Below are 60,948 nucleotides of genomic sequence, written 5' to 3'. Positions count from 1 at the left end.
CCTATAAATAAATATTTTACAAATATTAATTATTCCAATTATTTCCCATTAATTAAATATTTTACAAATATTATTTCAATTATTTCCCATCAATTAAATATTTTACAAATATTAATTATTCCAATTATTTCCATTAAATTAAATATTTTACAAATAATTATTCAAATTATTTCCCATTAATTAAATATTTTAGAAATATTAATTATTCCAGTTATTTCCATCAATTAAATATTTTACAAATATTAATTATTCCAATTATTTCCCATCAATTAAATATTTTAGAAATATTAATTTTTTCCGATTCATTAAATTAAATATCAATTAATTTGCAAACAAAGAACTAAGTTTTAGCTTTATTAGAAAAAAGCAAAGTATTATTATTTACATGACGAAGCTCTTTTGCAATTCAGTTTAATTAACAAAAACAAGCAAACGTATTAATTTTCATGCACAGTGTGTGCGTTTACGTAATTTTGCGTGCGCTGCGTTGGCGGGTCTTGGCGCAAGACGGCGGGGGCGTTAAAAAAACGAAGGCGTATAAACAGAACTGTTTTGTCGCCGTGAGGATCAAACGATTAATGATGTCCTTCTGAAAGCGAGTCCCAAGATGGCGGAACCGTCGCCGTTTCTGCGCAGACACAAAACTGTCAACCGAGAAATAATTCCGCCGCGAAGAATCAAAGCTATCCCGCCATCTTGCAACGCTAGTGGTCTCTGTGGCGCCATTTTCCGCGTATGTGTCCGTATTGATAGGCGAAAAATGGCACCGCATTTTCCACGCTGTTCTTCACGTCTGGCGTCAGACGTCCATGTAGTCGTCCTCCTCGTCCGTCTCACTCTCCAGAGACGACTCCTGGCTGGATGTCTCTAAAATCTCGAGCGCCGGCTGGCGCAACGTCTCCTTCTTGACGTTCGCAGCAGACTGCGCCGACAAGATGGCCGACTGGATGCGGAGGGAGAGGAAAAAGACAACACAACGGATTTCGAAACAATCAATCCAAAGTGATCAATCAATATCGGCATATTTGGGGTGTCCGGATCCATATTGCGGACACAAACTACCACCCGCCACGCGCCGCCACCACCGCTTACCTTGAGCTTCTGTTTCGTCTCTTCGGAGATGCTCCCTTTCGGGGAGAGGAGCGTCGGCGTCGGCGGTGTGACGGTGATCTCTGGCGGGAATTTCGTCGCCGACGACGGGATGAAGAGCTTCGGGACGCCGCCCAGCGACAGTCGCGGCTTCGAACGCTGGATGCCGCCGCCATCACCCTCCGCAGCATCCATTTCACCTCGGACCGCTGCTTGACCCTCCAAGTCCACTTGCCACTGTCCGGCGGACATCGCGGTGCCGGTTTTGGCAGTCTGGGAGACGCAGGCGTCTTGATGTCGAATGCAGAGCGCCTCCTCTTCCTCTTCCTCCTCCTCTTCTTCCTCCTCCTCTTCCTCTTCCTCTTCTTCCTCTGCGGGAAGGAAGTGGAAATGGCCACGCGACGGCGGCGTTAATTAAGGACGCAGCTACGGCGCCAAACTACGAAGGCGAGGGTATGACAAAAGAAGAGAGAATTGAGATACAGCTAGAAATATTGATTGATTGATTGATTGGATTGTGAGAACTGAGCTATAGCTAGAAAGATCAATAAGCTGACCGAACTGATCAATAAACTGTTGAAAATTCAGATAGAGCTGAAAAGGATTGATTGATAAATGCGCTATTACTTCTGTGAATTAATTCATTAAATATTATATACCATCATTATATATTAATTTATATATTATATTATATTGTACATTATGTGTGTGTGTGTGTATATATATATATAATAATAATAATAATAATAATAATAATTTGTTTTATTTATATACCGCTATTCCAAAGATCATAGCGGTGAACAGCAAGTAAGCTAATTTGCCCCCAACAGTCTGGGTACTCATTTTAGCTCCCTCCTCGGAAGGATGCAAGCCTGAGTCGAGCTTGGGCCCTTTTGCTGGTCTTGAACTCGCAACCTTGTGGTCTTGAGTGAATGGCTGCAGTACAGGCATTTAACCACTGCGCCACCAGGGCTCCTATAAATATTCATTAATATATATTATGTTATATAAATATTTTATCCTTTCATATATATTATATAAACCAATTATATATTCTTTCATATATATTATATACATTATATTAATTATACTATTTTATCCTTTCATATATATTATATAAATTTATTATATATTATATTATATTACATTATACTATTTTATTTTTTCATATATATTATATACATTATATATTATATTATATTATATCCTTTCATATATATGATATTATATATTATTTCATATATAATATATATTGATATATATTATATACATTCATTATATATTTTATTATATTATATTATATATATTCATTCATATATATTATATAAATTTATTATGAACACTATATTATATACTATATTATCCATGCATTTTATATATATATATATATATATACATAATTAATACATTATTAATATTATTAATTGCATAATAAGAATAATACGATACATAAAAAGGATTACCTTAAGATACTAACTTCAAATATAAAGAATAACATTTTTTTCCTTTGCAGATTTTCAAATCAATCAATCCCTCACCTGTCAATCATTCCCTCATTCCCTAAAGCTAATTAACTCTTTCCGTCCTTTCTCTCGTTTACCTTTCAGCATCCTCCGCGCAAGAAAAACACGCGCTGCAAACGCCGCCGCCGCGGACCATAAAATCAAAACAGACAAAGTTGATGCGCTGCCTCCGCTCCCTTTGAGGCCTCATCCCTCGTTAGCCATCGCTCCTGTTTCCATGGCGACCCTCGTTTGGAGAGGATTCCGAAGTGCGGCGGCGGAAGTTACGCAAGAGAAGGCTTCGGGAAAAAACTCCCTCCGAAAAAAGGGGGGATTAAAAAACGGAGGGATATCAATAGCGAAGGGATGGTGGGTTTGGTCTGCGCTGCGCAGTTTCTACGGATGGAGAACAGCGGCAAAAATTACGTAGAATTAATGCCAACTTACCCCTGCGAGGGTCAAGGGTGGCGATAGTGGCGACGGCAACGGCGGGGGGCACCACGTCCGCGGCATCCGGGGTCCCGGCTTTGCATCGTGGCGGCAGGAGGAGGAGCAGCGGCGGTCCAGCGGAAGCCATTTTGGCCTCCTTGGAGGGTCTTGGGAGGGAGTCGATGTCGGCGGTCATGGCGACGGCACTGGACCAGGCAGCCGGAGGGGTCAAGGACGGGGGCGTTGCGGCGGCGGACGCTGGGATGGCGGCGAACATGGCGTCCTTTGGGTCCCTCAGGTGTTTTGGGGTCGTTGGGGTCTCTATGGCGGTCTGAGGAAAATGGCGGGAACGGTGACGGGAAAGTGGAAAAGTGGTGGCCATCTTGGACCAGTCTTGCTCCCAAAATGACCACCCGCATTGGGGTAAAGGGGTGTAAAGACCGCGACGAGACCCACCTGCTTTTGTGCCGCAGCGCCGACGTGAACCTGGCAGAACTTGACCGCCTGCTCCAGAGCGGAGTCTTCGTCGACCTGCGCGGAAAGAAGAAAAGACACCACACAAAATGGCCGTCAAGAGATGCCGTTCGACGCAATGAGACGGTGACCGTGACAGGCGGCCCTACTTACATGTTTGATGAGCATGAACGTCTCGGACATGATCTTCTCAACCTTCCCGAGGTCGTAGGTCATGACCTTCTGGCCGTGTTGCCAAACGCGGTAGGCATCCAGCAGCAGCGTCTTCCCAGACTCAGCATCTTGCGTCAGTTTGCGTTTCCGCGATGGCTTCGTGATGGCAGCGGCTTTAACATCATCTGTTGGCACAGGTTGCCTAGAACTGATGGTCAGCTCTTCAAGAGAAAGCTCCGGCGTCCGGATCTCAGGGGTCTTTTCCTTCGGCCCTCGGATGGCAGCGGTTTTGTGCGGCGCAGCGTCCATTTTGTCGCGGTCCACCGGATACTCCTCAAAGTCCATTGGTTCGGACCGAGGGGCGGCCGTCGTCGCGTCCTGTTTTGGGGAAGTGTCTGGGGAGTGACTGGTGGTGGACGCCTCGGACGTGGCCGCCATCTTTGGCGGTTCTTGACCCTCGTCGGCGCTAGACTTGACGTCGGTGGCCATCTTGGCGTCCGGAGGTCCGCACTTGGGGTCCTGGTCATCGGAGGCCTTTTGGGGGTAAACAAGAGGAGGAAGGGTCAAGGTAAGACCACAAAGGGTCAAGATTGACCAGTCGGATTGCATCCGGACCTGTGCCACGGTCGCCATGGTGCATCCCTGACCTCCGTAATATCATTCAGCGTCTCTTCGAGTGCCAAAACCGTCAGGACGAAGGCCTGCTGCGCCAGGACTTGGCGGTCAGCGTCACGGAGGTATTTCCTGATAGGAAGAAGAAACGGAACAAGAAACGTAATTAGTATCATTAGCACAAATGATAAATTACATGTATATTAATATATAAATTATATATATATATATACACACACACACACACACACACACATACAAAATTAATATATATATATATATATATATATATATATATTAATTGCATATTATACATTATAAATGATAAAATATGTATATTATATAAATCATATATTAAATATATGTTAATTAACTGTATATAATTATTACAATTAATATATAATTTATTAAATATCTATAAATTATAAATATAATATATACATATATAATTATAGATATAGTGTGTGTATATATATGTGTGTTTTGTGTATGTGTATATATATATATATATATATAATGTGTGTGTGTGTGTGTGTATGTGTGTGTATAATTTAATGTTATGCCTAGTTCCTTAAAATCCTTGTTTCCACATCAGCCTTACTGATAAAAATATAATATAGATAGATAGATATAAACACATTATGTATTAATTAATTATATAACATTATAATATTTTATTATATATAATATAAATACGGTACTACATACATTTTAATGTATATATAATTATATATATGTAAATACATATTATGTATTAATTATATAACATAAATAATGTTATATTATATATTTAGCTATTAGTTAAATATATATATAATTATATATCATTACATAAATATGTGTAATATAATATATATATATATTTAAAAAATTATATATATATATATATATATATATATATATATATATATATAATATGAAATTTATTATATAAATATATACATATAATATAAAATACATAATATTAATCTAATATAAAATACATAGTATTAATCTAATATAAAATACTTCATATGTATATAAAGTATATAATATTTATGAGACTCCGCCCTCCATAACTGCCATCCACCGGCCTGAGAGGGAGTTCACCAGGCAGGTCCAGCTCCATCAGGGCTAGCCTGGAAGAAGGAAGAGCCCTCCCTCCAATCCATCTGCCTTGGTCCAGGCCTCAGAGGGAGAGAAGAACCACTGGACCTCATCCCCTTTTCCTCCACTATTCCCTTCTCCTTTTGTTTCGTGTCTTTTAGATTATAAGCCTGAGGGCAGGGAACTGTCTGATTAAAAATAATTGTAAGCCGCCCTGAGAGCCATTAGGGCTGAAGGGCGGGATATAAATACCTAAATAAATAAATAAATATATAAAATCTCTCAAAATATCTTTTCTTCCAAGGATTGCGAATAATCCCATGAAATAAAAAAACCCGTAACGTGTGTGTGTTGTTGTGTTGTTGTTGTGTTGTTGTCGTTGTCGCGGCGTTCTCACTTTCCCTGGTCGGGGGTCCTGTGGAGCATGGAGGAGACCCTGAGGAGGGTCTCGTGGTCCTTGAGCCGTGAAAGCACTTGGAGGAGGAGGACGATGGAGCGGTTCATGTGCCACGCAAAGCTCCCCGGGCGGTCGATCTCGTCCACTGGGATGCGCCAGATGCCCTGCGCAAAAAACACGGCACGGAAATAACATCAGCGCGACCCTCACCACTCGGCGCAAGAAGAGCCGTGAATACTAAAGGGATTAATTAGTTAATAATTAATATTAAGGAAGGAACCTAAAGGTCATCTACTCCAACAGACGACGCACCGCGCAGGGATACGGAAATATGGCCGCCATCCCTGAATGGCGAGAACTGTATCTGCGATTCCTCCGTTAAGAAAGGTTTCGCAATGTTTTTTAATTAAAAAGTATGATAAATTTATAATCAAAATTAAATATTAAATATTAAAATTAGAATAAAATAAAAAATTAAAATTGAAATTGAAAGAAAATAATAATTAAAATTAAAAATTAAAATTAAAAAATAAAGAAAAAAATTAAAATTAAAATAAAATAATAATTAAAATTAAATTAAACATAGAAAATTCAAAATAAAATTGAAAATAAAGAATAAATCCTTAATAAATAATAAAGCATTAATAAAGAAATATTAATAAATAATAAATAAATAACAAACTTTTAAATGGTTAAATTAAATTAAATATAAAATAATAAAATATTACTGCTTTATTTTATATTTTTTATTTTATTTTTAATTTAATTTATTTATTATTAATTTAATTATTATTTAAGATTATTTTAATGTTTATTTTATTATCGCTTTATTATTTTTTTAGTCAGTTTAATATTTAATTTCCCAGAACGTCAGATCTTCCTGATACCTTTTATTTTATTTTATTTTGTTTGTTATTTTATATTTAATTTAATTTAACCATTTAAGGGTTTGTTATTTATTTATTATTTATTAATATTTCTTTAAAGTTTAAAGTTTAAAAAATAATTTTAACAATTAAATTAAATTCAAAATAAATAAACTAATAAATAGAAAGTATCATACCTTCTCCACTGGGAAATTAAAAATTAAATTAAATTAAATTAAAATAATAATACCATAAAAATAAAAAATAATTAAAAATAAAATAAAACAAAGCAGTAATAAAATTGAAAATATGATAATAATTAAATTAAATTAAACATAAACTAAATAAATAAAATAAAAGGTATCAGCGAGGATCCTCAATAAACAATTAAATTAAAAACTAAGTTAAATAAACCACATAATAAAAAATAAACATTAAAAAGATTATTAATAATCAAATCATATTAAATAAATAAATAAATAGTTAAAATAAATAAAATATAATAAAATAAATAAAAATATAATATAATAAAATTGAAATAAATTAAAATTTTAATTATTTTAGAAGCGCCCCTAACATTGAGGATCCCTTGAAATAGAGGTGGGGAAACAGGGCACCCCAAAACGAAAGACACCCCAAGAAATATAGAAGACGGGAAAGAGAGATACCCCAAAAACAAAGGAAAAGGAAAGCCAGGCACCCCCCCCCCCAAAAAAAAATTGAATACTTACAAAGAAAAGAAAGGAGAAGGAACTCAGGGGAAGAAGGGGGATCTCCGAAAAAAGAGAGAAAGAGGAAAAAGGGGAAAAGGAAGGAAGGGAACAAAGGGAAGAGGAGGAAAAGCAAGGAGAAGGGGATCCCCCCAAAAGGAGGAAGGGGACACCCCAAGAAAAGTAAGTGGGCATTTCCAGGAGAGAGAGAGGGGAAGGGGGAAACCCCAAAAGGAGGAAGGAAGGAGGACACCCTTAAATCAGGCAGGCAGGCAGCCAGGCAGGCAGGCAGGAAGGAAGGAAGGGAGGGGGATACTTCCAAAGGATGAAGAGAGGGGAACACCTAAGGAGAAGGAAGGAAGGAGGACACCCTTAAATCAGGCAGGCAGGCAGGCAAGAAGGAAGGCAGGAAGGAACGAACAAACAAACAAACGAAGGGGGATACTTCGAAAGGATGAAGAGGGGGGAACACCTAAGGAGAAGATAGGAAGGAAGGAAGGAAGGAAGGAAGGAAGGAAGGAAGGAAGGAAGGAAGGGGGCACCCCCAAAAGGGGGATACCCAAAGGGAAGGAAAGAAGGAAGGAGGACACAACCAAAGGGGGAAGGAGGGGGACACCCCAAAGGAACGGAAGGAAGGAAGGAAGGAAGGAAGGAAGGAAGGAAGGAAGGAAGGAAGGAAGGGGGACACCTGGAAAGGAGGACTTGGGGTTGCTGGACCCCCTCCCATGGACAAAGAGGGAGGGAGGGGAGGGGGACCCCCTTCTCATCCAGCCTCCCCTTTTGTGAGCCCCCCCAAAAAGCCTCACCATGGCGACCGGAGGGGGCGGAGTCTCCCTGCAGCCCCCCCTCCGTAGGTGTCCTCCTCCGTGGGCGGCCCCCCTCCCCTCCCCTCACTCCCCTCCCCCTCTCCCTTTGCCGCAGCCACCGCCTCCATCCCCCTCCCTTCCCCTCCTCCCCACCGGGTCATGTGACTCCCCTCAGGCCCCGCCCCCAAGAAAGAGGGAGGGGAAGGGGGTCGGAGACATCGTCCCTGAATCCCTGATTTTGAGCAGCAGCAGCACCACCACCAGCAGAAGCACCAGCAATTTTTCAAGCCTATACAATTTTGTAAATACAAATACAATTTTCGAGATATATATGTGCAATTTTTCAAGTGTGCGCAATTTTTTAAAAAATGGCCATAAATTAATTGCGTGCGCGTTTTTAAATGCGCATGATTTTTAAGTGCACACGTGCGTACGTTGTAAATAACTAAAATGAAATAAATAAATAATAAGAATAAATAGTATAAAATGAAATAAAAATAAAAATTAATAATAATAATAAAATAAAAGAAACAAAATTAAAAGATATTAATAATTAAATTAAATAATAAAATAAATAAATAAATAAAAATCTATTTCTTGATCACCTCCACTGGGAAATTATTGAATAATAGTAATAATAATAATAATAATAATAATAATAATATAAAAATTAAAATAATAATAAAAGAAATTAAAAATATTGATAATTAAATAATTTAAATAAATAAATAAATATCCAGGATCACCTCCTCAGAAATTAAAATTAAATAATAATAAATAATATTAGCAATAAAATAAATAAATAAATATTGCAGGATCACCTCCACTGGGAAATTCAAAATTAAATAATAATAATAATAATAATAATAATAATAAATGCAAAATAATATAAAAATAAAATAAATAAAATAAAAAGTAAATATAATTTTAAAAATAAAATAAATAAATAAAGAGACAGGTACTTTTTCGGAGGTTGGTTAATCCCTCTTAATTAATTACTATTGCTACTGCTAATAAATGATAAATAGTTATTAAAATTAATTTAAATAATAAATAAATAATAAAATAGATATTTTAAAAGCGTTTGCAATTTTTGAATGCATGCGTAGATACACATTAATTGAATAAATAATTACAAATGCTTATTAAAATTAATTTAAATATTCATTTATTTATTTAAATTAATAATTAAATATTTAAATTCATTTAAATAAATATTTAAGTATTTATTTATTGATAAATATATATAAACGTATGAATATTGAACCTCACGTGACGTACGTTGAAGAAGTTGGTCTTGTTCCTCTCGCAGAAGAGCCCTTGCGCCGGCATGTGCTGCAGCTGCTGCCAAGGAAGGAGAGCGCTCCCAAGGAGGACGTCCCGTGCCCAGAGAAGGTTCTAAGCAGGAAGCGGGAAGCAGGAAAGGGAGGGAAGAGGTAATTGTTTACATATTCATTATAATAGTATAATACACAATATATATAATGGAGAAAAGGAGAGATGGAAGGAAGGTATGGATGGATGGAGTGGAGGGAGGAAGAATTGAGAAGGAAGGAAGGAAGGAAGGAAGGAAGGAAGGAAGGAAGGAAGGAGACGAAAGGAAGGAGAGAGGGAACAAATGGAACATAGGAAGGAGAGACAAGGAAGAAAGGAACAAGGATAGAAGGAAGGAAGATGATGGAGAGCTAAAAGGAAGGAGGGAGGAAAGATTGGAAGGAAGGAAGGATGGAAGGAAGCAAGATGAGGATGGAGAGATGGAGGGAAGGAGCGAGGGAAAGTATGGATGGAAGGAAGGAGAGACAAGGAAGGAATGGAGGAAGGAATATAAGGATGGAAGGAAGGAGCAAGGAAAGACTGGAAGGAAGGAAGGAAGGAAGGAAGGAAGGAAGGAAGGAAGGTGAGGATGGAGAGAGGGAAGGGAAGGAAAGTATGGAAGGAAGGAAGGAAGGAAGGAAGATGATGGAGAGATAAAAGGAAGGAGGGAGGAAAGGAGAAGGAAGGAAGGATGGAAGGAAGGAAGGAAGATGAGAATGGAGAGATGGAAGGAAGGAGGGAGGGAAGGTAAGGATGGATGGAATGGGGAGGAAGGGAGGAAGAGAAGGAAAGAAGGAAGGAAGGAGACAGAAGGAAGGAGAGAGGAAACAAATGGATGAAAGGAAAGAGACAAGGAAGGAAGGAAGTATAAGGATAGAGAGAAGGAAAGCAGGAAGGAGCGAAGGAAGGAAGCAAGATGAGGATGGAGAGATGGAGGGAAGGAGCGAGGGAAAGTATGGATGGAAGGAAGGAGAGACAAGGAAGGAATGGAGGAAGGAATATAAGGATGGAAGGAAGGAGCAAGGAAAGACTGGAAGGAAGGAAGGAAGGAAAGAAGGAAGGAAGGAAGGAAGGAAGGTGAGGATGGAGAGAGGGAAGGGAAGGAAAGTATGGAAGGAAGGAAGGAAGGAAGGAAGATGATGGAGAGATAAAAGGAAGGAGGGAGGAAAGGAGAAGGAAGGAAGGATGGAAGGAAGGAAGGAAGATGAGAATGGAGAGATGGAAGGAAGGAGGGAGGGAAGGTAAGGATGGATGGAATGGGGAGGAAGGGAGGAAGAGAAGGAAAGAAGGAAGGAAGGAGACAGAAGGAAGGAGAGAGGAAACAAATGGATGAAAGGAAAGAGACAAGGAAGGAAGGAAGTATAAGGATAGAGAGAAGGAAAGCAGGAAGGAGCGAAGGAAGGAAGCAAGATGAGGATGGAGAGATGGAGGGAAGGAGCGAGGGAAAGTATGGATGGAAGGAAGGAGAGACAAGGAAGGAATGGAGGAAGGAATATAAGGATGGAAGGAAGGAGCAAGGAAAGACTGGAAGGAAGGAAGGAAGGAAGGAAGGAAGGAAGGAAGGAAGGTGAGGATGGAGAGAGGGAAGGGAAGGAAAGTATGGAAGGAAGGAAGGAAGGAAGGAAGATGATGGAGAGATAAAAAGAAGGAGGGAGGAAAGGAGAAGGAAGGAAGGATGGAAGGAAGGAAGGAAGATGAGAATGGAGAGATGGAAGGAAGGAGGGAGGGAAGGTAAGGATGGATGGAATGGGGAGGAAGGGAGGAAGAGAAGGAAAGAAGGAAGGAAGGAGACAGAAGGAAGGAGAGAGGAAACAAATGGATGAAAGGAAAGAGACAAGGAAGGAAGTAAGTATAAGGATAGAGAGAAGGAAAGCAGGAAGGAGCGAAGGAAGGAAGGAAGGGAGGATGGAGAGATGGAAGGAAGGAGGGAGGGAAGGTATGGATGAAAGGAAGGAGAGACAAGGAAGGAAGGAAGGTATATAAGGATGGAAGGAAGGAGCAAGGAAAGACTGGAAGGACAGATTGGCGAGGATGGAGAGATGGAACTAAGGACGGAATAAAGATAGGAAGGAGGGAACAAATGGATAGAAGAAAGGAGAGACAAGGAAGGAAAGAAAGAAGTATGATAGAGAAAAGGAAGGAAGGAAGATGAGGATGGAGAGATAAAAGGAGGGAGGAAAGGAGGAGGAAGGAAGGAAAGAAGGAAGGAAGGAGGCAAAGAAGGGCCCTATTGTGAGTGGAGTCGACTGTGTGGGCAGGGCCAGTCTTGTGGGCGGGGCTGACCTTGTGGGCCGGGCCTCTTTTGTAGGCGAGGCCTCTTGTGGGCGTGGACAAGCATGTGGGCGGGACCTCTTGTGGGCATGTCTAAGCATGTGGGCGGGGCCTACCTTGTGGGCGGGTCCGTAGGCGTAGAGGAAGGCCAGGCGGTAGAGACTCTGGTAGTGCTGAGGGAAGCGCCCCAGACAGAGGCGCAAGGCAGAGACGCAGAGATCTGTCAGGATGCGGCGGCGCTCCTCGCGGTCGGAAGGCAGTCCCCGTGGAAAGGAGGCCGACGGGGAGGGGAGGCACATGCGCTTCAAGTCTCCTCCTGGAGACAGGGATGGGGAGAGGGACTTCGGGGTACGGGGGGTCGCCCCGGAAAGGATACTGGGGGACTCCGACGCCTTCGTCTCAGATGCTATCGCCGTCACTGCGCCCGACTCCCCCGCAGTCTCCTCCGGCTTCCCTGGAAGGGGATGGAAAAACATTATATTTGATACAGTTATAAATATAAATATATTTATATATATGTAAATAATAATAATAAATGTAAATATAAATATAAATTTAGATAATAAATAGAAGTAAATATATGAAATAAAATAAATGTAAATATATAAATATCAATATAATATATAAACAAGAAATATATAAATATAATATAAATATAAATAAGAAATATATAAATATATTTTATATATAAGAAATAAAAATTTAAATAATAAAAATAAATAGTAAAATAAATATAATACATATATATATATATATATATATAATATATTATAATTAATAAGAAATATAAAATATAACTAATAAGAAAATATAAATATAAATAATATAAATAATATATATATAAAAAATATAAATAATATAGATATAAATATTTTAAAAATAATAATAAATAGTCATAAATAATAATAACTATAACTATAACTAAACTATAAATATAATAATAAATATAAATAAATATAAGTAATAATAAAATTTAAAGATAATTTATAACTAATAATAAATAGAAATAATAATAAATATAAATTTAAAAAAATAATATATTTAAATATAAATAAATATAAATATAAATAAATATAAACTATAACATAAGTATAATTATAAATAAATATAAATATGACTATAACATAAATATATGTAATAATAAAATGTAAAGAATGTATAATAATAAATATAACTAATAATAAATAAAATATAAATTTAAATAATATGTTTAAATATAAATAATAATAAATATAAATATAATTATAAATATGCTTTCCTAATCCAACAGAAAAGGACAGTATGTTTCTAAATCTTCCATTTCAGGAAAAACGTGCCACGGCGAACGCAAAGAAGCCTTTTAGCGCCGGACTCACCCTTTTCGTCCGCGTTTCCCGCAGTGGCATCCCTCACAGGGTTGGCGTTTGTGGCCTCCGAGGAGGAAGAACCGGAGGCGGCCAGGAAGGGCTTCCTGTCAGGGAAAGTCTTCTTGGCACCATCTTGGGAGCTGGCGGCCATTTCCGCAAATATGTCCTGCGTCGAGTTAGAGTCAGAGAGGACGGCGGTGGCGCTGTCCTGGCTCCGTTCTGCACAGAAAAGCGGGACGAAACAAAGATATCAATTATTGAATATCGAATATTGATTATCAATTTCCCCATCGGTGGAAATAAATCCGCGTTCGCAAAGCGTTTCCGAAAGCGAAGAAGCAGGCGTTATAATAATCATTATAATAATATTTATTTATTTATTTATTTATTTATCAGAGCAGCTTACGATTTGTTAATTATTTTATTATTATTACTAAATATATTTTTATTTAATTATTACAATTTTTAATTTAATTGTAAGAAATACAAATATAAATATAAATACTAATAAAAATATTTAATTGTAATAATTACAATGATTACAATAAATATATTTTTATTTAATTATGATATTTTAATTATTTTATTTTAGTAATTATTTAATTGAAATACATTGTAATAATGTATATAAAAATAAATATAACTATAAATAATAATAAAATATATTTAATTGCGGCATTACAATTAGTACAATTTTTCTTTAATTATTATAATTATTTAATTATTGTAATAGTTATTTATTGTAATAATTATTTAATTGTAATAATCTTGATATATAATATAATATAATATAATATAAATATGAATAACAATAAAATATATTTAATTGTAATAATTACAATTATTACAATATATTTTATTTAATTATTACAATCATTTAATTATTTAATTGTAGTAATTATTTAATTGTAAGAAATTGTAATAATATTAATATTAATATAATATATAAATAAGGATAAAATATATTTTATTTTAATAATTACAATTATTTAATTGTAGTAATTATTTAATTGTAATAAATTGTAATAATCTTAATATAAAAATAAATATAATATAAACATTTAAATCATTGCAGGGAAAATTAGGGGAGACGCGCCGAGCAAGCAAGCCAAGCCGTGTTTAAGTAATAAATTAATCAATTAATTTAAAAAAATTAGGCTGTATTTAAAAGCAAATTTTTGGGAAACGAAGTGGAATTACGCCAAAATCGCAGATCGGTTCTGTCTCTATCGATCTCTTAATTACGAATAAATCACCTTGTTAAAATTAAATTAAATATTAAATTAAATTTTAAAAAATTAAATTAAAATTAAAATAATTTTTAAATAAAATTTAAATTAAATATTAAATATATTAAATAAATTAAATATTACTTAAAAATAATAAATACAACAAATTAATAATAACTAAATTAGGGAAAGAAAAGGCTGAATTGGAAGAAGAGGAGAGAAAATGGAGGAAGGGAAGGAGAGGGAAAAGGAGGAAATCACACGGCGCAGTTACGTCCTACGAAGATGATGCTTAACGTCGCCGTTGCTGCTGCCAAATCCATCCGTTTAATTAATTAATGAAGGAAGGGAGGCAAGCAGGGACGAAGGAATGAAAGGAAGGAAGGGAGGAAGGGATGAAAGGAAGGAAGGGAGGGAGGGATGAAGGGATGAAAGGAAGGAAGGAAGGAAGGAAGAGAGGGATGAAGGGATGAAAGGAAGGAGGGAGGGACGAAGGGAAGTATTCCCCTGGCGAAATAATCTAGGCGCATTTGGTGGCAGCCATGGCGGTGCATTTCCGTGAGGCATGAGGTGTGCCCAATCTCCCTTGCGTCCCTTGCGTTCCACCCGCGGAAGCAGCCAGCGTGGCCCCCCGCTTTGCCCCCACGATCCAAGATAGCGCCCGTTTGGTCCGGCGCAGTTGAGAACAGGGACTGTACCGTCCGTCGCGGGCGGCAGTGGCGGCGGCACGCGACTTTTTTTACGTTTGACGTAATCGTGGTCAAGCGGAGTGGCTGCGTAAGGAGGGGAAGTCAGACCTGGGCCGAAGGAGGAGGAGGAGGAGGGGAAGGGCGGCGCGGTCCCAGCGATTGGCGCAGACGCCGACACCGCCGTTCCCGCCGAGGAGCGCGAGTCGTCGTCCGCCAGGCACAGCTTCTCCCTGCAGGGAAATCAATACATCCATCAATCAAGTCGATCAATAATTGATACATCGATTGGGAGTTCCTGCATGGCAGGAAAGAGTAAAGGAAACGAGTGGAAGGAAAGAAAGAAGGAAGGAAGGAGAGAAGGAGTAAAAGTAGGAGGGAAGGATAATGGGAGGGAGGAGAGGAGAAGGTACAAAGGGAAGGATGAAAGAGGAAGGAGAGAAAGAAGGAAGGATGGAGAGAGGAAATGAGAATGAATGGAAAGGAAGGGAAGGAAAGAAAGATGGAGGGAGGGAGGGAGGAAAGAAAGAAGGAAACAAGGAAGGAAGGAAGGAAGGAAGGAAGGAAGGAAAGACAGAGGGAGGAAGATGAGCGGGGGAAGGAAAAATAGAGGGATGAAAGAAGGAAGGAAACGAAGGAAGAAAGCTAAGGAAAAAGGGAGGAAAGGAGGAAGGAAGGAAGGAAGGAGAGAAGGAAGGAAGGAAGGATGGACAGAGGAAGAGGAAATGAGAAAAAATGGAAGGGAAGGGACGAAAGAAAGATGGAGGGAGGAAAGAAAGAAGGAAACAAAGAAGGAAGGATGGACAGAGGGAGGAAAAGGAAATGAGAGTGAATGGAAGGTAAGGGGAAAGTAAAATAAAGGAAGGAAAGTAAAAATTGAGGGATGAAAGAAGGAAAGAAACAAGGAAAGAAGGAAGGAAGGGCAGAGGGAGGAAGAGAAGAAGGAAGGAAAGAAGGAAGGAGAGAATGCAGGAATAAAGGGAGAAAGGAAAGGAAGGAGTGAATAAAAAAGGGAGGAAGAAAGGAAACCTGAAAGGGAGAAGAGAGGGAGCAAAGGCAGGAACGAAAGAGCAAAAGAAGGGAGGGAGGGAGGAAAGGAAGAAAGATGGGAGTGGACGAAGGGGGGGGTCAAGGGTCCCTCACTTGTCGGCCATTTTGGGGGTGCTCTTCTCCTCTCCACGGGCGAAGGGCCCCTCTGCTGCCTCCTTCATGAACGCCACCAGCATCTCAGCCTCCGCCTCTGAAGGGTCGCCGCTCCCCACCAGCTTCAAGATGGAGGCGTGGAGACGGAAGTAGACCTGCGCGAAAACCAAGATGGTGGCCGAGCGTCGCAAAAAGGCACACGGCGTCTCCTCCCGGACCCCTCGTTTACCTCCAGGGCCTCCATGGCCAGTTCTGGAGGGTTGTGGTAGTGGATCTTCTTGGGGTAGCGGGCGGCCTCTTCGTGGAGGAAATGGCCGGCCTGCTTGTAGTGCGCCAGGAAGGACAGCGGCGCCTCACGACGCTTCTCTGCGATCTTCCCGAGCATGTAATGGATCAGCCACTCCTCCTCGTCGCCATCGCCTTCGCAGCGGGATGCCGACGAGAAGCACTGGCGCGCTGTCTCCAGCATGGCGTCGCGGCGCTCCTCCATCTGCGGCGTGGAGACAGAAAATCGCGGCGGTCGTCGTGAACGGATGGAATGAAAAAATGAAACGGCACCGAGGACTTAATTCATATTATTATATTATATAAAATAATATAATATTAAAATAATATTTTATAATGTTATAATGTTTTAATATTTATTTTATAATATTACATAATATAATATTACAATATAATATAAATTAATTTTAATATTATATTAATATATATTATATAAACATATTATTTCATTTATACTAATATGTATTATTATTATATTAAATGTTAAAATATTTTAATAATAATTGTTATATATATATTAATTTATAATAAAACTACATAATAATATACTAAATATTATACTATTTTTACATTATTAAATATTATAATTGTTACAATATTTAATATTACAAAATTAAATATAACATTAGTATACTATTACAATATTAAATAGGCAGTATAGATTAATAATAATAATAAATTTATATTATATTAATTTATATTAATACTATATAATATTATTATATTAAATAATATACAGTTATAATATTAAATATTAATTCATTAAATGTAATATTAATATTTATATGAAAACATTATAATAATACTACAATTATGCTATTATTACAATATGAAATATAATGTTATTATATTAGATATTAAATAACAAGGGCAAATAAAAATAATAATACTCATTATTATTATATTAATTTATATTAATTTAAAACAATATTTTATAATACTATTGTAATATTGAATATTATTATATTATTACAATATGAAATATAATATTATAATATTAAATGTCAAGTAGGGAATACAGATAAATAATAAAATACAAATTAATATAATATTTTAAAATTATATCAATTTATATTTTCTATTAATATCATTATATTGAATACAGTATTATTCAATATTATAATATTGTTACAATATTAATTATAACATCATTAGAACATTATTATAGTATTATATTATAGTATTAAATATTGAATAGGCAGTAAAGATAAATAATAATAATAATAAATATATTATTTTAATATATTCTATTTATTTTATTATATATTTATGCTGTTAAATAATATTAAATAATATTTTATATTAAATATAATAGTACTATATTAAATATATTACTATTAAAATATTAATACAATATTAAATATCATATTATTAAATAATAATAATAATTTATCTGTACTGCCTATTTAATATTTAATTTTATAATAATATTATATTTAATTTTGTAATAATATTGCAATTATATTTAATATTTTATTAATAATATTTAATAAAATTATATATATACACACACAAAAATGCATATATTTATTATTATTATTATTATTAAGTACTGCCTATTTTGTCTGATATTGCATTATGTTCTGTTCTAATATTGTATCCCAGCACTTTGTATTAACGAACGGTTTTTAGGACGCGCCGCACAGGACTTGAACTCAGCTCCGGCGCCACTGACCTGCTTGACCACCTCAGCGGGCAGTTCTCCTTTCCACTGCTTGAGCTGCCTTGAGGCAAAGGAGTGGAGCGCGTAGGACATGGTCCCGAACTCAATCCAGAGCGACAGGTTGGAGCTGTCGATCTCCAGTGCGCGACGGAAGCAGCTCAGCACCGGGTTTGAGTGCTTCCAAATCGGCCCGTCGCTCTTCAGCTCGTTGGAGTTGAGCTTGTCCTGGATGCGACTCGCCCGCGCCAATGCCATCCCAGCCCAGGAGTCGAACCTGAGGATGGAAAAGGGTGGTGCATCCGTAACGGTGCGAACGGCGCCCACACAAACGGGCCCCACTCCCAGTACCTGTTTGGGCAGACACAGATATCATGCATGTAGAACTTGATGGCCTTGGCTTGCTCCTTGTTCTTGAAATGGTAGTCTGCCAGGAGGTAGTACAGCTCCGTCACGACTGGCGGGGAGTCGTCGGCGCCATCGGGAAGTGCCGGAACCTGCTCAAAAAGTTTTATATATATATATATGTATGTATGTACTGATATAATTGGATTAATTAATATATTCCACCCGCGTCGAAACCTTGCTGAGGGTGCCTTCAATGTACGCGGAGAGCTCCTCCATGCGCAGCGAGGGCTTGTCCGTCCGCGGGACGATGGCGGCCATTTTCTTGAGGAGGTTGGCCAAGTCAGCTGAGACGGTGCTGGTCTTGTAGCTATCGAACTCCGGGAGGGTCTTGGGTTTGAAATACTCGAACATGAAGAGGGCGTCTAACCACGCCAGATCCACCTGCGGACGGGAGGAAGAGGAGTAGGGAAAATGGCGGCAGCGGCGGCACCAAAATGCGTCAACGCCCAACTTTACGCCATTGGAATCACTAGGCCTTTCAATGCAACTTTTAAAGTTGACCATAGAGTTGCCCTGGAGGAGCTACAAAGGCCTAATAAGAGTGTCCTCTCTAGTTATCTCTAGGCCTTTCAGTGCCACTTTTAGTTAAGGTTGACCATAGAGTTGCACTGGAGGAGCTACAAAGGCCAAGTAGAGTATCCTCTCTAGGAATCTCCAGGACTTTCATTGCCACTTTTAGTTAAGGTTGACCATAGAGTTGCCCTGGAGGAGCTACAAAGGCCTAGTAGTGTCCTCTCTAGGAAAGCGCTATGAAATGGCACGTAATGCAGGAAAAGGACATTATGGCCGCCCATCATTACAGGGGCAACGGGGGTCTCCTGGTTTTGGGCGGGAGGGGGGTTAGCGGTGCCCAATAGCCCCCAAATGGCGTCCGCGCGTGCGTTACCTGTTGCGTGGAGTGTTCCTCCAAATACCGCGCCTTGCTCTTCTTGCTGGGATATCCGTAAAGGCAGTAGAAGCACTGCTCCAGCGCCGTCTCAAGCTCCTCTTTGTACGGATGCGTATCCTCTGAAGTTGACGCCGCCAGCTCCTTCTGCAAAACGCGGACCTGCATCAAACGGACAGACGGTCGGGTCAAACCGAGACAGCGTCTAACCCTAAACGCAACCGTGACCATGCCGTTTCGGCGGACCGTAAAATCGGGCGCGTCTAAGTCTCACCCTAACCCTAACCGCGCCGTTTTCAAAGACGGCGCCAACTCACGTAGAACTTGAGGAGGGCGCCGTCGGAGTTGCAGCACCAGGACCGCCGCCCGAGGTATTCGTGCGCCGTGTTGAGCAACATCAGGGACGGCGGCAGCAACGGCGAGTCAGGCGACCGCGCACCTGTTACGGAAAAAACCCGGCGAAATTGCGGGTTAGCGTATTTTTTACGTATCGTCTTTGCGAAAATGAACTGTCGTCACCGCACCTTCCTCGCTGGGGTTCGGCGGCCCCGGTTGCAGTGGCGGGTGGTCACCGTCGTCTTCCGGCGGCACACGTCTGGGCGACTGTGTGGCGGCTTGTTCCTCGCGGTGGATGACGCGGTGGAGGATGATCCATGGCAGGACGGAGGAGACGAAGGGCTCCTTGCTCTCTTCAGGGACGGCCATGCTGCAGTCGATGATCTGGAGGATCAAAATCGATCGATCGGTTTGAGTTGATCGATAATCAATAACGTTATTGATTTACGGTATTGATTTCGTGACGTCTGGGACGCACCTGGATGAGGTTGTTGGTCAGCCGCACGAGGCTGGGAAGAACGGCCGGATCGTCCAGGCCGCCGCTGTTGTCCACGGAGAGGGACGCGTTGATGCCGTGCAGGAGCTGCGTCACGGTGGCGACCCACTCCTCCTTGGCGGACGCCTCGCTGACATTGACCATTTGATGGACGGCTTCGTTCAGCGCGACCTCCGAACACTCGAGGCAGCGGCGGAAGTCCTTCAGCTTAAGGAGGGAGTCCTGCGTGGAAACGGTGGCGGCGAGGAGAACGTTTAAAAATGGGAAAGCACGAGGATGACGTGAAATCAGGATTCAGTTAGAGATTTGATTTAATTCAATGCGGCAAATAAGCAGCGTGATGATTCCCACACGCCATAGCCAAGATGACGGCACTTTTCGCGGTTTGGAACCGTATATGGCTTTTCTAGGTCTAATTGAATTAAATTTGTTGGTTTGTAATAAACTTGTATGATTTGTTTATTGAATTGTAAATTAAATAAACAAATTTTAATATAAGCATAAATTACAAATATAATTAACGAGGATATATAATTTATTTAATTACAAATAAATAATATAATATGATCATAAATGATAAATGTAATAAAATGCACATAATGTATTAATTATCAATTAAACGAATAAAAAAATATTATAAATATAAATATAAATATAATTTATAAATATGTATGATTTATTGAATTATAAATAAATGATTTGTAATATAAATATAAATTAATGAACCCATGTAATGTATCTGTTTAATTATAAATGAATTAAATGTTATAAATAAAATAAATATATGTAATTTATTTTATTTTAAATAAAAAATAATATATTTTTATATTATAAATATTGAATATATTTATAGAATCAATTAAATAAATTATATGTATTATTAATCATATTAGAATTTGTTTAATTTATAATCAAATATATAAATTATATAAGCTTATTAATTATAAATTAAATAAATTCTATGAATTATTAATAATATGCATATAATTTATTTAATTATAATTTAACAAATATAAAATATAATTAATAAATGTATAATTTATTTCATTATAAAAGAAATATATAATCATAAATTATAAATAAAATTAATAAATGCGTATAATTTATGTATTTAATTATAGCTTAAAATAATATATTTAATTAAGCTATAATTAAATACATAATTAATTAAATTATCCATGTTTATTAATTACATTCCACATAATATATTTATTAAATTTATAATTAAATTCATAAATTATACATCTTTATTACTTATAATTATAAATCTAATTAATAAATGCATATAATTTATGTATTTAATTATAGCTTACATAAATATATTATTATATAAATTATAAATGTAATTAATAAACATGTATAACTTTTTTATTTAATTATAAATTTAATAAATATATTATGTGGAAATTAATAAACAAGGATAATTTATATATTTAATTATATTATAATTAATAAAGTCATATAATTTATTTCATTGCTTATAATTTAAATAACTAAATAGTAACATAATTATAAGAAACATATTTAATAAAAAGATATAATAATATTTATTGTTTTGAAACATCACGGAAATGTCGAGCCCAATATGGACTCCTCCGGACGCAATTCCAGCCGCTAGAAAACCACATCACGCACCTGGAGCAGGAGGAGCTGTGCCGGCCGCTCAGGGATGGAGAGGACAAAGTCGAGGTGCTTGGCACGTCCGTATCCGCCAAAGGAGAGTGTCGGGCGCAGTAGCGCCACGACCGCGTGGAAGTCGCCACCTTCGTAGAGGCGCTGGATTTCCTCCAACGACTGGCAGCGTTCCAGGGACTTCAGGTTCTTGTCGATCTGCGCAAAACAAAATTGGCGGCCATTTTGAGGGAGTCCTAGACCTCAGGCGAATAGCGCGCCGCATCAGTGGCGCAACCTGGCGCAACCGTACCTCTTCCAGCGAAATCACGGAATCAACATGGAGGTTAGGCAGCGTAATCGCGACAGTCCCTGCGCCGCCGGATGTGGTTTGCTGCGCGGCTGCGCTCTGGAGCATTTCAGTACAAACGTCATAATTTTCCAGAGCCTGGTCCGTGTCGCCCTAAAATGAGAAGACGCAACCCATTGAACTCGGACCGCCTGTGCAGACGCGGGGGCCATTTTGTTTGTTGGGAGACGTACCTGGAGGGCAAAGAACCGTGCCTTCAGCCAGTAAACGCGGGCGACGAACGTCAGCCATGCTTCTTCGAAAAGGTCGCGTTGGGAGGAAGCGAAGGAGAGCTGGAGGAGGTCCCCCAAAAAGTGTGTCCCGGGGAAGTCGGGGCCGAAGCGGCCGTTGGCGGCGACGCCACGCGGAGAGACTGCTGCAGCAGCGTGTCGGAGGGAACGTCAGTGCAAAATGATTTGAAATTTAATTAAATTGAAAAAAATGTTAAAATTAATTTTTTTAAAAAATTAAATACAATTTAATCCATTAATTAAATCCAAAATTTAATTAAATTTTTCTTGCAAAAAAATTGAATATTTTTAAAGTTAAAAATTAATTTTAAAACACAAATATGATAAAAATGCAATGCTATTTGATTTTTTCAAAAATTAAATTTTTTAAATTTAAATTTTGTTTGTAACATGGAACATTGATGCAAAACGATTTGAATTTTTTTTAATTTAAAAAATTTGAATTAAAATTTTAAATTTTAAAAAATTAAATGCAATTTAAAAAAATTAACAAAAATTTTTAAATTATATTTTTCTTCCAATAGGGAAAATCGATGCAAACATTTTGATTTTTTTAAAAATTATAAAAATTTAAATTTTAAATTTTAAAAAAATTAAAGGCAATTTTAATTTTTTTAAAAAATTGAATTTGATTTTTTTAAATTACAAAATTATATTTTAAAATTAATTGATAAAAATTAAACACAATTTTTTTAAAAAAATTAACATTAATTATTAATTATTTTGTCCATGTTGGTCGTTCTGTCCACTCACCCATGGAGGGCTTCCCTTTGGTCAGCAGCCACTGGTCAAGCTGGAGCTCCATGCAAGTCAGGCTCATCACCATCATGTCCTGAATTCGGATCAATAATAATAATGTCTATTATAATAATATTATAAATACAAAATATAATAATAATAATATATATTAAAATTATATAATGTTAACATTATTAGTAATATAATTAATGATAAAAGTAATTAATACATAAGAAATAAATATAACAAAAATAAATACAAAATAATATATATAAATTATAATATATATATATTACTATATAACAAAATTATATAATACTTTATAATAATAGTAATAAAAATAATATTTTAGTAATATTAATTATTAAAAATAAATATATGAATATTAGAAATAATATTGTTAATGATATATTTAATATAATAAATATATTATACAATAAAATTTAAAGTAATAAATAATATTACTATGTGTTAAAAATGTAATATTATAAAATAATAATAATAATAAAATAATAAAACTAATAATCTAATAATAATTCATATAATATCATATTTTCATAAAATTTATAATAAAAATATATAATATTCTATAATAAAAACTATATAATATTAATGGCATTCAATATAATAAATATTAATGTTAATAATTAACAAATGTTAAATAAAAATAACAAAAATATAAATGAATATAATAATAAATAATATAATAATAATTACAATATATAGTAATAAATAAATATAGCAATTATTTATAGCCTCAGCCTAATTATTAAATAATAATAAATAAAATAATGATTAAATGACAAACAATAATTGTTTTATTAAATAACATTAAAAAAGAAATAAATTAAATTATACATTAAAAAACCAAATTAAAAATAATTTTAATTTAATTTTTATTTTAATTTTAAATCGCAAATAAGACCCATAATAATTTTTTTTATTAAATTACATTTAAAAAATTAAAATTTAATTTGAATTAAATAATAAATCAGAAAATAAATTATAAACAATTTTAATGTTTTTTTTAATTTTAAAAATGAAAAAAAAATAATTTTTAAAATTTAATTTAATAAATTTTCTGTCTTTGAAGTCTGCCATTTTGAGAGGGACTATTTGTCTCACCCGGATGTGTTCGTTTCGACAGTCCCTGAGGAGCGGGTTCGGGAGGCTGCTGCTGTGCTTGCGCCAACTGTGGTAAACGCGCAGGACCACCTCCGCCAGCCCCAGCGGCCATTTTGCGAGGGACCTCTGGCTGACGCACTTCAGGTAACGCATCATCAGCTCCAGGATCCCTCCGTTGGTCAGGTTCGCCATGAGGAACTTGTGGACGTCATGCTTCTCTGCGGACATGAGAAAGACGTCGCACGGTTGCGCAGAAACGGAAAACGGAACCGACGCACAGGATTCGCAGCCATCTTACCGGACTCTATGGACGCGGTCGAGTCGAAGGTGGCAGCGGTAGCACCGACGGGGTTGAAGCTCTCCTCCTTGGCCTCTGAATGGACCTCGTAGTTTCCAAAAACGCCGTCCGTGTCGTCCTCCGCGTCGAACTTCCTCAGGCTGCGCAGAAAACAAAATGGAAGTTAACACTTTATACGAAACCATCCCCCACGACAGAGCGGTCATTTGTCTGGCGGATGACCCCCGCACCGTGAAGGCAAGAACTTGACCAGCAGCTCCTGGAAGTCCACTTTCTCCTCCTTCTTGCTCTTTGTGTTTCGCACTCGCGCCGAGCGCCGCTTCGCAGTTTCGCCGCTCTCCTCGGCGATCCGCTTGCGCTTGACCGCCTTCTTCGACTTGTCTGAGGCGTCGCCTGGAACACAAAACAAGAGACGATGACCGATGGGGAAGGATGACCGCCATCGAACAGTCAGTCGGACACTCACCTGCGGCGCCAATTGCGTCCAAGAGTCTGGCGTTTGGGAAGGTAGGGGTCACCGGGGTGAAGGTCAAGACGGGTTCAGACACAGGGGTCACAGGGTCGCCGCCGCCGCCATTGACCGTATTGGTCTGGATGATGCTGACCGCGTCTGTGGAGGTGGTCACTGCGTCCGAGATCCGGTCCAAGTCCTGGTACTCCAAGAGGTCGACACGTTTTCCAAGGCTCGGCCGCGGCAGTTCGCAAGTGGTCATGTGACGGTAGGTGGCCAATAGGGTTTCTCCGACGCATTTCCAGCTGTTGGAGCGAAAAAATACAAATCAATAAATAATAAGGAATAAATACATTAAAAATAAATATTATAATAATGACTATAACAAAATTAATATAAATATATTAATACATAATAAAAATTATATATTACATACTATTAAATATTATATAATAATAACAGTAATATAAATAATATTGTCGTAATATTAATATAGTATTATAACGTCCGTTTTACGAATCTGACTCTCCTCGTCCTCTGTCCAAGTGAAAAGCTTTTCAAGCAGCATCAGCACTTGCCTTATATAAATAACCAATATTTACCATTTTATCCCATATTCTACTAAATGGATAAAAGGCTGAGGAATGGCGGTTCTCAGAGCAAAAAGCGAGCGCGGCGTTTACGCCAAAATCTCCAAAGGAGGAGGAAAAAAGAGACCTACGTGAAAATGGCGATTGGCTGGAACAGCTTCAGGTCCGGCTCAGTCTTGCGCGCCAACAGCGCCCGCCTCCTCTGGCGCAGCTCCAGCGCTTCCTCCAAGATGGCCGCTGCCTCGGATTGGTCCACAGTGACGTCGTGGACGGAGAAGTCGCTGAGAAAAAAACATAATGGCGCAGGAATACTGAAATCCGCGAAAGTCAAAGGCGCCAACGCGAGGGACGGAATATACGTTGGGTCCCGTGGTCGAGGCTGCGCAGCTCACCCTTTGAGGAACATACGGAGGGAGTCCCTTCGGAGGCAAGGCTGCTCCTCGAAGATCTTCTCCTTCAGGACTAGGCCTTTGGCGTAGCATCTGTCGCGCTCCAGGGCCTTGCAGATGAAGTACAGGCAGGCTGCGCAGAAAAGACGGATGCAGGGAAAGACGCCGTGAAAGGACGTGGGGAAAGACTAAAGGCGTTCCCAAAGACCCATAAGACAACCTAATACATGAATGGCTCAATTGATTAAGAATCTCCTTTCTACAAAGCCCTTTTAATGACGCATCTGACTCTCCTTGTCCTCTGTCTAATCGAGAAGGTTTTCTAGCAGCATCAGCATTGCTAGGGCTGGATTTAAATACTATTAAACATAACATATAAATATATAACTATTTATATGCTATATTTAATATTTAGTTCTTAATATAATCTATTAATAAATATATAAATATAAACAGTTTTTATATTTCTTTAGATATTCATATTAAAAATATATAAATATGTAAATATATTATATTTGATGTAATATTTAATAGTTAATATATATAAATAAATACATAAACATAAATAAATATTTATAATTATTAAAATATAGAAATGTATTAAATATAATATATAATATAAATAATTATACATTATATTTATTATAACATTTAATAATTAATATAATACATTAATTAATAGATAATTAGCTTATTTAATCCCTGTCCTACTTGTGTAGTCACTGAGGGCGTAGAGGACGGTGATGACGTTGTCCAGACAAGGCCAGTGGTCAGCGTTGCAGGTCAGCCCTTCCTCGAACGCGTGACGCGCCAATGGAAGCCGTGTTAGACGCAGCGCCGCCAGGCCTATTTTATACCACAGGTTGACGTCCGTTGCATCCAGCGTCACCGCCTGTGAAACGGAGACAGAAGAAGACCAATTAAAAGCCTGGAATGTCGCGCTGCGGCGGAAACGGCGAATGCGATCCAACCTGTAGGTAGAAGTGCATGGCGGTCTCCACGTCGTCCCTCTGCGCCGAGAGCTGCGCCAGGTTCTTGTAAGTGGAGTACTTGAGCATCAGCCCCGGGTGCCTCAGCCCCTCGCGGCCCTCGCCACACGACGGAAGCGCCTGTGTCAACGATAATGATAACGATCGTATTGGCAATCGTATTGATTAAGGGGGATTGATTACGCCCCTCCGGACGGAGCGACTGACCTCTCTGAGGAGCCGTGTGTCCAGCAACCGGTGGTAGGCTCCGGCCGACTCCTGGAAGCGGTCGTGCTTCTGGAGGTCCAGCGCCCGGTGGTACAAGGCAAAGGCCTCCGCCTCCTGCAAGAAGGAGAGACAAGGAGACGGGTTCGAATCCAGGGAGGAAGCAGAAGCCATAAAGGAAGATGAAGGGAAGGGAGGGAGGAAGGGATGGACGGAAGGAGGAAGGAAAGATGAAGGGAGAGAGGAATGAAAGAATGAAGGAAAGATGGGAGGGAGGGAGGAAGGAGGGAAAGGAGGAAGGGAGGATGAAGGGAGGAACGAATGGAAGGAAGGAAAGAAGGAAGGACTGACTGATTGATTAAGGGAGGGAGGAATGGAGGGATGAAGGAGAAGGAATAAGGGAAGGAGGAAGGAAGGATGAAGAAGGGAGGGAGGGAGGGAGGAGGGAAAGAAGGGAGGGATGAATGAATGAATGGAAGGAAGGAAGAATTGATTAAGAGAGGGAGGAATGGAGGGATGAAGAAAAGAAGGAAGGAATAAGGGAGGGAGGAAGGAAGGATAGAGAAGAGAGGGAGCAGGGGAAGAAGGGAGGAAGGATGAAGGGAGGGACGAATGAAAGGAAGGAAGGAAGAATTGATTAAGGGATGAAGAAAAGAAGGAAGGAAGGAAGGATTAAAGGAAGGAGGAAAGGATGGATGAAAGAAAGAAAGAAAGGAGGGATAGGGGAAGAGAGGGATGAAGGGAAGAAAATATGAATGGAGGAAGGAAGGCATAATATGAGGAAGGGAGGGAAAGAAGGAATGATTATGGGAGGGAGGAATGGAGGGATGAAGAAAAGAAGGAAGGGAGGAAGAAGGGAGGGAAGGAGGAAAGGGTGGATGGATGAAGGAAAGAAAAGCAGAAGGAAAGAAGGAAGGAAGGAAGAATTGATTAAGGGATGGAGGAATGAAGGAATGGAGGAATGAAGGAATAGAGGAAGGAAGGAAAGAAGGGAGGGAGGGATGAACAGAAGATGGAAGGAAGGTTGGATGAAGGGAGGAAAGAAGAAAACAAGGAAGGAAAGAAAGAAGGAAGACAGGATCAAGGGAGGGAGGAAAAATAGCTGAAGAGAAGAAGGATGAAGGAAAGAAGGAATGAAGGAAGGATTGCTTAAGGGAGGAAAGGGTGGATGTAGGGAAGAAGGGATCAATGGATGAAGGAAGGGAGGATTAATGGATGAAGCAGGGAACAAAAGGAGGAAGGGAGGGAAGGAAGGAAGGAAGAAGGGAGGAAGAAAGAAAAAAAGAGGGATGGAGGGAGGCCTTTTTCCTCTCTCCCCGCAGTCTTTCCTTCTTTCTTCCTAAAGCGTGGGTAATTAAGGCAATTAATGATTAATTAAGTGAATAACGAAGGTGGACCTGGGCCTCCTTGGTCTGGGTCTTGTGGCTCTTGAGGGTCCCTTCGGGGTCCTCCGCCTCGTCGTCCACTGCGCACCTTGCATTCAGCGCCGCGATACGGATCTATACAGAGATAACAATTAGCCATTCAGTTAATTAATTAATCAATTTATAGGGAGGCCTATAATTGGAAACAGGGCTTTTCTTTACCATTTTCGCAGGTTGGTCGGCGGCGCTTCAAGGCCCTGAGAAAGGAAGGAATTACATAGAGATATTAATTAACGTGAGGATGTTAATTAATTTGATTTTAACAAACTTAAGAGAGCCAGAGCCTTGGAAGACCAGGCGTTGGGTTTTTTATTTGTTTATTTATAAATAATATATAAATTTATAACATATTTTATTTTTTAATAATGTATAAATTTATATTTTATTTTAAAATAATACATAAATATATAATTTTTATTATATAAATTTATAATATATTTTATTTTTCAAGAATGTAAAAATTTATATATTTTATTTTTAAATAATACATATATTTATATTTTATTTTTTTATAATGTATAAATTTAAAACATATTTTATTTTTATTATAAATTTATATTTTATTTTTAAATAATGTACAAATTTATATTTTATTTTTATTACATAAATTAAAAATATTTTATTTTATAATATTTAAATTTATATTTTATTTTTAATGCTAATTAGCTTACTTGCTGTTCACCGCTATGATCTTTGGAATAGCGGTATATAAATAAAACAAATTATTATTATTATTATAATATTATTTTTAAATAATGCATAAATTATAAATTATAATAAAAATGAAATATAATTATATAAATTTAAAATTTGTTTTTATAATACATAAATCTATAATATATTTTTAATAATGTACAAATTTATATATTTTATTTTTAATTACTACATAAATTTATAATATATTTTGTTTTTAGATAATATATAAATTTGTAATATATATTTTATAATATATTTTTGTATTTTGATTTATTCACTGTGAAAAAAGGGGATATAAATAAATATATCAATAGTAATTAATATATATATATATATATATATATATATATAGGTTGTGTGTGTGTGTGTGTGTGTGTGCATATATATATATATAATCATTTTATATTATTATATTATTGTACATAAATGATATATATTATTATTTAAATATATAAATATATATAAATACTATATATATATTATTTAATTTATATATATAGTATCAATTATATATATTAATATATATTTAAATATATTATTAATATATTAATATAATATATATGACACACCAAACTATTTAATTATCTAATTATTATTTTTTTCATTATATATTTATTTATTTTACAATATATTATTTTATATTATTATTTAAAACATATTATAAAATAAAATATTTAATTATTATTTTATATTATTTAATGATATAAAATTTATTATAAAATAAAAAATTAAATATATAATGAAAATAAAATAATAATTAATTATTTAGTGAAAATAAAATAATAATCATTTAATGAAAATAAAATAATAATTATTATTTAAAGAAAATAAAATAATAGTTAATTATTTAATGAAAATAAAATAATAATTAATTAATTAATTGCGTATATAATTAATAATAATAATACTAATAATAATATGGACCTGAAAGCGAGACAGCCGCCATGACTGGCAAAATGGCAGCTAAGCCCTTTAATTAGAAACAGGTATTAATTAGCAGAGCATTGAATAATACTAATTAAGCACAAACCTCCATTTGCAGCCATTGCAACCAAGAAACAGCATCCATGGATTCTATGAACTTTTGGGGAGTTCATTTGTAAAGGAACAATAGCCATGCCTTGCACTGAAGCTGCCTTACCTGTCCCTTCTCTTCTTGCTGCTGGAGTCCTACCTGGCAGGGTTGTTGTGCGTTCCTTCTGCACCCCAAATGCAAGAACCTTTGCTGCAGCGGAGGGTCCCCGGGGAAGTAGGCGTGGCCACAGCGAGCTCCCGGGGAAGGAGGGAGGGGGGAATGGAACGGAGCGGAGCAAAGCCGGCTCCCATTGGCCCACAGCCGCCGACCAATGGGAGCACAGCACCGTTTTGCCCACAGAAGGGCGTCGGCGTCGGAAGGTCCCACTGAGGCAGCGGAGGGCTGTGTGCACTGGGCAGGCTTGATCGAACCATAGACTAATGAAAAATAGAGGAAACCATTCCGCCCGTTGCTAGCGGGACTGCTTTTCTCCTTCTCAATAGGAAGGCTCTTGTTTTGCAATAAATGGCTAATTAACTGGAGATGGGGGCTTTGTGTATTTTATATATTAATGTTTAAATAATGTATACATTAATACAATATATATTTAATTTAAATCATATTAATATTTTATATTTAAATTATATATATATATTTATATTATTTATTTATTTATATCCCGCTCATTTCCCAGGACTGGGACTCAGAGCGGCTTCACAGCAATTAAAAAAGAAACAAACAAACAAAAAGTACGATTAAAACATTTTAAAAATAAATGGATAAATGACAAAGATTAAACAGAATGATTAAACTAGTCCAGCATTCCTGCCTGTTCTTATAGTGATTCCTTAAATGCCTGTTTGAACAGGTAGGTCTTCACCTGCCGTCGGAAAGCCATCAAGGAGGGAGCCGTTCTGATCTCCCTGGGAGAACAGGGAGTCCCAGAGTCTAGGAAGGGCAGCCGCTGAGAAGGCCCTCTCTCCTGTCCCCACCAATCATGTTTGCGAAGGTGTTGGGATGGAGAGAAGGGCTTCTCCAGAGCATCTCAGAGTCCGGGCAGGTTCATACCAGGAGAAACGGTCTGCCAAATCATGTGGACCTGAGCCATGGAGGGCTTTGTAGGATATAACCAGTACCTTGAATTGTGCCCGGGAACGAACTGGCAGCCAATGAAGCTGTTTCAACAGGGGAGTTGTTTGGGCTCTGTAATCGGCGCCTGTTAACAGCAGCTCTTTGAACCAGTTGAATTTTCCAAACACTCTTCAAAGGCAGCCCCATGTAGAGCCCATTACAGTAGTCCAAACGGGATGTAACCAAGGCATGTACCACTGTGGCCAGATCTGGCTTCTCAAGGAACAGGCGCAGTTGGCGCACAAGTTTTAAATGTGCGAAAGCACTCCTGGTCACAGCAGAGACCTGGGCCTCCAGGTTCAAAGCTGAGTCCAAGATTACCCCCAAACTGCGAAGCTGTGTCTTCAGGGGAAGTGTGACCCCATCTAACACAGGCTGTTAAATTTAAATTTATATATTTAAACGATATATTTAAATAATATTAATATTTTATATTTGAATTATATATATATATATATATATATATATATATATATACTTGATATTTGAATCATATTTTATATTTGCATAATTATATATATATACAGTATATTTAAATAATACTAATATTTTATTAAATTATATATATAATATTTATATATTTATATATTTAAATTTAATATTTTATATTTAAATAATATATATATATATATAATATTTATATATTTACACTATATATTTAAATCACATTAATATTGTATATTTAAATAATATATATATAATATTTATATATTTACACTATATATTTGTATAATCATTTTATACTTAAATAATATATATATATATAAATATAAATATATTTATATATTAAAACTATATATTTAAACAATACTAATTTTATATTTAAATAATATATATATATATATATAATATTTATATATTTACACTATATATTTGAATAATATTATTTTATCTTTAAATAATGTACATATTCATATGTGTTTAAATAATATAAATACCTTATTTATAGATTTATATTATATTTTATATTTAAATTATATATATGTGTGTAAATATATGTGTGTGTGTGTGTGTGTGTGTGTGTGTGTGTGTGTGTATATATATATATATAATATGAATTGTAGGGGAAATCTTTCCTAACTAGATGTTTAGAGACAGACTCTAGTCCTCTCGTACCTTGAAATTGTCAGCTTGTCTGTCTATTAGTGTGTTTGAATGGAACCAGATGGTCATCTAGACTGACCCTGAGGGAAGGGAACCGGATGGTCATCCAGAGTGAGCCTGAGGGAAGGGAACCGGATGGTCATCCAGAGTGAGCCTGAGGGAAGGGAACCGGATGGTCATCCAGAGTGAGCCTGAGGGAAGGGAACCGGATGGTCATCTAGACTGACCCTGAGGGAAGGGAACCGGATGGTCATCTAGACTGACCCCTGAGGGGAGAGAAATGGATGATCGTCCGGCGGTTTGGCTTCAGTCCTTTCCCTAATTGTTTTTCTTCTTCGCTCTGGACAGCTTGACCATTCATGCCTTCAATCAGCTTCAGTGCCAGTAGACTCCAGGAACTTCTGGACGCCAATCTGGACGCTATTTTGACACCGACGGTTGCGTTCATCTCCTTTAAGCGCAAGCTCTCGGTATCAAAACCTACGGTACGCACTTTTGGCGGTTTTTTTCTACTTCTCCAAGCGTCAAACACGGATTTCTGGCCGCCTTGATCGCCCTCCGAGTCCAAGTGCAGTCTGTCCATCCTTGAGAGTTTTCACCCCAAGGCCCTTCTGGGTGATCAGGGGAGCGTCCGGCTGGTCAGTTCCCCCTCTGGCCTTTTCTCCGAAGTCTGGTTTCTGACCACCATGTCTCTCCGCGGCGTCCACATGGCGTCCCTCCTCCTTCGTAGGAGCCTCCGGACGAGGTGTCTTTTCCGTCATGGACGATGGGACCCTTCTATTGAGCTGAATATTTGGTTCTCGCAGAGTTCCTGCATGGCTTCGATTGAGAGTTTCTGCATGGCTTCTGTGATGATTTTCTCGATGGATGGCTCAAACGGCCTCCATTTTGTTTCTGGTTCTCTCTCTGGGATCTTGTTCAACGGACGCCGAGGAAAGATGGCAATGGACGTAAGTTGCTAAATCCAGTGCTTTCCCCACGTAAACGCTAAAATCCCTCCATTTTGGCCCAAAGTCTAATATTTACGGCTTCTGCGTCGTTTCCCTTTGCCTTCCCTCTCTTGGAACCAAACGGCAGAAAGCGCGCAGGGCCCCGCTTCGCCCTGGTTTCGTGCGATCTATTAAGGAGACTTCTTTAAGCGCAATCTGTCAGTATTCAAACCTACGCCACTCGGCGCCACACAGAAATCTGCTATTTCACCGGTATTTACCCCTCCGGACTTTTCTCTGGGGTCCGTCTCTGCCGACATCTGAAGCATCCCTCGAGGGAGGCCTATTCCAATGAGGGCTCAGTCTGCCTCCATTTTGTTTGCGCGGTTCCTCCTTCTTTCTGTGGGATCTTTTTCAATGGACCCCAAAGAAAGATTGTGACAGAAGTCCCCTGATCCTTGCTTCCCCTCCAGCCGCTGACCGATCCCTCATCCCCTCCGCTGGTCATCCCCTGCGCTCCCTCTCTCTTTGTGCATCCAAGCGTCTTCCAAGCAGTGGCCATTTTAGGCTCTGTCATCCGGCGGTTTGGCTTCGGTCCTCTTCCCTGCTTCTTCTCCTTGAGTCTAGACACACTGACCACTCCTGCCTTTGTCTGGCTTGTGTGCTCTCTGACCCCCGGGGACTCCGTAGGACCCTCCCTTCTGGACATCTGGACGCCAGTTTCTCCGCTTTTTTGGCGCCGACTCTTGCGTCCGTCTCCTTTAAGCGAAATCTCTCAGTATCAAATCCTATGGAATGCACCACAGATGGTTGTGTTCTTCTCTGTCTTCTGGAACAGAGGTCTCTCTGGCTGCCTTGACTGTCCTCCGAGTCCAAGCTTGGTCCGTCTGTCCTCCAGCCTTCTCCCCCCAGGACCCTTATGGTCACCACGTCCTCCGGCCCTAATTTTGAAGTATGGTTTAGGATCCTGTCCCTCTGTGGCATCCACGCTGCGTCCCTCCACCTCCTCCTCCTCTTCCGTAGGAGCCTCCAGCTGAGGCGCCTTTCCGTCGCAGACTGTGATGATTCCTGGGAGTCCAGCAGCCACACAGCCCCTCTGTCATGGCTCTTACCCCCAGGGAGTCCCTTTAAACTTTCCGTTCTGGCGTCTCCTAGGTCTCCATTCCCACTCCCTGCTGAGCTGAATGAGACCCCTTGCGATCCTCTATTCTCCCTGGCACCACCCAGTGAATTTCAAAAATGAATTCCCTTTGCACACACTGGGACTTGCTAGGGATTCGTAGTTTCCTTTCCTTGCTAACCCAAAGCAATCAGTAACCGAGCTAGGCACATGTACAGGAGCAGAGAGAGAGAGCAGATACTTTTAAAGAAAGATATTTATTTTAAAGAAATAGAATAGAATAAGAAGATATCATTCATGCAAAGCCCCTTGCCTTGCAGGTACAGAATACATAGTTACAAGATGTTCATTTCAGGCAAGCTATTAGATAAACAAAACAAATGCCTAAACGCACTAGCTAACACATTTCCTAGCTATTCACCCAGTGCTGGGATTTATAGTCCTTGTTGAGGTTTCGGATGCAGGGAGCGGCCTCATTGCCAGCTCCACCTGCATTCCTGAGCCTGCCCACAGGCTCACAGCTGGATCCCAAACAACACACAGATGGAAAACAAAGAAAGCGTGGTCCTACAGGGTATTTAAAGTCCTCTCATGGAACCTTCTTGAAAAGGTTGCTCTGGCACTGCTGATTGGCCAGGCGAGCCTTACGTCAGCTATGATGTAACTGCTCATTAACATGTGATGTAAGCTCTCATTAGCGTGTACCTCCCCCCAGATTAACCCTTTGTGGCTTGGAAGGAATCCTCAAATGACTGGAGAACCCAGTCATTACACGGACGATGGGACTTTGTTTATTGTACTGGTTCTTTGCTGCTTATTACAATACAGAATAGATGGTTCTAGACTTCCTGCATGGTTTCGGCTGAGTTCCTGCATGGCTTCTGTCCTGATTTTCTTTATGGATGGCTTCGCGGCCTCCATTTTGTTTGCGCGGTTCCTCCTTCTCTCTGTGGATCTTGTTCAGCGGACCCCAAAGAAAGAGGATTCCTGGCCCAAAATCATCTAAGAGTCTCATGGCGTTTGTGTCCATTTCTGCATGCATTTTGAATCTCTTTCCGCCTTCCGGACTGGAAGAGGCCTGTCTTGGAGACAGGGATGCTCAATCTGTTACTCATCCAAGCATGAGGAGCTGAACAAATCTCTATCCCCGAGTGAGTAATTGCAAACTTTGGTGTCGTCAGAAGTTATCATCACGGATCGACCCAGGAGGACGTTTAAGAAGGCTTAACTTTTCAGAATTGGTTTGGCTCACCTTTCCTAATGCCTTCCTCCCATCTTGAGGGGTAAGCGGGAAGGGGGAAATAAAGTAAAATGCATAAAAGGTACTTAGTTGGCATCCTCCTTCCCTGACGCTTCCTGCGCTATCAGCTCTGGTCGCTCTCCGTTCCAGGAACCTGTCAGCAGATTCGTAATCGGGATCTTTGTGAAATGTCCTCTGAGGCTCCGGCTGGCAGCTTAACTCCTCTCAGGCCCAGCTTGGCTTCTTTTACCTGAAAACCAGAGGTTTCCAAAAATATAGTAAAATAATAATGCAATACCTTGTATAGAAAGGTCTGCAACACTGGCCTTCAATCTGCAGAAATAATGCGGTTTGTCACCGCTTTCGCTGCAACGGCTCAGTGCTGTGGGATTCAGAGATTTGCAGTTTCTTATGGCACCAAAGCTCCCCAATTTGAGCAAGAGTAAGCCTAATTAAATGTTGAACGGTGGGTTGATATGTAGATAAGTCCAATAGGTCTATTGTAGTCAGGATGAACAACAGGATATGGACCTTCATTGTCTCTTCCTTGTAATTTATTACACAGAGCCTCTTATGCACATAAACTGCCCTGAAATCATACATAAAGGAGAGTAGTATATAAAGCAAAGGTGCAAAAGACACGGCCATCCATATATTGTTGGACCACAACTGCCAAGACAAATATAGCCAATGGTGAAAAATGATGGGATTTGCTGTCCAACAGTATTTTTCTGGAGGGAAACATCTGGAGGATACAACAAAGTTTTCAAAAGAAACAATTTCAAGGAGTCCTCATTCTTGGGCCAAACTGGGGACCTTTCTGGCAGGTGTTTCAAAGAGGATTTTCAAAACCGTGACGCTCTGGATCAGTGGTTCCCAAACTTTGATCCTCCAGGTGTTTTGGACTTCAGTTCCCAGAATGCCATGCTGTTGGCCAAGCTAGTTGGGGCTCCTGGGAGTTGAAGTCCAAAACACCTGGAGGACCAAAGTTTGGGAATCACTGCTCTGGATGAATGGACTTCCTAAAACGGCGATGTTGTGAGTGCCAAAACTCCCAACCGACGGGGCACATAGTCCTCCTTGCCTCCAAGGACTTCTTCAGGAAGGCAAAATGAACCCGGTCCCAGGCTGCAGCCCCACAACATGGAGCCATGGGCTTTCAAGGGGCCGACGGCGACAATAGGGGACACCCTCCGTCCCATTGCCTAGCTGTGGTCCAGCTTGCGTCCTCTCTTTCTTGCATCTTTGTTGCCGTCCTTCCACTGCCCTCCTCTTGTCCTCCGGCAGCGGCAGCGGTGGAAGATCCTGTCATCCATAGAGCAGGGTCCATGACCAGAGGCTGTGGAAGCCTTTAATTGCCTTGAAAATGTTCCTCTCCCGTAATTGAAAGGCCGGCTAAGCAGCGCAGCATAACTCACCGTCTTCCGATTCAGACAGTAATTGAGCCACAAAAGACAGTAAAGCAGTTAGTGGCAAGAGCAATGCTTTGCAGAAACATACATTACCCACCAGCAGGTTCCAGGCCATTAACAGCCGAGATTTACCAGAAATAACCCAGAGAATGAGACTGGGATTTAGGGAAAACGTTCTCCTCCAATTGCCACCCGTAGCAAAGACGGTACTTGTGCATCACCGCCACCGACATGGATGGGCACAGATGGGCCCTTTGCAAAGACAGGCAGAAAGAGCCATGGTGCCATCCAGAAAGCAAAGGATCGCTTCCAGCGCCGGGCTGAATAATCTGCATTGCATTTGCTCCTCCTGCATGCCTTTTGCCTTTTAAAATCTGTCTGCCTCTCTCTTTCGTTCTCTCTCCTGAGCCTTGGAGGAGAGCAAAAAATATCTATATGTATATTATGCAAAACCACATTAAATAATAATCATGATCACATTTAAAGTGCTTTGGGACCCATGGGGATGTTAAAAGTTGGTATTTAATTCAGGGAAGCTCCAGCTAGACGCAGGGCGCAGCTGAGAAGTTGCTTGGACACGTGACCGAGAAAACCTCCCAGAACGAGAGAGCACCAAGGATGACCGGCGAAGGAGAGGAGAGTCAGCGGCGGGAGGACGGGAAGCGACGGTCAGGCGGGACCAGGTGCATTTTACATCGTTTGGCACCAAGAGAGGGAGGGCGAAGGTAAATAACATGGCGGCCGTAAATACGATTTTGCTCACAATGGATGGATCTGAACGTATGCGAACATCAAAGAACTGGCAATAGTCAGCGCCAAAAAAGCGGCGAACCTGGCGTCCAGACATCCAGAAGGGAGGGTCCTATGTAGTCCTCCTGGGGTCAGAGGGCACCCAAGACGAAGGCAAGAGCGGTCAGTGTGTCCAGAGCGAAGGAGAAGAAGCAAGGAGAGGACCAAATTCAAAGGCGTTCGAAGTGGGAGCCATGCAGGAAATCTGCAGTGAAACGCCATTGAGAAGAATGGACAGTCAGAGAGGCCTTATGGAAAAGACGTGTCGGATGGAGGCTTCTACGGAGGAGGAGGAGGGACCCAGTGCAGACGCGATGGAGGGACAAGGCGGTCAGAAACTGGACTTCGGAGAAAGGGCCGGAGGGGAAACTGACTGGCCGGACGACCCTCTGAACACCCAGAAGGGCCTTGGGAGGAGATGGCCGGAGGACAGAGGGACCCCGTTTGGAGTTGGAGGACGGTCCTCTCTGCGTCCCGAGGGGCAGTCAAGGCGGCCAGAGAGACTGAGGCCGCAGGGCATTAAAACCGGACCCCATGAAACTGGTGTCCAGACATCCAGATGGACACTGCAGTGGACTTTAGGCCAAAAAGGGAAACAAGGGAAGCAAGGTCCACAGAGAGAAGGAAGAACCATGCAAACAAAATAGAGGCCACGTCGTCCTCCGCAGCCATTGCCGCATCAGCACAGGCGTTGAAGCCAGTGGATGTTTACATAAACGGATTTCTGCGTGGCGCCATGTGGCGTTTCGATACTGAGAATTGGTCTTCTATGCAAAGAGAGTGAAGTGGCGCGGGGAAGTAATATGGCAACTGCGAATACGATTTTGTTCTAAATGGATGGATTTGGATGTTTGCGTCAGAAACTGCTTAAAACTAATCAACCTCATAGTAAATGATCTTCCCTTGGGGTCCGTTAAACAAGATCCCACAGAGAGAAGGAGGAACTGTTCAAACAAAATGGAGGACGTTAAGGCGTCTGTAGAGAAAACCGTATGGAAGCTGTGCAGGAACTCCCAATCAAAGCCATGCAGGAACTCTGGGACAATCCTATGTTTGAAAGTCACACCTGCAGATGAGGAAAAAGTCCCATCGTCCGCGATGGAAAAGGCGCCTCGGCCAGAGGCTCCTACGAAGGAGGAGGAGGAGGAGGGACGCAGCACGGACACCCGAAAGGCACAACGCCATCTTAAACTGGACCTTGGAGAAAGGGCCGGAGGGGGAACTGACTGGCCGGTCACTCCCCTGCTCACCCAGAAGGCATGGAGGTGGATTCAAAAACGCTGGACGGACCCCCTTTGGACACGGAAGGCGGTCAAGGCGGCCAGAGAGCCCCGCAACCGAAGCACGAAAGAGAAGAAACCATTGATCTGCAGTGCGTTCTGTAGGCTTTCATACTGAGAGTTTGCGCTTAAAGGAGACAGATGCAACTGTCTGCAGCAAAAATGGCATCCAGATGTCCAGAAGGGAGGATCCTACATAGTCCTCCAGGGGTCAGAGGGCATCAAAGATGGCCAAAGGCAAGAGCGGTCAGTCTGTCCAGAGCAAAGGAGAAGAAGAAGAAGTGGGGAGAGGACCAGAGCCAAACCGCCGGATGGACAGAATGGGAAAATGGCGTCCGTCGGAGGAGCCCTCGCGCCAAATGCGCCATTGCAGCAAAGTGTCGAAGAAAAGGTCCTGTATGGTCAATGGAAACAGACTTGTGACGCTGTGCAGACGCGAAGGAGCAACAAGGCGGTCCGAAACCGGTCTTCGGAAAAAGAAAGCCCTGATCCGGACGTGGTTTCCAGAAGGGGCGGGGCCTCCGGATCGGGCGCCAAACGTAAAATGGCAATAGAGGGGCAACGGTGCAGGACGCAGCTGGATGAATCTCCAATGGCAAGAGAGCTCCAGAGATGACCCAGGAAGGTGTTGAGGGATCGGTCAGCGGCCGGAGGCCGGGAAGCGAGGGCAATGGGGGAACCCGGCGCATTTTTCGCCATTTAGCGTGAAGAGAGACTGGCGCAGGGAAGTAACACGGCGACCGGAAATACGATTTCACTCAAAATGGATGGAGCTGAACGTTTATGTCTCCGTGAAACTCTTTCATTATGTCTGTGACCATCTTTCTTTGGGGTCCGATAAACAAGATCGCACAAAGAGAAGGAGGAACCACGCAAACAAAATGGAGGCCGTTAAGGCATCTGTAGCGAGAAAAAAGGCATAAGTGCACACCATTGATTTTGATACTGAGAGATTGCGCTTAATGAAACTGGTGTCCAGAAGGCAGGGTCCTATGTAGTCCTCCTGGTGTCAGAGGGCACCGAAGTCAGTGTGTCCAGAGTGAAGGAGAAGAAGAGTGGAGAGGACTGAAGCCAAACCGCCGGACGACGGAGCCCAAAATGGATGCTGCTTGGAAGATGCTTAGATGCGCGAAGAGTGAAAGAGCGCAGGGGATGACCGGCAGAGGGGATGAGGGGTCGGTCAGCGGCCGGAGGACGGGACGCGAAGGTGAAGGGGGACCAGGCTCATGGAAATTGTCGTCTGAGTTCTGATTCTGGAAGAAACCTTTCTCTGTCCACGCCGCCATTGGAGTGCATTTGCGCGATTACGGAAAAGCGTCGGCTGACGGACGAAGGCATTCTAGGAACCCTTTGGCTTCTCGCCATACATCTCTATTCCTTAAGCCACCGACTGAATAGCAAGGAGACATTGTGAGATTGCGCTCAAAGGAGAAGAGACCGCAAAAAGGGCAGCAGCAAAGGGAAATGACGCGGCGACCGCAAATAGTATTTAAACAGAGAGGAAAATGGTGACCCTTATATAAAAGGGCAAAAACATGGATTGCTTTTTAGAACGTATACTGTATATTTGGATGGTTGAATCCATGGATATGGAGGGCTGGCTGTATTTGGTCAGCTGTATATATCTTTGTTTAAAATGAGAGGATACATATGTAGTAAAACACACTACCCCTTTTCTTGTTAAACAATCAGTTCCCCAAATCCTGCAGGAATAAAAGAGCTCTTTGCCTTGTGACAAAAAGCACAAGGGGAAGGGTGCCATCAAAGCCGCCCAAGGGGTTCCAGATCCTGGGAGCAGCACCAAGAAGACCCTGTCTCTCTTTCCTTCCAACAAAGCATGCCTCTGTGAAGCGTGGGGTTGAGAGAAGGACCCCACCAGCAAGTTCTCAGAGGTCAGGTCAGCTTATATGGGAAGTGACCATTTAGGCCAACATCCCTCTTTTTGGCCAGGTCAACTGAGAGCAGGAGGCTGGTGGGCCTGGAGACCCCCAGTGTCTTGCCTGACTGTCATGGCATCCCTTGGTCTGGGCTGAGAGTCATGGCATCCCCTTGGGCAGAGGTATGTCCTGGGCAAGTAAACCATGGCAACCCTTTCAAGCTCAAGGTTGTTGCAGCCCCCTCAGTGAAAATGACTGCTGCTGTGCTGTTGTGTTCCCAGCTTGTTTTCCCTGTCTTCCTTCCCTGTTTTTAAAGTGGGCCTGGCAGCAAGAGAGATGTCAAAAACCAGTTCCATTATAGATGGAAACCTCTCTGTTCTTTGTCCAAGTTCCGATTTCGGATCGCCTTGTCGCTCATCGCGTCCACACAGCGTCACAAGTCAGTTTTAATTAATCAACTGAGTCCAAGCGGGGGTCCGACCATCCTCCGCCCATCTCCCCCCAAGACCCTTATGGTCACCACGGCCAGGTCCTCTTCCGGCCCTCATTTGGAAATCCAGTCTGCAGATGTTGTCGCTCCGCCGCGTCCGCGATCCATCAATCCTCCTTCTCCTCCATAGGAGCCTCTACCCGAGGTGCCTTTTCCATCGTGGATGATGGGACTTTCTCTTCGTTTTGTGGTGTGGGTTAACTTTTAACAGCGGATGGTCCCAGAGTTCCTGCACGGCTTCCATCCCAATTTCCTCTATGGATGTCTTCACGGCCTCCATTTTGTTTGCACGGTTTCTCCTTCTCTCTGTGGATCTTGTTCAATGGACCCCAAAGGAAGATTGTCGCATACGTAACATACAAGCTTCATTGTGACATAAACATTCAAATCCATTCGATTTGAGCGAAATCGTATTCACGGTCCCTGTGTTACTTCTGTGCGCCAGTCTCTCTCTGCACTAAATGGCGAAAAGTGTGCCTTGTCCCCCCTCGCCTTTGCCTCCTCTGGCCGCTCCTCCCCTCCACCGGTCATCCCCTGCTCTCTCTTGCTCTTCATGCGTCCAAGTCAGTGTCCATTTTGGGCTCCGTCGCCTGTTGTCCAGCGGTTTGGCACCGGTCCTCTCCCCACTCCTTCTCCTTCGGTCTGGATACACTGACCGCTCTTGCCTTCGTCCGTCTTGGCTGCCCTCTGACCCCGGAGGACTATGTAGGACTCTCCCTTCTGGACGTCTGGATGCCAGTTTCGCCGCTTTTTTGGCGCCAACGGCTGCGTCCTTCTTCTTTAAGCACAAACTCTCAATATCAAAACCTACGGTACGCGCCGCAGATCAATGGTTTCTTTCGTGTGTGAGACGCACTGGCCACCTTCACTGCCCTCTGTCCATCTCTGACACACTTCATTACAAGGACATTCTGGGTGACCAGATGGACATCCGGCCGGTCAGTTCCCACTCCGGCCCTTTCTCCGAAGTCCAGTTTCTGACAGCCTTGTCCCTTCGTCTTGTCTGCGCTGCGTCAATCCTCCTCTATTCAAATTCAAAGGAATTCAAAGTGGAAGCCATGCAGGAACTCCCAATCAAAGCTTATTATTATTATTTAGACAATTTAAATAAAAAATAAAATAAAGATTATTATTATTATTTAGGCAATTAAATAAAAATTAAATTATTAATTAGACAATTACATTTAAAAAATAAAGATTATTATTAATTAGACAATTACATTTAAATTAAGTTAAATTAAACATATTTCTGAGTATATATATATATATATATATATAATTATTAAGGAATAATAATAAGTTACAGAAAATTAATTAATTACAGGAATATTATTATTTATCATTTATTATTAATTTATTATTTTGTATTTTATTAAGTAATTTGGAAATTTCGGAGGAACTGATACATTTTGATCGATCGATTGACGAATTTCCAAAACAGCCTCTCAGAACAACAAAAGACTTTTACCTCAATTTAATATATATATATATATAAATTGATATTGATATATTGATATTGATATATTGATTTGTATTAATTTACACTTTCTATAGTACTGTTTTAAACCTATATATATATATATATATAATGTTATGTATTTTAATATTTAATAATCTTTGAATTTATTGTCATAAATTGCGTTTCAACGATGTTTTCAGTTTTGAAAAAGACTTTATTTATGGCTGTATTGCTTTCCTTTTTCAGATTGTAATTGGCTTTTGATGGATCCCAGTTTTTTGGGGGAAGAAAATGGGTGATCAACAAATATATTGCTGCATTTAATGTGTTTCAATAAAAATTAATGAGCGAAGATGATGATGATGATGATTCTTGGGGTCAGAGGGGTCCTTTTGTTTCCTTCCTTCCTTTCATATATTTATATACATGATAAATATATATTCTCTCCCTCCCTTCCTTTTTCCTTCCTTTTTCCTTCCTTCCTTCCATTCCTTCCTTCATTCCTTCCTCTAGTTCCTTTTGTCCCTTCATTCCTTTTGCTACCTTTCTTCCGTTACCTTCCTTCCTTTTCTCCCTTCTTTCCTTCCTTTCCTATTTCCTTCCTTCCTTTCTTTCCTTCCTTTTCTCCCATCTTCCCTCCCTCCCTTCCCTATTTCCTTCCTTCCTCTTTCTTTCTTTCCTTCTCTTCTTTCCATCACTTCCCTCCCTCCCTCCTTCCCTTCCTTCTCCCCTTCTTTCCTCCATTATCTCCCTACCTTAGTTTTTCCATCCTTCGTTCCTTCCTTCCCTATTTCCTTCCTCATTCTTTCCTTCCTTCCATCTCTTCCTCTTTCCTTCCTTCCTTCCTTTATCTCCCTTCTTTCTTCCCTCCCTTCATATCTCTGTGCTGCGCGTCACTCTACATTATTAGGTCTATGAGTCTTAGTCTTCTTCAGGCGCCCGCGCAGTACAGTATTCAAACCCTTTTTGCCCTCCTCCAGTGCGCTTGCACACTGAAGGATCCCAACTCTTCTCCTTCGCGACTCAAGTGCGGCGCCTGCGCTCTGCGGGATTTGAAGCTCTCCGTTCCCTTCTGAAGCTCCGCGCCTGCGCATTGAGCCATTCCGAATCTCCCCGCCCGGCCTACTTCCGGAAGGATTTTGAAGCCCTTTCTCCCCTTCCTAACTGTCGCGCCTGCGCAGCCAGCCATTTCGAAACTCCTTCCCGGCCTCCCTCAGCTGCGCCTGCGCAGTGAGGGGTTCGAAGCCCTTTGTCCCCTTGCTAAGGCGCGCGCCTGAGCAGTGAGGCGTTTCGAATCGTTCTCTGCCCTGTGCGCCTGCGCAGTGAGTGATTTGAAGCCACCGCTTTCCCTTCCCCTTTGCCCGCGCATGCGCAGTGAAGCGTTTGGAGCCTGTCCTCTTCCCCCGCTCTTCATAGGCGCTTCCAGGGGCTTTGTTTCACAACTGAGCTGCCAGGTAGGCCCCTCGGGAGAGGCTCTTTATCTGGGGAAGCCGAGGGGACCCTCCCAGCCTAAAAACCAGGACTATGGCTCCCAGAATCCCCTGCATGTCAGTCAGGCATATCCCAGAATCCCCCCACCCAGCATGCTTTATTTGTACTACATATCCCAGAATCCCCTAGGATCAGCGTGGCCTTCCTTTGCCACTATAGTATTTTTGGACTACAACTCCCAGCATCCTCTCCTTCTGCCTTCTGTAGCTGAGGATGATGGGAAATGTAGTCCAAGACATAGCTGTCTTCACAATGCATGATGGGAGAAGAGGGGATTCTGGGATATGTAGTCCAAAAAGGCTAATATATACTATTATTGATATTATTAATTATTATTAATTTTGATTTCATGCCATTTCCGAAAAGGATGATGCCTCCCTTCGGCCATTTGAGGACGCTTCACGAAACGACCACCACCGCCACTGCAAATCCCTTTCCTCAGCAAAGCTTCCTTCTGGTGAGTAAGGCCACAATCTACACACACACACACACATATATAATTACTCTATATATAGTATGTATAATATTATGAATGTGTGTGTGTGTGTGTGTATATATATATATATATATATACACACACACACACACAGACATTATATATATATATATATATATACGCACATATATTATACAATATATGTGTATATTATTATTTATTTATATAGTGCTGTAGATTTGTACAGCGCTGTACATAAAAACAACAAATATAAAAGAGTGAACCTGCCTGTGGCGTACAATCTAAGAAATGATAGGATAATACAAATAAATCACATAGCAATACAGGAAATGGTTCTATAAAACAGGCAACAAAAAGAACATCAGATAGTAAGTGACAATTATGCAATGCCTGGGAAGGCTTCTCTGAACAGGATGGTTTTCAACTCCGTTTTGAAGCTGGTTAAAGAAGTGATGGCTCTTGTTTGTGGGGGAAGAAGGTTCCAGGAGTGAGGGGCAGCAAGTGAAAAGGGCCGAATCCGGGATGGGGCAGAGGAAATCCTGGGCTGAGACAGCAGACCTTGACTACCAGAACGGAGGGCCCTGGTGGGAAGGTGAGGAGAAAGAAGGTCTGATAAGTAAGGAGGGGCCAGTCCATGGAGGGCTTTAAATGTCGACAGCAGGAGCTTGTACTGAATGCAGAAAGGGGGGGGGGGGGGGAGCCAGTGAAGGGATGCCAGCAAAGGAGAGATGTGGTCAGAGTGGTGGGTGGAAGTGATAATGCGTGCAGCTGAATGCTGGACACAAATTAAAGGGCAGAGGTGAAAAAGAGGAAGCCCTGCCAGAAGGATGTTACAGTAATCAAGTTGTGAGACCACTAGGGCATGGACCAGGATCTTGGCAGTAGAGGCGGAGAGATACGGTCGGATTTTAACAATATTGTATAAAGAGAATCTACAAGCCTTGGCTGTGGTCTGGATCTGAGGGATACACGACAGAGAAGAATCAAAGATAAAATCAAGACTGCGGGCTTGCTGGACTGGTTGAATAGAAATGTTCTCCACAGAGACAGAAAAGGAGTGTTGAAGAGTGGGCTTAGGAGGAAAGACAAAAAGCTCTGTCTTGGACAGGTTGAGCTTCAAATGCCGATAGCGCATCCACTGCGAGACAACTGTGAGACAAGACAAAACTTGCTGTTCAAGCCTTGGAGAAAGTTCAGGGGCAGAAAGATACAGCTGAGTGTCATCGGCGGCTTTCTGAGGAAGAGTCCAATGCAGGCAGGAGGTGGTCCTCAGGGAGCAGAAAGTCGTACACACACACACACACACACATATATATAATGTAATATTTTTATTCACACACACATATTTAATATAATATTATTTTTATACACACATAGACACATATATATATATATATATACACACACTGCACACACACACACATATATATTATTTATTATTTGTATATACATACACATATTTAATATATTATTTTTATTCACTCACATATATTTAATATAATATTTTGTATACAACACATACACACACACATATATATATATTTCTTATAATATTTTATATGTATAATTCCTTTAAATTACCATCTTTTTATTTGTTTTTTTTAAATTAAAAATTATTTTAACGACCTGTTTATTTTTATTTACAAACAACAAACAGGCCAGCTTGAAAGCGGACTGCCTCAACAAGCCTCTGGCGCAGCGTTGCCGCGACCTGGAGACCGTCGTGGAGGACTTTCCTGCCAAAGTACGACGCGCGACACCATTTTAACCCTCGCTTTATCCGTTGGACCTATGAATAATATTCAAATTTATTTAAATCAATACTCCTTTTATTTATTTACTCGTTTATTATACCGAAGGAGCTGCATCCGGTTTTTCCGTGGCTGGTGGAGAATATTTTCGGGAGCCCAGATGGCGTCCTCGCAGGGTGGAACCTGCGCGCTTTGCACGGACGCAACAACCCCACGGAGTACGACGCCGCCCTCGACTTCCTTGACCCCGGGTGAGTCGCCATCTTTTTTATGTTCTGTCCATATTTTTATATTTTTATTAATTTTTTAACATATTTATATTTTGTATTTTTCATATTTTTATTAATGATCAAAACCATATTTTATATTTATATTAATTATTAAAATATATTTATATTTTGTATTTTTATTTTTAAAACATGTATATTTCATATTTTTATATTTTTATCAAGTAAAACCTATTTATATTTTGTATTTTTTATATTTTAATTATTAAAACATTCATATTTTGTATTTTTATATTTTCATTAATTATTAAAATATATTTTATATCATATTATTATTTTTATTAATTATTAAAACATATATTTCATATTTTTATTTTTTAATTAATTTTTAAAACATAATTATATTTCATATATTTCATATTTTTAATTAATAAAACAAATTTCATATTTTTACATTTTTTTATTAATTTTTAAAACATATTTATATTTCACATTTTACATATTTTAATATTCCACAAATCTTACTTTTTCACATATTTTTAATTAATTTTTAAAACCAAAAATAACCGCACAATTTTTTTCCATATTTTTATTCATTTTCAATATAATTTATTTATTTTAATTAATTCATTTTTAAATATAATTTATTATTATTATTATTATTATTATAAATTACAATCTATTTTAATATTTTTTCATATTAAAATAGACTGTAATTTATAATAATAATAATAAATTATAATATTACGTTTCTGCTAGAGATTTTACTATTTTTAATCCTAAATATTTATTTTAATTATTGTTATTAATAATTTATTAATTTATTTGTATCCCGCTCTTTTCTCAGAAATTTATTAATAAATTTATTATTAATCTTATTATTATTAAAGTACTTAGAATTTTAAAAAAAATTATTCTAGCAATTTATTTTAATATACTATTTATTAATTTATTAAGAAATTTATTATCATCATCATTATTATTAAAGTACTTTGAATTTTTTTTTAAATTATTGTACATATTTTTATTTTAATATACTGTATTAATTTATTAATACATTTATTATTATTATGAAATTTCTATTTTAATATGGTATTTATTAATTTATTATTATTAAGTACACGGAATTTTTAAAAAATATTGTAGCAATTTATTTCTTTTTTAATATAATATTTTTTAATTTATCAATACATTTATTATTGTTATTATGAAAATTCTATTTTAATGTAATAATAATAATAATAATAATAATAATAATAATAGGTTTTATTTATATACCGCCCAATCACTGGGAATCCGAGCGGTTTACAATAGAGGGGATAACAGACAGTTCCCTGCCCACAGGCTTACAATCTAAAAGACACGACACAAAAGGAGAAGGGAATGATGAGGGAGGGAGGGAATCAGGTCCAGCATTCTTCTCTCCCTCGGAGGCCTGGACCAAGGCAGATGGACCGGAGGGAGGGCTCTGCTTCTTCATGCTAGCCCCTGATGGAACTGGGCCAGCCTACTCTCTCCCTCAGAGGCCGAAAGATGACAGTTAGGGAGGGAGGAGCCTCTTTCTTCAGGCTAGCCCCTGATGGTACTGGGCCAGCCTTCTCTCTCCCCCAGAGGCTGAAAGATGACAGTTAGGGAGGGAGGAGCCCCTTTCTTCAGGCCAGCCCCTGATGGAACTGGGCCAGCCTACTCTCTCCCCCAGAGGCCGAAAGATGACAGTTAGGGAGGGAGGAGCCTCTTTCTTCAGGCTAGCCCCTGATGGTACTGGGCCAGCCTTCTCTCTCCCTCAGAGGCCGAAAGATGACAGGGAGGGAGGAGCCTCTTTCTTCAGGCTAGCCCCTGATGGTACTGGGCCAGCCTTTTCTCTCCCTCAGAGGCCAAAAGATGACAGTTAGGGAGGGGGAGCCTCTTTCTTCAGGCCAGCCCCTGATGGTACTGGGCCAGCCTTCTCTCTCCCTCAGAGGCCGAAAGATGACAGTTAGGGAGGGAGGAGTGTCAGAACTCCCCTGCATTCATATATTCATTTGTCATTTATATATTCATTTGGGGGTTCTGTCAGAGGGATTATTAGTTTAGGGTTTTGTTTAGATATTAGTTGATTAAGGACATAATGGGTTTGATATATATTGGTTAGTTAGAATGTACTAGAAGGTGATAGATAGATGGCTAGCTTCTGTGCTTGCTTATTAGGATTGGAATGTTACAATGTTAGGGAGTTACCCAGCCAGGCAGAGACTGCTCTTGTGTTGGGAGGGGTGAGTTAAACCTTAGGAGTTAATGCTACTACTTATAGGCTGTTATAGTAATATGTTCATGATGCTAATATATGTTGTTGTTATGCTTTATATGCTGCCATGTATGTTGGGTTGTGGGTTGATGGGATATATAACCATTCTTACATATACTCATAGGTTGTTAAGATTTTATAATACTTAGTTCAGTAGTGAGAGATGTCTGGGTTTCAAGGTCACAGGTGCAAGGAGGAGATAACGCTTGGTGAGAACTTAATTGTTTTGAGAACAGGCCAGAGAGCCCGGACGAGAGGACACTACGTCATCGGGGTGGAGATTCCTCACTTAGCGGGAAAGACTGATCCAATTAATTAACTTTATTGCTTTATGGGGGTGGGTCTGCTCATAGGACTATATAACCCATCTGTAACTATGTATCTTCATTCCTGACAAAGAAGTCACTTCTGTTGCCTATACCTTTACCTTTCAATAAAGCTGTTACTCTTAGAAGCACAGCCTCTTGTTGTTTGGGGGGTGGCAATTGGGAGCCTGACAGTAGCCTCTTTCTTCAGGCTAGCCCCTGATGGTACTGGGCCAGCCTTCTCTCTCCCTCAGAGGCCAAAAGATGACAGTTAGGGAGGGAGGAGCCTCTTTCTTCAGGCCAGCCCCTGATGGTACTGGGCCAGCCTTCTCTCTCCCCCAGAGGCCGAAAGATGACAGTTAGGGAGGGAATGTACTATTGATTTATTATTATTATCATTATTAAAGTACCTGGATTTAAAAAAAAATATTCTAGCAATGTATTTCTATTTTATTATACTATATATTAATGTATTAATAAATTTATTATTATTATTATTAATAACATACTTGGAAATATTTTTAAAATTATTGTAGCAATTTATTTCTATTTTAATATACTATTTATTAATTTATTAATACATTTATTATTATGAAAATTTTATTTTAATAAGCTATTTATTAATTTATTAATACATTTATTATTATTATGAAAATTCCATTTTAAAATACTATTTATTAATTTATTAGTCCATTTATTATTATTATGAAATTTTTAAATATACTAATTTAATATTATTATTAAAGTCCCTGCACTTATTTTAAATTATTGTAGCAATTTATTTCTATTTTAATATACTATTTATAAATTTATTAATACATTCATTATTATTATTATTATTATTATTATTATTTTCCTAATTAATTCCGCCTTTCATTTCCCGCTTCCAGAGGTCCGATGATGAAGATGGTCTACAAGCTCCAAGCTGAGGATTACCGCTACGACTTCCCCGTCTCCTTCCTTCCGGTATTTTTACGCTGCGCCTTACGCAATTCGTTCGCCGTGGATGCTAAAATGGCGCTCGCCAACTACACTCGTTCATCCGTGATTTGTTCCCTTCCTTCCTTCCAGGCGCCCGTGAAAGCGTCGATCCAGGACCGGATCCTTCCGGAATGTTCTCTGTACCACAACAAGGTCCGCTCCACTCCATCAGGAGGACTAGGCCTCAACCTGTCCCTCAGTATCCTTCCAATCGTTGGACGTCAATGCCGGTGGCGGCGCTTGAACCTTCCGAATCCTCGCTCCACATCATTGCGCATCCTTTCCTTGACTCTTTCCTCTGAGATCCGTATGAATATTACATGTTCTACTTCGCCCTCAGCCTCGTCGCACAGAAGGTAAATATGGCGTCCGTCACGTCTCTTTTCCCGCTCTCTATGGTCCTCCAGCGCAACTCTTTTCCTCTCGTTCCCAGAGTGCCCATCTGGCGGCGTATGGCACGGCCATGTCGAACAGCGCCTACTTCGTGCTTGTCGACCGCTATCTTAGCTGGTTCCTTCCCACAGAAGGGAGCGTCGTCCCGCCGCCATTTTCCGAATCCGGTGCCGCAGTCCCATCCCCAGCTCCCCGGTGCGTATATTTCATTTTTTAACGCGACTTGCGCCAATGTATCGACACTAACAGCGTCCTTTGTCGTGCTAGATCCCCCACGGTGACTTTCGCGTCATATGGGACGCACCCCACCAGCCTCCTGAAGCGTCACGTCGCGCACCAGACTTCCGTAAACGCCGACCCAGCATCCCAGGAGATATGGAGGTCGGAGACGCTGCTTCAGGTGCGTGCGGATACGTGAAATTCATTTGCGGCGCAACGCGGGTTTCTCGCACATATGCGGCGTCACTCTAGGATTCGCCGTTCCTCTTTCCGCAGGTCTTTGTGGAGATGTGGCTCCATCATTATTCTCTGGAGATGTACCAGAAGATGCAGTCGCCTCACATCAAGGTAATTATTAATTATTATTAATTAAGTCTGAAACACAATAAATAATAAACAATATTAATAATAAATAATATGTTATTAATAAACAATATTAATAATTAATAATAATTAATTCAATAATATTTAATATTATTTAAAAATGAAATAATAACTAATAATATTTAACAAATAATAACTACTAACATTTAATATTATTTAAATAACTAATTTAATAATATTTAATATTATTTAATAATTAAAACTAACTAATTTAATAACTAATTTAATAAAATAATATTGATAATTAATAATAATTAAATAACAACTAATTTAAATTAAAAAAAGAAGGGCCTGAGAAAGACAGTCATTTAAATAATAAATAATTATATGAGGATAATTAAATTAAAAAAGAAAAGCTGGAGGAAGACATGCAATTAAATAATAATTAATTTAATTCTTAATTTTATTAAAAATAAGATGCAATTAAGTCATATATAAATTTATTAAATGTTATAATATATAATTATTTAATAAAATGTAATTAAATATAATTATATTAAATATTAATTATTAAATTCAAAAAGAAGGGCCATAGGAAGACATGCAATTAAATAATAAGTAAATTATTAATAGTATTACAAAAATAAGACATGCCATTAAATCATATATAAATTAAATGAGTAATAAAATATAATTATTTAATAAAATGTAAATAAATATAATTAATTTAAATATTAATTATTAAATTCAACAAGAAGGGCTGGAGGAAGACATGCAATTAAATAATAAGTAAATTATTAATAGTATTACAAAAATAAGACATGCCATTAAATCATATATAAATTAAATGAGTAATAAAATATAATTATTTAATAAAATGTAAATAAATATAATTAATTTAAATATTAATTATTAAATTCAACAAGAAGGGCTGGAGGAAGACATGCAATTAAACAATAATTATATGATAATAATTTTATTAATTGTATCAATAATAAAATATTTATTAGTTAAAATATAATTAAATATTAAATACAATTAAATAAAATATAATTATTAAATTTAAAAGAAAGGCCAGAGGAAGATATGGAACTAAATAACAAGTAATTATATGATTAAAAATTAAATTAATCAAATCTTTAATAAAATATTATTATTTAATAAATAAAATATAATAAAATGTTAAATATAGTTAAAATAAATATTACATAATAAAATTATAAAGAAGGGCTGGAGGAACACATCAAATTAAATAAGTAATTATATGATTAAAAATTAAATTTATTAAATTTGCAATAAAATATTACTATTTAATAACTAAAATATAATAAAATGTTAAATATAGTTAAAATAAATATATAATTATTAAATTAAAAAAGAAGATATGCAATTAAGCAATAATTATATGATAATATATTAATTCTAGAAATAATAAAAAATTATTTATCAATTAAAATATAATTTAATTAAATATAATTATTAAATTTATAAGAAGGGCCAGAGGAAGATAGGCAATCAAATAACAAGTAATTATATGATTAAAAATTAAATTAATTAAATCAATAATGAAATATTATTATTTAATATCTAAAATATAATTAAATATTAAATTAAATATTACATAATTATCAAATTAAAAAGAAGGGCTGGAAGAAGGCATGAAATTAAATAACAATTATGTGATTAAAATTTAAATTGATTAAATCAGTAATAAAATATTATTATTTAATATCTAAAATATAATTAAATTTTAAATAGTTAAAATAAATATTACATAATTATTATATTAAAAAAGAAGGGCCTGAAAAAGACATGCAATTAATTAATAACTAGAGAAAGGCATCCTCTTCGTTGTCGTTTTTGTCACGTTTTTGTTGTCGACTTTTCTTTTTTTCCATTTGCGATTTTTCACGTTTTGTTTCGTGTTTTTTCCCTTTCCTGGGTTCTTTCTTACTCCGTTTCTTTTTCCCATCTCTTTGTTTCTTCCTCCTTTCCTCGTCTTTCTTTTCCGTTCCGTCTTTCCGTCTTTCCTCTCAGATGGAAGTCCTCCATTACCGACTTTCTTCCGGAGCTTCTCCTCTCCATCCGTCGTTCCACACATATCAAGTATTTCCTTTCATTTCATTTTTCCCCCTTCGTTCGTTCATTTCTTTATTTTATTTTTTTAAAATTCATTTCATTTTATCACAGGTTCATTAAAAAAAATCATTCCAGCATCTTTACTTTTATTTATTTATTTATTTGTAGTGCCCGATTTAATCAATTCATTAATTAATTTGTGGTGTTTCATTTAATTATTTAAATAATTAATTAATTAAAATTAATTTAATACATATTATTTATTTGCCTACAAATAGAATTTGTTTGTAGGCATACAAATTATTTATTTGTAGTGCTTTTATTTGTTTATTTATTAAATATTCATTTACTTGTAGTGTTCAATTTCTTTCTTTATTTATTTAAATAATTTAATTTAAATAAATTAATAGTGTGTTATTTTAATAAATAATTTATTTCATAAATTTATTAGTTGCGTTCAATATATATATATATATATATATATATATTATTTCATTAAACAATTCCATGTATTTATTTATTTGTAGTGTTTTATATATTTATTATTAAATATTCATTTACTTGTAGTGTTCTATTTATTTACTCATTTAAATAGTTTAATTTTTATTTGTAGTGTATTATTTATTTATTCAATAATTTAGTTAATAAATTTGTTGTGTTCAATTAATTAATTTATATATATTACTATTTCATTAAAAAACTTATTGTATTTATTTGTACCATTTTATTTATTTATTTATGAAATAATTTAGTTTATTTATTTGTAGTGTTAGGTTAACTTATTTATATAATTAATGCAATGTATTAAATAATTAAATGTATTTTTTTATCTGTAGCATTTTATTTAATTAAATAATTTAGTTAATTAATTTATTTGTTGTGTCCAATAATTTATTTCATTAAATAATTCGATGTATTTATTTATCTGTAGTGTTTTATTTACGTATTTATTAAACAATTTAGTTAATTTATTTGTTCGATTAATTAATTTATATAATTAATTTATTAAACAATAACTAATTTAGTTGCATAAATGAATGTGATTAATAGGTATTTACTTGTAAGGAAATATTTATTTTTATTTTTATATTTATTTTTATTTATTTATTTTAATATAATAATTTATATTTATACACCTTAGTAAGTGGATTGGGATTTTTAAAAAATTATATTTATATAAATTTATTTTTAAATTTATTTATATTAAAATTAAATATAAATAAATATAAATATATAAATATTTATTTATTTTAATATAATAATTTAAAGTTATATAGCTTAATGAGAGATTGTGAATTTTTTAAAAAGTTATATTTATTTATATTTATTTAAATAAATATTTATTTATATTTTATTTATTCATTTATATTTATATTTATTTTATTTTAATGTAATAATTACATAGATTACTGATTGAATCATGGATTTTTAAAAAAATTATATTTATTTATATTTATATAAACTATATAAATACATATTATATTTATTCATATTAATTTATTTATCTGTTTATTTTATTTATTCTATATATTTATTTATTTATTTATTTATTTAATGTAATATAATAATTAAACTTATTATTTATTTATATTTAAATATTTAAATAAAAATGATATATTTTATTTATTTATTTATATGTATACTTATTTATTTATATTTATTTATTGCAATATAATATAATATAATAATTATATAGCTTAGTGAGTGAATTGTGGCGTTCCTCTCTAGGAATCTCTAGGTCCTCCAAGGCAACTCTATGGTCAAGCTCTCCTATACATTGACCACAGAGTTGCGTTGGATGTTGTCCTCTCTAGGAATCTAGGTCCTCTTTCCGCTCCTCTTCCTCTTTTCCTTCGGTGGCAATGGGACTTACTCCTTTCCTTCTCCCTCCTCCTCTTCCTCCGCCGCCATCCTCCGCCACCATTTCCGTCCAGGAGCCATTCAAGCCGACGGAGGAACATGTCCTGGTGATCCGGCTCCTGGTGAAACGCTTGCATGCCTTCAGCAACAGCCTCAAGACCGAGGCAGCCACCTCGCCCTCCGGACATTCGCACGTGACGACGGCGACCACGACGACGCCCGGGCCGATGGAGGAGTTCAAGCGGTTAAGTTGTTTATGGGTTTCTATATCCCATTGAGGAACTCACAATCGGAGCCATGCAGGAACTCCTTGTCAAAGCGTCCCTAAATTTAATATATGATTTTAAAAATTATATTTATTTATATTTATTATTTATATTTTATATTTAATTGTTATATTTGTTATTTATAATTATTTATTTATTTCAATATAATAATTTGTATTGTTTTTATTTTAAGGTCTCACTACCAGTGGATATATTTATTTTATTATTTTATTATTTTTTATTTTTATTTATATTTATATTTATTGATTTAATTTAATAATATATTATTTTTATTTTAAAGTCTCACTAGCTTAGATCATGGTTTTCTTTTAAATATTTATTTATATTTATATTTAGTGCTGGGTTAAATTTAATGTAATTTAATATTTTAAAAAAATTATATATATAATCTGGTGGATGGCAGTTATTTTAATTATAAATTAATTAGATTAATGTGTGAATTGTGCTTTTTAAGTTATATTTATTTATATTTGTATTTATATTTATATTCATATTTATATAATAATTTTTAATTATAAATTAATTAGATTAGTGAATGAATTGTGCTTTTTTAAAATTACATTTATTTATATTTATATTTATATTTATTTAATTTTATATAATAATTTATTTTAAATTAATTAATTAATTAATGAGTACTTTTTAAAAATTGTTTGTATTTATATTTCTATTAGTTTTTATATAATAATTTATTTGAATTATGAATTAATTAATTAGTGCTTTTTATTATTATTTATTAATATTTGTATTTATATTTATTTATTTCAATATAATAATGTATATTATTTTTATTGTTATATTTATTTAAACTGGGCCCAGGACAGAAGCCCCACTGGACATCCCACCGGTCACTCCTCCCCAGGACAGTGCCTTTTGGTGGCCAGTCAACCACTTACTGACCCACCGAATGGCCATATTGTCCAGTCTTTAAAGCTTTTATCTGCTGCGTCCCAAACGCAGGATGCCAGGGAGCGGTCATCTCATCCAGACCGGTCAGTCGGTCAGTGTATTGACCTTTTGTGCTTGACCTTTCCACAGGGTCGCGATCCCGCGCTTCGTCCAGCAGAAGCTCTACGTCTTCCTCCAGCACTGTTTCGGACATTGGCCTCTGGACGCCTCCTTCAGGGTCGTAAGTAGCCATTTGAGTGGTCATCTGAGGGATGGTCTTCTGAGGGGTGGTCATCTCAGGTGGTTATCTGAGGAGCGGTCATCTCAGAGGTGGTCATCACAGGGGTCATCTGAGGAGCGGTCATCTAGGGGCGGTCATCGCAGCCATGGTCATCTGAGGAGTGGTCATCTAAGAGCAGTCATCTGAGGAGCAGTCATCTAGGGGCAGTCATATAAGGGGGCAGTCATCTATCGGTGGTCATCTGATGAGTGGTCATCTCAGGGGCAGTCAGGGGTGGTCATCTGAGGAGTGGTCATCCAGGGGCAGTCATCTCAGGACAACAGGAGAGTGGTCATCTCAGGGGTGGTCACCCCTGTTGCGCTGACAGTCACCAGGGAGCGGTCATCTCAGGGGTAGTCATCTGAGGGGTGGTCATCTGAGGGGGTGGTCATCTAGGGGCGGTCATCTCGGGTGGTCATCTCAGGGGCAGTCATTGAAAGGCTGGTCATCTGAGGGGTGGTCATCTCGGGTGGTCATCTCAGGGGCGGTCATGTAGGGGTGGTCATCTGAGCGGTGGTCATGTTCTTCCTTGACCAGGTCCTGGAGATGTGGCTGAGCTACCTGCAGCCCTGGCGTTACGTGCCCGAAAAAACTGCGCATGGTGCCGAACATATCCCTTGCGGCATCGCGGAAAAGTGGTGAGTCCCCCTCCTCCAGACGCAGGTTCGAATCCGACTCAAGCGCTCCGTCCGGCATCTCAAAATGGCCGCCCCTTCCGTCCACAGGGCTCCCTTTGTCCAGGACAACCTGTTGATGTACACCAAGCTCTTCGTCCACTTCTTGACCAGAGCCCTCCGGACTGACCTGGTCAGCCCCAAGAATGCCCTGATGGTCTTCCGAGTGGCCAAAGTCTTCGCTCAGGCCGATTTGTCCGAGGCCATCCAGAATGGAGAGCGGCTATTCTTGGAGACGGACTTGAACATACCATCACCGCCGCGCCAACACCGCCATTTCTTGACTGCCACGCCGTCCACTTTGGGGGGCAGCTACCTCTCCGGCCGGACGCCAATGCTGACCGACGCGTCCTTCAAAGTCAAGAGCCACGTCTACGGCCTTGAAGGGCAGGATGTCCACTACAAGCAGATGTTCGGTCCGGATGTCCAGACCCTGGTAAGGCCATTCCAGCGGTCAGCAGGTTATTTGCGTTTGCCGCCACTGGTCAAGCGGAACATTTTGGCCGTTTTGACTGGTCATTCTGCAGGTTTGGCCGGTCCGAGGGAGAGGTTTAACTGGTCAAGGGGAACCTTTCAGTCATTTTGAGTGGTCATCTGAAAGGCAGTCATCTCAGGGGGTCGTCATCTGAGGGGGTGGTCATTGTTTTGACTGGTCATTCTGAGGGTTCAGCCGGTCCAAGCAAGAGGTTTAACTGGTCAAGCGGAACCTTTAGGCCATTTGAAGTGGTCATTCTGAGGGTTCGGCTGGTCCGAGCGATAGGTTTCACTGGTCAAGCGGAACCTTTTGGCTGTTCTAACCGGTCATTCTCCGCTTCCTCCCAGGTCCTGCGTCTCGTCCAGATGATGGTCCAGGCCCAGCAAAGGGCCAAAGCAATCTCGGACCAGGCCTCGGAGGCGCTGACCGGTCAGTCCTACTTCTCGTGGCTCTGCCTCGGACCCTTAGACACCGCCAACGGCTCCTACGCTGGAAACGACGCAGAAGACAGTGGCGGCCAAGATGGTGTCCGGAAGACAGAGGAGTATTTGGAGAAGGCACTAGAGTTCCTCTGCCAGATATTTCGGGTATTGATTACAGATTAATATTTATTTTTAATACATACTATTATAAACATTAATAAATATATCAATAAATATTAATTTATATTTAAAAAGTGTTAATAATGAATATTAATATTATATATTTAATTAATATTAATTAAAATATAAATTATCTATTAAAATATAAATTAATATTTAGTGCAATTAATTCTTAATAAAATATAAATAATTTTTTTGCTATTAATATTTAATTAAATATAAATAAAAATTATATTTATTAAAACATTTATTGATATTTAACATGGATTAAAATAATTATTAAAATTTATTAATTAATATTTAATACAATTAATGTTTAATAAAATAAAAGTAAATATTAAATTTTATATTTATTAAAATATTTATTGATAGTTAACATGGACTAAAATATTTATTAAAATTAATATTTATAAATTAATATTTAATACAGTTAATAATTAATAAAATATAAATAAATATTGAATTTTATATTTATTAAAATATTAATATGGATTGAAATATTTATTAATATTCATTAGAACTAATCTTTACACAAATATAAATTAATATTTATTACAATTAATATTTTGTAAATTATAAATAAAATTTATATTTATTTATTTATATTTAATGGATTAAAATACTAAAATTTATTAAAATTAACATTTTTATATTAATATTTATTACAATTAATATATAATAAAATAAATAAATATTAAATTTTATATTTATTAAAATGTTTATTGATATTTAACATGGATTAAAATATTTATTAAAATTAATATTTATGTAATATTTAAAACAATTAATCTTTAATAAAATATATATTTATTGGTATTTATTAAAACTGCTAAAATATTTATTAAAATGTATTCTTTATTAAAATGTTAATATTTATAATTATTTAAAAATATATTAATAAAATTTATGTTCATTAAAATTTATTATTATTAATTTATAATTATTAATATATTTATTAAAAATAACATTTATAAATTAATACGTATTAAAACGAGACATTAATCGTTAATATCGTCGCAGCTTAACGAAGCGCAGCTCAACCAGCTGATGATGAACCGGAATTCGGTGCCGGACGAAAACACCAAAAAGCAGCTCCCGGATTGCACAGAAACAGATGACGGTCTGGTCCTGACGCCATTGGGCCGTTACCAGGTAAGAAACACAAGATTTCATTTTAATCGCGCAGTAACCGTAGTGGCGCAGTGGCTGCGGCGGTAAGTGGTCTCTTCCGAAGCAATTTGGGTATAAATATTTCTCATCGTCCATTTTCAGATCATCAACGGACTGCGCAGTTTCGAGGTGGACTATTATCATGGCGACCCGGAGCTCCAGCCAATCCGGAGTTACGAAAATGCCGCGCTCGTGAGGACGCTCTTCCGGATCTCTATGGCCCTCAATGAACGAGTAAGCGAGGGGAAAATACACTTTTATTTTCTTTGCACGCTTTTGATATTTATATTTATATGTTTGATGTTTATGTTTATTTTAATATAATTATTTGTATTTTTAATTAATATTTATTCACCGTTATTTTTATTTGTTTTAATATAAAATTTATATTTATTTATATTTATTTATAATTATATATATATATATTTATATATGTTATTTATAAATTGAATAAATTTATATTATTTTTATTTTAAGGTGGCTTGTGACTTTTTAAATTGATATTTATTTTTATTTGTTTTAATTATATTTATTTTATATTTATTTATAATTATTTGATTTATTTTTATAAATGTAATTTTAATAAATATATATATATTTTTAATTTTAAGGTCTTGCTATATTTATTTATCTATTTTATATATTAATAATAATAATAATAATATATTTTTATATTTATAATATTAATTATATATCATACTAATATAATAGGAATAATAATAATATATATTATTGTTATTAATATGTAATATAATTATTTTAGAATAATATATTATATTATTTATAATATATTATTATAAAATAATATTTAATTAGTAATATTTAATTAAATATAATAATTAATAATAATATAATGAATAAATAATAAATAAAATAAAAATTTTGTTAATTATAAATCTATATAATTTACAATGTTTTATAATAATAATATTATAATTATATTATTGCTTATTATACTATATTATTATTATTGTTATTATTGTTATATTAAGTTCGCAGGCAACATGGAGGCCCTCTGCGCGCGGCGCGACTTCCTGGGCGCCTTTTCCCGTTACC

At 37.9% G+C, this 60,948-nt stretch overlaps 2 protein-coding genes across 4 annotated transcripts in view; one reads left to right on the top strand and one right to left on the bottom strand.

Moving 5' to 3' along the window:
* Positions 1-341: 341 nt before the first annotated feature.
* Positions 342-32,910, bottom strand: LOC149308577 (calcineurin-binding protein cabin-1-like). Its single transcript, XM_089537121.1, has 37 exons — positions 32,814-32,910; positions 32,629-32,703; positions 30,474-30,751; positions 28,577-28,678; positions 27,183-27,296; positions 26,958-27,095; positions 26,698-26,878; positions 25,990-26,119; positions 25,729-25,878; positions 25,023-25,312; positions 24,787-24,949; positions 24,557-24,696; positions 24,259-24,476; positions 23,149-23,227; positions 22,339-22,520; positions 22,109-22,258; positions 21,820-22,014; positions 20,167-20,406; positions 19,877-20,072; positions 19,670-19,791; positions 19,353-19,514; positions 18,641-18,847; positions 18,410-18,555; positions 18,074-18,335; positions 16,343-16,603; positions 16,114-16,268; positions 14,983-15,203; positions 13,065-13,274; positions 11,826-12,163; positions 9,397-9,522; positions 5,743-5,906; positions 4,295-4,391; positions 3,648-4,181; positions 3,477-3,551; positions 3,039-3,351; positions 1,093-1,460; positions 342-943 (listed from the first exon to the last, which is right to left on the bottom strand). The coding sequence occupies exons 1-37, from the start codon at positions 32,908-32,910 to the stop codon at positions 800-802; spliced, it is 7,023 nt and encodes a 2,340-aa protein (XP_089393247.1). The 3' UTR covers positions 342-799.
* An 11,613-nt stretch (positions 32,911-44,523) lies between these two features.
* LOC149308576 (sphingomyelin phosphodiesterase 4-like) overlaps positions 44,524-60,948 on the top strand; it is a 16,765-nt gene continuing 340 nt past the window's right edge. The window contains exons 1-19 of one of the 3 annotated variants that reach the window (XM_089536045.1): positions 44,524-44,599; positions 45,003-45,093; positions 46,751-46,837; positions 46,953-47,095; positions 50,551-50,626; positions 50,732-50,840; positions 50,945-50,997; positions 51,075-51,229; positions 51,302-51,434; positions 51,530-51,601; positions 53,615-53,683; positions 55,591-55,760; positions 56,842-56,932; positions 57,509-57,609; positions 57,697-58,081; positions 58,468-58,707; positions 59,743-59,874; positions 59,995-60,126; positions 60,885-60,948. The exon at positions 60,885-60,948 is cut by the window's right edge and continues 339 nt beyond it. In XM_089536045.1, coding sequence (XP_089392171.1) covers positions 45,004-45,093; positions 46,751-46,837; positions 46,953-47,095; positions 50,551-50,626; positions 50,732-50,840; positions 50,945-50,997; positions 51,075-51,229; positions 51,302-51,434; positions 51,530-51,601; positions 53,615-53,683; positions 55,591-55,760; positions 56,842-56,932; positions 57,509-57,609; positions 57,697-58,081; positions 58,468-58,707; positions 59,743-59,874; positions 59,995-60,126; positions 60,885-60,948 — 2,302 coding nt within the window. In that variant the 5' untranslated portion in view covers positions 44,524-44,599; position 45,003. Of the gene's footprint in view, positions 44,600-45,002; positions 45,094-46,750; positions 46,838-46,952; positions 47,096-50,550; positions 50,841-50,944; positions 50,998-51,074; positions 51,230-51,301; positions 51,435-51,529; positions 51,602-53,614; positions 53,684-55,590; positions 55,761-56,841; positions 56,933-57,508; positions 57,610-57,696; positions 58,082-58,467; positions 58,708-59,742; positions 59,875-59,994; positions 60,127-60,884 lie in introns of all 3 variants that reach the window. The other 2 variants (XM_089536044.1, XM_089536046.1) reach the window with 2 other exon arrangements.

The sequence above is a fragment of the Sceloporus occidentalis genome, unplaced genomic scaffold, assembly GCF_023333645.1.
Source record: "Sceloporus occidentalis isolate IW3139 unplaced genomic scaffold, rSceOcc1.0.p SCAF_8, whole genome shotgun sequence".
Taxonomy (NCBI): Eukaryota; Metazoa; Chordata; class Lepidosauria; order Squamata; family Phrynosomatidae; genus Sceloporus; species Sceloporus occidentalis.
Note: the sequence above shows the minus strand (reverse complement) of the source record. Positions and strands in the feature narration are given on the sequence as shown.

Bases quoted from the DNA above. Each gene is read 5' to 3' on its own strand.
- LOC149308577 (XM_089537121.1), bottom strand. From the start codon at position 32,910: ATGAATGGTCAAGCTGTCCAGAGCGAAGAAGAAAAACAATTAGGGAAA. The intron at 26,879-26,957 runs GTTGGATCGCAT...TCCGTTTCACAG, and splicing joins CCATGCACTTCTACCTACAG to GCGGTGACGCTGGATGCAAC. The intron at 18,556-18,640 runs GTTTCGACGCGG...CTTTTTGAGCAG, and splicing joins TTGAAGGCACCCTCAGCAAG to GTTCCGGCACTTCCCGATGG.